The sequence below is a fragment of the Nicotiana tabacum genome, chromosome 4, assembly GCF_000715075.1.
Source record: "Nicotiana tabacum cultivar K326 chromosome 4, ASM71507v2, whole genome shotgun sequence".
NCBI classification, from domain to species: domain Eukaryota; kingdom Viridiplantae; phylum Streptophyta; class Magnoliopsida; order Solanales; family Solanaceae; genus Nicotiana; species Nicotiana tabacum.
In genome coordinates, this window is record NC_134083.1 from 68112226 (window position 1) to 68184314 (window position 72089).

Here is a 72089-nt window from a genome sequence, read left to right on the forward strand (position 1 = left end):
GAGTCATAATGAGATGCATATAGATATATAGATAGAAATATTAACAAAAATAATTAAGGAATCGAACCAAATTTAATTAGATCTAGAAAGAGATGAAACCCTAATTTTAGGGTAAGTAGAAAAAATCACAAAGATTCTCAGAGATTCATAGAGATCCATACCATAAAAGAGCAAGGAAGAAGAAAGATGGAAAAAGGGTCAAGGGATTGGACCATTTAAGTTCGAAGTTGAAGAGATCCGCTTGCCATGTATAGGCAAGCGATATATAGAAAGTCCCAGTACCAAAGAGAGGTGAGATATGGTAAGAAACCACTAGGGAATCCCATGTCTGGTGGGATTAGGAGAGGAGATTGGGGGGAGACAGCTAGGGTTTAGGGCAGTGAGGTGAGAGCGTTTGAAGGCGGCGGCCGGTGAGAAATAGCTAGGGTTAATGGGGGGTTTGGTTAATTAAAACGGGCAGGTGTAACGTGGACCGTTGATCTCAGAGATCAACGGTCATGATTTAAAGGGGTTCTGGTCGGGTAGTTAATTGGGTAAGGGTAATTGGGCCAGGGGTAATTGGGCTGGTGATAATTGGGTAGGTTTGGGTCCGAAATTGGTTGCAAATTGAGGCCAGATTTTAAATACCCAAATTTAATTAATAAATAATTTGTAAAATAATAATAAAAGATAATAAAAATATCATTCATGCATAAAACAAATAAAACAATTATTTATCATTACAAAAGTATAAAAAGATTATTTTGACATAAATAAAATAATTATAAATACATATAGGCTATTATTGCAAATGTGTAATTTTAGCCTTTAAAAATGCAAATGTAATTATGCTAAAATATTTAAAACCTAATATGGGTGTAAATGATGAAATTAGGTCATAAGATAATTTGTGAGGTAATTAATGAGTATTTATATAATAAAAATACAGGAATAAATTGATTTAAAGACTTCAAAGATTATAGAAAATTATGAAAAATGCTTGTTCATGCTTGTAAATCAAATGATGATGCATATGCACTATTTTGAAAGTATATATATATTTGAAAAAATATGAAAAAAAATTGGGTATCAACAGCTGCCCTTCTTTACCCGGGAAGGATGAAAGAGTGGTCGGACAAAGAAATGATGACCGATTTTGACCAAGTGGAATGTTTTGAGAAATATAGGTCGCACTCTGGTCTCTGAGCTGCCTACATATCCCTGGTATTATAGGAATCAGGCCATGTGTTGTTCTGGATCCAACGGTGGAACGAACCGATGGAGTTGTTGTAAGAACGGACAAAATACTCTGGAAAGGACAAATCGGGATTGGGAATGGTTATGGATACTTGAGTGGGTATCATATGAGGATGGGTAACGGATGGGATCGGTTATGTTTGAAATAATTGAAGGATATGAACGTTGAATGGAAATTGGAGCGAAGATTGCTCCCGTTAGGATAACGGTTACTTACCGGATCACATGCAAACTCAAAATACAATGCATGCATATAGATTATCGCATAAATTTAAACATGATGCAAAGTCCCATTGGACCATGGAAGTTGTCTTTGGACGGTGAGGATGACGTCTTTAGACCATGATGTCCCGAGTCATGAATTGTGCGGTAAAGGATTCACAGGCCATGAAATGATGTTCTCGGGCTATGAAGATGGTACTTCTGAACCATGATGCCTTTGAATAATGATGTGCAAGATTAAGAGATCCTCAGTCCATGGCATAGTGTCTTCTGGCTATAAGGATGATGCTTTCGGACTATGACGCCTTTGGACAAATTGGCTATGTATCAGCCCATGAGATGCAAAGACATGATGCTTGAGATGAAACAAGACAGAGCTTAGTCTTGTGTAAGATCAGGGGCATATCTTAGCCCCGAAAGAAGAAAATAATACAAGGTTTGGAATAGAGAAACATTTGTGGTTATGCAGGGAGAGACAATGCTTAGTCTTGTGCAAGATTGGAGACAACGCTTAGTCTCATGCAGTAAGAAAGGCAGAGATTTAGCCTTATGCAATTGAAGAGGCAGGGTTTAACCTCATGCAAGATCTGAGACAATGCTTAGTCTCATACAAATGGAAGGCAATGCTTAGCCTTATGCAATTGAGGAGGCAGGGTTAGCCTCATGCAAGATTTGAGACAATGCTTAGTCTCATGTAGGGGAAGGCAGAGCTTAGTCTTATGCAATTAAGGAGGCAGAGCTTAGCCTCATGCAGGATCTGAGACAGTGCTTAGTCTCATGCAGGGGGAAGGCAAAGCTTAGCCTTGTGCAATTAAGGAGGCAGGGCTTAGCCTCATGCAAGATCTGAGACAGTGCTTAGTCTCATGAAGGGGAAGGCAGAGCTTAGCCTTATGCAATTGGGGAGGCAGGGCTTAGCCTCATGCAAGATTTGAGACAATGCTTAGTCTCATGCAGGTGGAAGGCAATGCTTAGCCTTATGTAATTAAGGAGGCAGGGTTTAACCTCATGCAAGATTTGAGACAATGCTTAGTCTCATGCAGGGGGAAGGCAGAGCTTAGCCTTATGCAATTAAGGAGGCAGGGCTTAGCCTCATGAAATATCTGACACAGTGCTTAGTTTCATATAGGGGAAGGCAGAGCTTAGCCTTACGCAATTGGGGAGGCAGGGCTTAGCCTCATGCAAGATTTGAGACAATGCATAGTCTCATGTAGGTGGAAGGCAATGCTTAGCCTTTTGCAATTGAGGAGGCAAGGCTTAGCCTCATGTAAGGTTTGAGACAATGCCTGGTCTCATGCAATGGACAAATAGTAAGTAAGAGCAGAGCATTTCTTAGCTGGAGATATGTTTGCGCTTGGCAGCTTTGTCGTTATGACGATAATGATTCTAAGGTGCGCACATACTTGCGGTTATTCCTTGTTCCTGCATCCAAAGAAAAATTGTGAGTTTTGGGGGAGGTTGGTCCATGCCTTTGTCTGCTTGCTTTGCTCCGCTCTACACCTAGAGTCTTGTTCGAGTTACCATCGGTAGCATTTGGCTAAAATAAAATTTTCAAAAAATACGTATGCATAGTTATTCAAAACATAGTAATATGCGATTTAAAAATCGATTAGATGAACTAGTAACTGTGACATTATTAGAGACATTGCGACCTTCTCGCCGTAGAATTTTGAGGGTCCTCCTCAAAATTCTGCCCCAGTTATCTAGACGAACTTCTGGCTATTCCGCATACGGTGCCGTTGGCTGAACTTGCTTCGGAATTTTGAGGGTACTCCTCAAAATTTTGCTCTAGTTTCTGGTTATGGGAAAAATGAAAATTTTATTGAATTGTGACCGAACCCATAGGGCTGCCTAGGTATCCCATCTTAAATGGGAATTAGGTCAAGCGTAGTTCAGTTACATCATATGCAAAATTTTTAGAAATAGTATCTTTTTACTGCGTCTGAATTAATAGGCTTTGGCCAAATTTCTCCGTCCATCTCTACGAGTATGAGCGCTCCTCCTGTTAGTACCCTATGAATCATGTAAGGTCCTTGCCAGTTGGGTGAGAAGTTTCCTTTGGCTTTATCCTGATGTGGGAAGATCCGTTTCAGCACCAGCTGCCCCGGTGCGAACTGTCTAAGTTTAGCCCTTTTGTTGAAAGCTCTGGACATTCTGTTCTGATAAAGCTGACCATGACACACCGCATTCATTCTTTTCCCATCAACGAGAGCTAACTGTTTCTAGCGGCTTCTTATCCATTCCGCATCATTGAGCTCAGCTTCTTGTATAATTCTCAAGGAAGGAATTTCTACCTCGGCGGGGATGCTGGCTTCAGTACCGTAGACCAATAGGTAAGGAGTTTCCCCGGTTGACGTGCAGACTGTGGTATGGTATCCCAATAAGGCAAATGGTAACTTCTCGTGCCACTGCTTGTGATTCTCTACCATCTTCTTTAGTATCTTCTTAATGTTTTTGTTGGCGGCTTCCACTACTCCATTCATTTGGGGTCGGTATGCTGTGGAGCTTTTGTGCTTGATCTTGAAGGTTTCGCACATGGCTTTCATTAGATCACTGTTGATATTGGCAGCATTGTCAGTGATGATGGATTCTAGAACCCCGAATCGACAAACAATACGGTCCCTGACAAAATCTGCGACGACTTTCTTGGTTACAGCTTATTAAGATGCAACTTCCAACCACTTTGTGAAATAGTCAATGGCCATTAGGATGAACCTATTCCCGTTTGAAGTGGTGGTCTCGATTGATCCAATGACATCTATTTCACAGGCAGCAAAAGGCCAAGGTGCGCTGGTTGCATTAAGTGCATTTGGAGGTACTCATATCATATCTGCGTGTATCTGGCACTGATGATATTTCTGGACATACCGGATGCAGTCTATTTCCATAGTCATCCAAAAGTATCCGGCTCTGAGTATCTTCTTGGCTAGGATGAAACCATTCATATGTGGGCCGCAGGTTCCAGCGTGTATCTCTTCAAGTAGTTTGGAGGCTTCTTTGGCGTTAACACACCGTAATAGCCCTAGATTTGGAGTTCTTCTATATAGAATTCCTCCACTATGGAAGAAATGGTTAGACAACCTCCGAAGTGTGTATTTCTGGGTGTGGCTTGCGTGCTCTGGATATTCTCCTTTTGTCAAATATTCCCTGATATCATGGAACCATGGATTCCCATCTGTTTCTTCTTCAACATGAGCACAATAAGCCAGCTGATTATGAATCCTTACCGGAATGGGGTCGATGAAATTCTTGTCCGGATGCTATATCATGGAGGACAAAGTGGCCAATGCGTCTGCGAACTCATTCTGGATTCTCGGGACATGTCTAAACTCTATCTTCGTGAACCTCTTCATCATCTCTTGCACATGATATAAATATGGTAATATCTTGGTATTCTTTATAGCCCATTCTCCCTGCACCTGATGTACCAGCCGATCTGAATTGCCAATTACCAGTAATTCCTGGATATTCATGTCAACGGCCAAATTGATCCCCAATATGCAAGCCTCATATTCTGCCATATTATTGGTGCTCGAAAATCTGAGTTTTGCGGATACCGGATAATGTTGACCTATTTCTGACACAAAACGGCTCCAATACTCAATCCTTTGAAATTTGCGGCTCCATCAAAAAATATTCTCCACTCGTCGTAGGCTTGGGCGATATCTTCTCCTACGAATGATACTTCTTCATCAGGAAAATACGTTTTTAGTGGTTCGTATTCTCCTCCTACAGGATTTTCCGCAAGATGATCCGCTAATGCTTGTCCCTTAACCGCCTTCTGAGTCACATAGATAATGTCGAATTCACTCAACAATATCTGCCATTTTGCCAGCTTCCCTGTAGGCATGGGTTTCTGGAAGATGTACTTCAAAGGATCCATCCTTGGTATGAGATATGTGGTATAGGCACAGAAGTAGTGCCTCAGTTTCTGGGCTATCCAGGTCAAAGCACAACAGGTGCGTTCCAGCAAAGAATACCGTACTTTGTAGGGTGTGAACTTCTTACTCAAATAGTATATGGCATGTTATTTCCTTCCTTTCTCGTCGTGTTGTCCCAAGACTCAACCGAAAGCCCCATCTAATATGGAGAGATAGAGTAGTAGTGGTCTACCAGGTTCTGGCGGGACAAGGACTGGCGATGTGGACAAATATTCTTTAATTCTGTCAAAAGCTTTCTGGCAGTCTTCAGTCCAATTGGTTGCGGCATCCTTCTTTAACATTTTGAAAATCGACTCACAGATCACGGTTGATTGTGCTATAAAGCGGCTGATGTAATTAATACGTCCCAAGAAGCTCATCACGTCTTTCTTGTTCTTTGGAGGCAGAAAATCCTGGATAGTCTTGACCTTTGATGGGTCTAACTCAATTCCTCGGCGGCTGACGATGAAACCTAATAACTTTCCTGCAGGGACCCCAAAGGCACATTTTGTGGGATTCAATTTCAAATTTTACCTCCGAAGCCAATCAAAAAATTTCCTCAAATCTGCTATGTGGTCTGTACTCTTCTTAGATTTGATGATGATGTCATCCACATATACCTCTATCTCCTTGTGTATCATGTCATGGAAAATAGTTGTCATGGCCCTCATATAAGTGGCCCCAGCATTCTTCAGACCGAACGACATCATTTTATAGCAGTACACCCCCCATGGTGTGATAAAAGCTGTCTTTTCGGCATCCTCTTCATCCATCCAGATCTGATGATATCCCGCGAAGCAATCCACAAAGGATTGGAGTTCATGCTTAGTGCAATTGTCGATCAGTATGTGTATGTTGGGTAACGAGAAATCATCTTTGGGGCTTGCTCTGTTTAGGTCCCGATAATTGACGCATACTCTGACTTTCCCACCCTTCTTCGGAACTGACACAATGTTGGCCAACCAAGTTGAATATTCAACCACTCTGAGAACCTTAGCTTTGATGTGTTTGGTGACTTCTTCTTTGATTTTCAAACTCATATCTGGCTTGAAATTTCTGAGCTTCTGCTTTACTGGAGGACACATTGGGTTGGTAGGTAGTTTATGAGCCACTATGGACGTTCTCAAACCGGTCATATCATCATAGGACCATGCAAAGATATCCTCATATTCCTTCAGGAAATGAGTGTATTCTTCTTTCTCTGATGGTGACAGGTGAAGGTTTACACGTGTTTCCTTGACTGTTTCAGAGTCTCCTAGATTAACTATTTCAGTCTCATCCAAATTGGACTTAGGCTTGTTTTCAAAGTTTTCCACTTCTCTGACAATTTCCTCGGGTATCATATCCTCTTCCAGATCCTCTAAATCATTATCTTTATGCTGCTTTGTCTCATTACATGTCACAGTTGTAAAATCATCGGGATAGGTAATAATAATGATATAGAGAAAAACATAAAGAATAATAATAAATACTAAAAACAACAATGCATTAGATAAATCTTGAAAACATCAAACGGGTACGACTCGATGACCCGAGCAATTATTTCAAAACAAAACATGCTTAAAACAAAATACTGAAAATGTCTTAAAGGCTCATAAAAATTGCTTTTAAAATAAATGATACTAATTGCCAGGCTACCCAGGAACTCGACGGGCCCTTGATGGTGCAACAATCCAGTTCTTGAGAACAACTCCCTTCTCCACGGTCTGAATAATGAGGCCTTCCTACTCCTCAACTATCGCACTACAATCCATATCTTCATCATCCAGAAATAGATTCCTTATACCAGCTAGAACTTCATCTTCTTCGGACTCCCACATCATGTCAGCTTGATGAAATGACTGGCTCAAATGCGGTACTGGTTGCTCTAGAGGGTAATAAGGACCACGCCATGGTGGCGACCAATTCTGATACTCGTGCTAGGTGTATTCATACCCAATCCCAAAAGTTGTGCCATGACGCTTTAGCTGTATTGGTTTGGTGATCCCCTAGAGATTCTTACCTAGACCTTTGCCAGGCTCATACCCTGTCCATGCCAATATGCCTTCTATCTTACTGCTCCACTATTTGTCCTTTTCAATTGCGTTGACACGCTCGATGCGATGGTATGTTTCTCCACCCAACTTCCTTCTATTCTCGATGACCGGAACAATTTGACTGGTGTAAATCGGATTAATTACATCCCCATGGATGATCACTTCCTGATGGTTCCACTCAAACTTCACGACTGGATGTGGAGTAGAAGCTACGACCGCAACAGCATGTATCCAAGGTCATCCCAACAATAGGTTGTAGGTAGCAGATATGTCCAACACTTGAAACTCAACATCAAACCAGGTTGGGCTCATCTGTAGGCTGAGGTTGGTTTCCCGAATTGTGGCCCTTTGAGACCCATCAAATGCTTTCACATTCATACTTCCTGCTCGTATCTCGTGCAGGCCTTTACCCAATCTTTTCAGAGTAGTTAATGGACATATATTAAGACTCGAACCCCCATCTATCAGGACTCTGGCAATGAACTTATCCTCAAATTGCACTGTGATATGCAGTGCCCTGTTGTGACTTAATCCCTCTGGTGGCAGTTCGTCTTCATGAAAGGTGATCTTGTGGCTTTCCAGTACTTGACCTACCATGTTATCCATCTGGTGGCTGTATCTGTTCCATAATAGGAGCAAGAGTGACTGCAGGTTCCATTGGGTCATCCCCTTCTCGAATAAACCTAATTGACCCTTCCGGGTCCCATTCTTTATCAGTCTCTATCACATTTATTCCCATGCCCCTATGATCTGGGAGGGGATTGTTGCGGACGTTAGGTGTAGCCTCCTTTGCTTGTATAACCTTGGGATCGAATAGTGTCTGGATCTTGTCTTTCAGGGTGCGACATTCATCAATGGTATGGCCCTTCATGCCGGAGTGGTAGGCACATGTTTTGTTTGGATTGACTCATTGAGAGAAGTTTTCCATGGAAAAAACAGGAATAGGGGTGACATATCCAGTAGCTTTCAGTCTCTCGTATAATTGATCGATGGGTTCAGCAATAGGGGTGTATTGTATGGGTGGCCTGCGGTCGAAATTTGGTCTGGGTTTCTGATAGTTTTGGCGGGCTGACGGTGAGTGATAATATGCTGGTTGGGTGTTATAAGTGTGGTAGGTAGTGGCAGGTTGTGGATATCTGGGAGGTGAAGGCTGATATGTGGGTGGAGGTGTTTGGTATGTAAGAGGAGATTTTGGACCTTGGGCTACCATCATGGCCCCTACTTCTTTCTTCTTGGATATACCCCCTGACTGCAATGCTTTGTTTGTAGCCTGTAATGCCTCAAAATTAGTTACTATTCCGCTCTTGATCCCTTCTTCAATCCTTTCCCCTAGCTTGATAATGTCGGAGAATTTGTGGTTCTCGATAACCATCAACCTTTTATAGTATTATGGATCCTGGGCCCGGACGAAGAACTTGTTCATATGCTCTTCTTCCAATGCCGGCCTTACTTTTGCGGCTTCTGATCTCTATCAAGTAGCATACTCGCGGAAAGTCTCCGTTGGCTTCTTCTTAAGATTCTGTATATAGAAGACATCTGGTGCATTCTCCGTATTAAACCTGAACTGATCCATGAAATCCGATACCATGCTTACCTAGCTAACCCACTTCTTTGGATTTTGGCTGATTTACCAAGATAGGGTGTCTCCAGTGAGGCTTCTCATGAACAATTTCATGCGAATCCTTTCATCCTTTCCAACTCCTACGAGCTTGTCACAATATGTCCTCAGATGCACCTTTGGGTCACATGTTCCGTCAAACATCTCGAACTTGGGAGGTTTGTAACCCTCCGGCAGTTCTACGTCTGGCTGAATACACAGATCTTCATAATTCAAACCCTCAATGCCTTTACCCCCTTCGACACCATGGACTCGACTTGTGAGCTTCTTAAGTTCCTCTGCCATATTCTTGATGAGCAGGTCCTTCTCGGTGGATTCCATTGTGTATGGGGTTTGTTGAGTTGGGTGAGGTAAGGTTTCTACGTATATGGGGTTACTTTGGTGGATACCGGGGATTTGGGTGTAGTGATGATCATTGGTTGAGTTCTGCGGATCGGGGGTAGGTTGAGGTGTATTTTGAGGAGCATGGTAGGTAGTAGTTTGTGGATACTGAGTCGGAAGATGTTGGTGTTGAGGAGGAGTTGGCACTGGTGGAGGGTTAGGATTTTGAGGAGGTGTGGCGTATTGATGAGGTGCGGGAGGATTTTGTGGATGTTTGTTTGGTGTGTTTTGAGGAGGTGTTGGGTTTTGGGCGTTCTGTTGGTTAATATTCGGGAAGTTTAAGGTGAGGGAGAGGTTTGCCAAGTTGCGGACCTGCTTAAGTTTCCCTTGCAATTCTAGTATTTTCTGCTCCAACCGTAGAACCAAATCATTCTGTGCCGGAGTACTCTGACCATCTGAAGTTTTAACATTTTTCGCATGCGCAACGTTATCTTTCCTGATACCACTCATGTCATCCATCTTAGCCTTTCCCTTACTTTTAGTATCACTTGGAGAAGGAGGAGGTGGAGGGCCTCTGGATCTGGAATGATACGCTGATGATGCCAGTATGCAAGAACCAACCTTAGGGGATGGGAATAATCAAAACAAAGAAAAGAAAAAATGTAAACAAGTCAGTAGGGGATTTTGGAAGGATATTTGCAATATTTAAACATGTATTGCAGAATTATAAATTCGCGTCCTAATTTTGGGGACCTCATTGTGCCTGAGGTAGACCTAGCGACACATAGATTTGGAGAAACTTGATGCCGATAACTGCCTTATTTCATTAATGTAATAAATAGATCAAACCTCTAAAATGACAATAATTAAAAGAGTTGCTAGTGGCATTTTCCTTATTACAATCAATTTCTAAAATGACTCTAGAATAGCAAATAAACAACAATTCTATTTTATTTGGTCCCGGAGGGACCCTCTCCAAGCTTGGCCTTCTTGGCCCTATCGATCAGATTCCCCAGGTCGCGCATGTCCAGCAGCAGATACGCCCTTGCTAGGTGTCCTCCTTCGTTGCCCTCTACATTCTGACAATCCACGATCCTCTTCCTTATCTTCCCTTCAAGTTCCATCTGACTCTGCTCTAAGTACTCCAACCTCTCTGTTGATTTTGTAGCAACTTTCCTCCATTCATTGATTGATTCCATGTCTATCTTGTGTTGTTCCAAATGTCTGGATTCAGACTCAAGGATTCTCTTGCGCAACCTCTTGTATTTTACTTGTGCTTCAGCAGCATCGTCTATGACTCTGTTCCCTCGATCGATCCTTGGCTCGACTTCTCCTGCTATGTCATCATCCAACCATGATAGGTAGAAATACACATGACCGACGTGGTACCGATCTGGTTCGATGGTATCCCTTTCCACAATAATCTTCAAATGCCACATGTGTTGGGCCTCACACTTGAATGGAATGGCACCACCCTGAAAGTTTGCTTTGTAGTGAACCATCTTAGAAACTCGCGGTATGACTTGTTTTCTCCCAGCCTGTCTCATGACCCTGATAGGAGCATAAGGATAGATACCCCTCAACCCGATCAGCACTAAGTGAGGAACATCCCTGGACTTGATGATGAACTCTCTAGTAGGGAACCACTCGAACATCTAATGGACCTTGTCATCAGTCAAATTGCTAAAGAAGTGTACCCAATCCATGGCGTTTTCCGGTTGTGCAAACCTGTCTGGGATGAAAGTCATTCTTTTTGGATGGTGAAAGGCTGTATGGTCATTCTATGGTGGCCGCAGAAATTCCTGACAGTGCTGTCCTCTTTGAAGATGCTCCAACAACCATATTTCTAGTAACAAATTACAACCCTCAAAATGTCTGAATCCCTTCTTACAGCGGTCCAAAGCTTGATATATCTCTGCCACGATCATTGGGACAATAGTGTAAGTCTGTCCCTCAATCCCTTCCATTAAGGTCTTGGTAACCATAGCCAAACGGGTGTGAATCCTGTCTCCTTGAATTGGAAATACTATCATAACCAGAAAATAGATGATGAACACAGAAACCCAACGATGAGTCCAGTCCAGGGAAGTGATGGCAAACTCATCATGATAGATACAGTAGGATATGATGTGCCCATAACGCTCGTAGAGGAAGTCGAAAGGTATGTAGGACTTCTTCAGGCAGACTAACTCTTCAGTCTTTCTAAGACCCATCATTTTCAGAAATCCCCTAGAAGTACGATTTTCCGGTGCCAGCAGACCAGGGCTATCCCAGGGTAGCCCGGCAAAACCTCCTATTTCCTCAAGAAGGGGAGTCATCTCTATGTTACCAAAATGGAAAACAACCCTCTTTTTATCCCAGAACATAGTAGCGGCCTCGATCAGTACATTGTTTGGCTGAATGTCCAGCAAAGAAGGTAAATTTTCAAGAATTCTTTTCACATGGTTCTTGTCGCTTGGCGAGAGATTTTCCCACCAGTCTAGCAATAGAGGTGAGATACTTCAGACCATGCCAAACTTGGGGACTTCGTGCCTCATTTCTGCAAAACAAATAAATTTAGCCCTCTCCCCTTCCGGACTTGACTACTTACACATTAATGATTAGCATATCGGCACGTTTTCTCCAAATAATGCACATATCATGATTATGCCCTGTTGGGATTATGGAAATCCCGATGGGTTTTGGACAAGGATTACCTTAGAGAGTTATTATGCGGACAACATTCTAACCCGTACTAGGTTCAGACATGATGCATGTACAGTTAACATAAGAGTGGGGTTTTCTATAAGAGTCTAGACCGGTGCCCTCAAGTGGACAACTTGAGAGGAAAAGGCACGGAACCGTCGACTGCACCGCTGATCGACTAGTTTTACCGCAAATAAGCCTTTCCAAATTTAAAAGGGTGATATAGGAAGAGCGCGGACACTCATCAAGTACCGCTATGGTATTAATTGCGCACGAGTGGAATATGATGTAGAGCATGCAATTATGCAAAGATAAAACAACATGTTGTCAAGTATTTTGCAAGGTAAAGCAATAAATGCAGTATTTAATAAATGTAAAGCAGAAAAGAAAGAAAAACAAGGAAAGAGTTAGTCCGTATAATGGAAAAATCATAATAAAGAGATAAAAGGGTAGGGATTGGGAAAACATAAGGATTGAAGCCAACGAACAATGTTAAATGAAAAGTTGCATGTAAATTCATGTAAAAGGGACTTTAGGAAAAGGGGTGTGCATGTAGCAAATAAACGGTGAATTTGAGCATAAATAATAAAGACACTCTTATCGGGGGAGACTAATTCACACAGACCAAGTTCATTATGGTAAGAGCCTAAGGATATCCCCAGCAGAGTCGCCATGCTGTCGTGCCCCGTTCTTCTAGCGAAAATCGGGCTTCGACGTCATGACAACTCTTTTAAAAGGGAGGAAGGGTTATTAAAAAAGAGTCGCCACCTAACGGATTGAGGTGCGTTAGGGCACCTATTGCAAATGACTCGGGTTTACTAGTTTGCGTTACCAAAGATCGGGTAACGACTCAAATTACCTCGAGGAGAAGGTGTTAGACACTCCTCGAGGCCCACAACGGTGGATCCCGACCGAACTCAAATCATGTGAATTAGTCTAAGAGAGAAGAGGAACAACGTGAATAAAAAAAGAATTATTTTAACATGAATGGGGGGTCCTAAGTTTATTTTAGCCTAAAGGATCACCCCGTGCAACATAAATAATACTTCGCAACTCCCTCTAAGACGGGGGTGTTACTTATATTATTCAGCAGGCACAAACTATCATCTCCTGCTACCCGATTACTATCTTTAAGTTATTTACCTAAAGCGCTCTAGTCAATTCTAAATCATACCCTATGCGTGCACTACCCGTCCCTTACCTATGGCCCATGAGGCATTTGGACCTCTATTTTGGATGGTTCTAGACCTAACTTAGGTTGCTCAAAAATGATAAAGACTAGGCAATATACAAAACAAATTGGACTTTCAGGTAAAGCAAATAAGGGCTCAGATTAGCCTCCACCACTTAGGCAGCAAATGCATGCAAACAGATTAGCATTTTGACAGTTTCAATTAAAGTCCTTAGGTCCTATAGACATGATTTCTATGTGATTCTGGATTTAGTCATGCGAGCAATTATGCGAAGTAATTTCTAAGTGACTATACAATTGCCTACTGATTATAATTATAAGCGGCTAAACCTATAGACATGCTATCTAGGTGATTTACTCAGCATTAGGCAGTGATAAGCAACGAGAGATATTCAGAATTACTCAGTTATTCCTATAGGCATGCTTTCTACTGGTATTCAACGAGACAATATTTAAAGCCTGATTTTTGGTACTTAACACAAATGGTGATTACCCTATAGACATGATTCCTACCCTTGATGATTGAGACTGATTTTAGTTCTTATAGGCATGTATACTAAATGAGCAAGTATGACATAGCATATCAATCAATTAAGAACCCTATAGGCATGACTTCTAAAAATGCAGATTTATAAATGACCCTATGATCATGATGCCTAATATGCTGCAATGCAAATTGAACTTTGGTTATTTTATTCCCTATAGGCATGGTAGCTAACGTGTGAAAGCAGAATAAGCAGGTTATCTACAGAGCATATTTGAGTAAAATGAACACTTATAGGCAGGCTATCTAACACACAATAGCAGAATGTATTTGAAAAAATTAAACACCTATAGGCAGGTTATCTAACACAATAGCAGAATGAGCAAAGTAAGCACTTATAGGCAGGTTATTTAACACACATTGTCAGAATGAGTGAAGTAAACACTTATAGGCAGGATTTCTACCCATTCTCATGCAAGTGTTAAAAAAAGGTAAACCCAGTTCACAATTTACTAATACCCCAATTGTTATTATAAATAATTATTACAGACCAGAAATTAATGAATGAATTGCAAAGTATATAAAACTATAGGAAGCTTCCAGCAGGCCCAAATGCACCTGGACAGGCCAAGCCTTCAATTCATAGTAGCTCCAAAAGCCCATGTTCAAAGATACACAGTAACCAACAGTAAATGATTCACCCATATCTCAAGGATAAGCATACATAACCCAAATCTCGAGTGTGTCAGAGTTCCCAAGGGCTTCAGGAACCCGGGCAGTGCTCACACTAGAGGAGAATGATCAGAACAGTTCAAGGAACACTAGGGACCAAATCCTAGTGTGTCAGAGCTCACGAGGGTCTCATATGAACCCTGAGCAATGCTCACACTAGGAAGGCCAGGGGACATAACCTAAATTGCTTTGGCTTTCAGCCAGCAAAGTGTGAGGATTCAGGAGAGCAGAATAGGATTAGGGGATACATTTAGAAGCAGAATCACACATAGAACAGAAACAAATAGCAACATATTTGAACCTAAGCAGACTTGATAAAGTTTTTGAGAATTAACAAAGTCATATGCTAATAAGGATCAGTTCATAAACAATTCACAAAAATAGCAAAGGCTGCAGATCAGACTAGGTCACAGAAAGAAGCTCGTTGATTAACCAATCCTTAGGAAAAGTATTAATAAGGATCTATTAAATCACGCATAATTAACCAATTCTTAGGAAAAGTATCAAAGCATGCTTAATGCTAAAAGATAGTCCTAAATGACACAGAGTTAGGCAGATTTCCCTAATTGATTCAACTGAGTTCAACATGTCTTAAATACAGATAATAATAATATTTTAGGGTAACTAGTCTAATAACAGTAATACATTAAATGAGTAATGTAGTAGTGAAGGATTCAATAACTCACCAGTTGAAATGAGATAGAAAAAAAATCCAGTAGTGTAGCAATTATCACCAAACGGAGATAGAACACTTGAAGATTTCTAGCCTTAGTTCCAGCCGGCAAGGAATCAAAAGCACAGAATAATAGTATTGCTAGAGAATAACAGTGTATAGTTTTGTTTATAGTGGTGAGAAAGTTTCGAACTCTAAAATCTCTCTTTAAAGGGGAATGGGGGAAGGGTTTAAATAGTACTGAAATTGAACACATAAATATGGCAATAATTAGTCAAAATGCTAGAAAGGAAAGTACTTAACAGTTAATAAGAAAAGAAAAATTTAAAAACCCTAATTTAGGTAAAATATACAAATCGACAGAAAATAATACAGAGAGTTACAATAAGATGAATATAGACATATAGAGAGAAACTTTAACAAAAATAATTAAAGGATCGAATTAGATTTTGTTCGATTTTGAAGAACCAAAAAATCCCAAATTTATGGCAAGTAAAAATCGGCAAAAATAACAAGCAAAGAGTCATAATGAGATGCATATCGACATATAGACAGAAATATTAACAAAAATAATTAAGGAATCGAACCATATTTAATTAGATCCACAAAGATCTGAAACCCTAGTTTTAGGGTAAGTAGAAAAAATCACAAAGATTCTCAGAGATTCATAGAAATCCATACCATAAAAGAGAAAGGAAGAACAAAGACGAAAAAGGGCTAAGGGATTGAACCATTTAGGTTCGAAGTTGAAGAGATCCGCTTGCCATGTATAGGCAAACGGTATATAGAAAGTCCCAGTACCAAAGAGAGGTGAGATATGGTAAGAAACTACTAGGGAATCCCATGTCTGGTGGGATTAGGAGAAGAGATTGGGGGGAGACAGCTAGGGTTTAGGGCAGTGAGGTGAGAGCATTTGAAGGCGGCGGCCGGTGAGAAATGGCTAGGGTTAAGGGGGGAGGGGGTTTGGTTAATTAAAACAGGCAGGTGTAACGTGGACCGTTGATCTCAAAGATCAACGACCACGATTTAAAGGGGTTATGGGTCGGGTAAATAATTGTGTAAGGGTAATTGGGCCAGGGGTAATTGGGCTGGTGATAATTGGGTAGTTTTGGGTCCGAAATTGGTTGCAAATTGAGGCCAGATTTTAAATACCCAAATTTAATTAATAAATAATTTGTAAAAAAGTAATAAATACATCATTCGTGCATAAAACAAATAAAACAATTATATAACATTACAAAAGTATAAAAGGATTATTTTGGCATAAATAAAATAATTATAAATACATATAGGCTATTATTGCAAATGTGCAATTTTAGCCTTTAAAAATGCAAATGTAATTATGCTAAAATATTTAAAACTTAATATGGGTGTAAATGATGAAATTGGGTCATAAGATAATCTGTGAGGTAATTAATGAGTATTTATATAATTATTCCTGCAGGAATAAATTGATTTAAAGACTTCAAAGATTATAGAAAATTATGAAAAATGCTTGTTCATGCTTGTAAATAAAATGATGATGCATATGCACTATTTTGAAAGTATATATATATTTGAAAAAATATGAGGAAAAAATTAGGTATCAACAGACAGTGTTGCAACAATGCTGGATAAGTCAGACAACTTTGCAGTTGCTGTCTGCATCTAATTGTTGAGGCTTTCCAATATCTGGGAGTCTCGTAACACAGAAAGTAGAGTAGTAGGCATGGACACTGGCTTCAAAGCCGATGTGAAGTTGTGGCAGGAACTGCAGTAGGGACTGAAGATGATGGTGGAGGCATAGCTGCGGCATTAGAGGAAGGCTCAGTCGTAGTGGATGGAACATAAACTGCCTACACAACTACCATAGCTGGCGCATCAAACTGGCCTGTGGTGGTAGACAGATGACCTTTTCTCTTTGGATTTTTCGCATCCATAAATGAGTACCATGAGAAAGGCTTCTTCGGCCTCACTATTGTATCAAAATTCCTTGGTTCCACCCCCACATCCGTAAGATACTCTGTAATGGTGTTAGGGTACGGGGAGGAAGAGTCATCCTGCCGGGCGATCAGTGAGATGTTGGCCGACATCACGTCACCCACATTGATAGGGTACCCGGCCATAATAGAGGCCACTAAGACTACACGAGGAATCGGCAAGTGAGTCTCATTTTGACTCGGGTCCAGTCTATTGTACACAAATGATTGCCACCCTTTTGCTTCGAAACTCAGTGTGCTCTGGTGGATAGGAACCCCAGCGGTGATCCATGGTGGTGGTGGTCCTGGTGCAGCTAGAATCTCCGCTAACCAAGGACGAACTGCATCCCCAAGTGCACACGTTTCCAGGTATTCTTTTGGCTTGACATCATCAATGCCCAAGTATGTGTTCAGTGTGTGCTGATCAAATCGCACTTTGAGGTTTTGCACTTTTGTCACCTTTGTCCCCTTTTTGATATGCGCCACATTGGCATAGAATTACTGAATAAGGTATTCCCTAGCATCCACCACACTCTGGGTAAACCACATCCACCATTTTCGTTCTCTAAACTGCCTCAGCACGGCCGAGTTATACCTTTCTAAATCTATCAGTAAGAACTGTCGCTCAAGTGTTAGCGACCTCACCGGTCACCATGTGCGAAACTAGTGAAAGCTGCTAGGCTGACGAATCGGTCCTCCAAAACCTCTTTCTTCTTTGTCCTTTCAATCCCAGTAGTTGTGGCATCTCCCCCTCTACCATTATCGGGTATGTCCTGAAAGGGTGTATCCCGTGTCATAAGGATTGGTGCTACTAAAGGCTCAGAAGCCTAACTATCAATTTTCGATCCCTCGGAAGTGCTGTGGGATGAGGACGACTCATCCCTAAGTTGAAATCTCCATAGCGGCCTGGACTGTACTGCCGGTTGTTCCTGAACAGAGGTTGAGGTGCCCTCTGATACGTCCCTAGACGGGGCGTATGAACTCGTCTCGGAGAGATCTGCACCTCTCCCTCTCCCGGCAGTTGTCTTTTTTTGATTTCCTACTGTTGGGCAAGAGGTAAAGCTCTCTTGCCTCGTCCCCGAGAAGGTTCACCCCTCTCTTTGGAAGTGTCGCCTCTACCTCTAGATAGAACAATTATCTGTATCAAGCAAAGACGGTTCTTAATTGCAATTCAATGTTTAGGCATACACAAAAGATATGCAAGAGTACACCAAAAAATACAGTGATGGTCACAAACACAGTATGATTGCATGGTAAGGATCTGCGATCCGCACAATTTTATTGCGGCCGCAGATGAGGCCTTGTGGACCGCACAATTTAGCTTTGCAGCTGCAAAAGTGAAGTGTGGTCCTCACAATTTCACTTGCGGACGCATCTTAGAAACCCAAAATATGCCAACACTCTGATGACAGAGAATTGGATGATGTGCAGCCACAACATGATTTCTGCGGTCCGTACGGCCTCACATTTGAGTCACAAAGTGTAGACTCTCTGATGACAGTGAAAGGGATATTCTGCGGCCACAATGGGAATTCTACGGTCTGCACAATTTTCTTACGGCCGCAAACCCCTTCTTCATTAATGAAACCGTAGATCACTTTTTGCAGACTGCACAATTAAACTTGCAGCCCCAAATTTCAAAAAGACACGAACAATATGGTATTTCTATCTAGGTTTTGCAATTCTTGTGTAATTTTTGACATGGTAACAACATAAAGGCATGAAAATACATTGACCCAGTCCCCATAGAACATGTACTAGTTAACCCATTACAAATTTGCCCCCACATGAATGCACAACTAAATTCTATTGACAAATGGCCTAAAAATAATTAAAAATCTACAAATTAAACTAAAAAATTAAAAATTCTAACAAGGAATTTAAGCATACCAGATGTGAATGAGTGCAAGGGATGAGTGATCACAATTGTTGGGCGTGTGGGCAGATGATTCACCAAGAAATTTCAATATAGTGCAAGATTTTGTGCTCATAGAGGGAAAGGTGTAACAGTTGCCCTGGCCCTCTATTTATACTAATGATTTTCTAAGGGAAGGAGGAGCGAGTGCAGCCGCACAATTTTAGTTGCGGTCCGCACTTTGTTACCTGGTGAGCTTAAGTTGGTGTCTTGTTTGTGGTCCAAAGAATTTTGTGTGTGACCGCAGATTAACCATTTTTCTGTCAGACCAACTTCAGAGAGTTGTCATTTTCCACCTTCCATTTGTGCGGTCCGCATGATAATTGTGCGGCCGCAGAGCACTTTTGCTGAAGCAACTATAAATGTGTTTTCTGCACAATTCAACTACGGTCCGCAAGTGTTGCAATACTTAGGTTGATTTCTGTCCACAATTCCTGTAAGGCGCACTCATCCATGTAGCACACTTCAAATCAAGTTAGCAAAAAAAATAACACCTAACTATAAAAGAAAAAAGGAAAAGAAACATGTGTTGCCTCCCAAGATGCGCCTGATTTAACGTCACGATACGATGCAGAATACCATCAATTGAAATGGATGACCGCCACGACTTGGCCATCTCCAACTCTTCCCAAATAGTGTTTCACTCGGTTACCATTGACTAGGAATACTTCACTATTTTTGTTCTTCAAGTCCAATGCGCCAAAAGGTGTCACACCCATAATTTCAAAAGGACCACTCCATTTAGACTTTAATTTCCCGGGAAACATCCTCAACCTTGAGTTGCAATACGAGATCGCCCACTTTGAACTCTTTGTTCCAAATGTATTTATCATGATGATATTTCATCTTTTCCTTGTACAAGGACGAACTTGTGTAGGCATGGTACCAGAATTCATCCAATTCATTCAAATGTGTAACCCTCAAGTTAGCAGCGACATCCCAATCAAAATTCAACTTCTTTAGAGCCCACATAGCCTTGTGCTCAAGTTCCACCGGAAGATGACAAGCTTTTCCAAATACCAACGGGTACGGTAACATTCCAATAGGTGTTTTGTAAGCCATACGATAAGCCCATAATGCATCATCAAGCTTCTTGGACCAATCCGTCAGGTTAGCATTCACTATTTTGAACAAAATACCCTTTATCTCCCTGTTGGAGACTTTCACTTGACCGCTAGCTTGTGGATGATAGGGTGTTGTGACTTTATGAGTAACACCATACTTGATAAGTAAGGTGTCGAAAGCCTTGTTGCAAAAATGTGACCTCATATCGCTTATAATAGCTCCCGGAGTACCAAACCTTGTGAAAATATTCTTCTTCAAGAATGCCACCAAACTTCTCGCTTTATTGTTGGGTAGAGCAATGGCCTCCACCCATTTGGACACATAATCCACTGCGACCAAGATGTAGGTGTTTCCACAAGAACTCACAAAAGAACCCATGAATGCAATACCCCATACATCGAAAATATCAATCTCCCAAATGGTGGTGAGGGGCATTTCATTTTTCTTTGAGATTCCACCGGCCCTTTGACATTTATCACATCTTTTCACTAAATTACTTGCATCCTTGTAAAGAGTGGGCTAATAGAAACCACAACTAAGCACTTTAGTTACCTTTCTCGCTCCACCATGATGACCACCATATGGCGAAGAATGACAAGCCCCAAGAATTTCACCTTGCTCTTCTTCCGGTACACATCTTCTAATCACCCCATCTGTACAAATCCGAAAAAGGTATGGTCCATCCCAATAATAATCTGGACAATCCTGTTTGAGATTCCTCCTTTGGTTTGAAGAGAACTCATCCAGAATGATACCACACACAAGGAAATTTGCTAGATCCGTGAACCATGGCACCTCTTACATTGAAATAGCCAAGAATTGCTCATCGAGGAAGGAGTCATTGATTTCAAGGCCATCATGCAGCCTCCCCTCCTCCTCCAAACGAGACAAGTGGTCCGCCACTTGATTTTCACTCCCTTTTCTATCTTGGATGTCAATATCAAACTCTTGCAACAAAAGAACCCATCTCATAAATCGAGCTTTGGAATCTTTCTTGCTCATAAGATAATAAAGCATCGCATGATCCGTGCGGACAATAACTTTTGCACCCATCAAGTATGGGCGGAACTTCTTAATTGCAAACACAATGGCAAAGAGCTCTTTCTGCGTAATGGTATAGTTGACTAGGGCACCATTCCTGGTCTTACTAGCATAGTAGACCGGATGAATGAGTTCAAACATCCCCAACCGCTACGTCACTTGCATCACACCTGAGTTCAAAAGGGACACTCCAATTTGGAGCGGTGATGATGGGAGTAGTTGTCAACTTGAACTTTAACAATTCAAAGGCTCTCATGCAATCATCATTGAAGTTAAACTTAGTATATTTCTCAAGAAGCTTGCACAACGGGTTCACCACCTTAGAAATTTTTTTGATGAAATGCCTGTAAAACCCAGCGTGGCCTAAGAAACTCCGCACACACTTCACCAAAGTTGGAGGTGAAAGTTTAGAAATCACCTTAATCTTTGCCTTTTCAACTTCAATTTTATTATTTGATATTTTGTGGCCAAGGATAATGCCTTCCTCGACCATGAAATGATACTTCTCCCAATTGAGCACCAAATTTGTTTCTTCACATCTTGCCAACACTTTATCTAAATTTTCAAGATAGTCATCAAAAGAATCTCCAACTACCGAGAAGTCATCCATGAAAATTTCAAGGTAGTCCTCCACCATGTCCGTGAAGATAGCCATCATACACCTTTGAAAAGTCGTCGGTGCATTGCACAAACCAAATGACATCCGCTTGAAGGCGAAAGTACCATAGGGACATATAAAGGTTGTTTTCTCTTGATCCTCCGGAGCAATAAGGATTTGGTTGTAGCCAGAATAACCATCAATAAAGTAATAGAAATCACGACCGACCAATTTATCAAGCATTTAATCTAAGAAAGGAAGGGGAAATGATCCTTCCTTGTGACTTTGTTGAGCTTGCGATAGTCCATACACACTCTCCAACTGGTCACCGTTCTTGTAGGAATCAACTCATTCTTGTAATTGGTGACCACCGTCATGCCCCCTTTTTCGGGACACATTGAATTGGAGAAGTCCACGAACTATTGGAAATGTGGTAGACAACCCCGGCAACCACGTGATAATCTCCTTTTGACAACTTCTTGCTTAGCCTCATTGAATCTCCTTTGATGTTCAGTAGATGGTTTGGCGCCTTCCTCCAAGTTGATCTTATGCATGCAAAATGGGGGGCTTATCCCCCCAAATATCCGCCAATGTCCACCCTATATCCTTCTTCCTCTTTTGGAGCACCGCCAATGTAGAATCTACCTGCACGTTAGTCAAATAATAGGAAAGAATAACTGCTAAAGTATAACAAGGGCCTAAGAAATTCATACCGAAGATGTGGAGGCAGTGACTTCAACTCCAAGGTATGAGGCTCTTCAATGGAAGGCTTTATAGGAGGAGTTGTCCTATTTTCAAGGTCCAAAGATAATTTCAGTGGTGCATAATTGTACGCCCCCATTCCTTGCAAAGAATTTACACATTCCATGAAGCCATCCATCTTGTTATCATCAAAGTTGAGCAAGACGACCTCCAACATATCACCAACATTGATTGTGGCACTTGTATTATTAACAATAACATCGGTCACCAAGTCCACAAAAGAACACACCTCGATGCTATTTGGTTGTCGCGTGGACTTACACACATGGAAAACCACTTGTTCATCACCCACCCGGAAGGTGAGTTCTCCGGCTTCAACATCATAAAGAGCCTTCCTCGTAGCAAGGAAAGGTCTTCCAAGAATAATCGGCACCTCATAATCAACTTCACAATCTAGAATGACAAAATCCGCTGGAAGAATGAATTTATCAACATGAACCAAATCATCCTCAATCACTCCTAAAGGTCTCTTCATAGTACGATTGGCCATTTGCAATCTCATAGAGATGGGTCTTGGTTTCCCAATTCCCAAGGTTTTAAAAACCGAATAGGGCATCAAATTGATACTTGCCCCAAGATCACAAAGAGCTTTAGCAAACTCAGCACTTCCAATTGTACAAGGAATCGTGAAAGCATCGGTATCCTCCAACTTAGGAACCATTGAATGCATAATTGCACTCACTTGATGAGTGACTTTGATAGTTTCAAAATTCATTGATTGCTCCTTCGTCACGATATCCTTCATAAACTTTGCATAACCGAGCATTTGTTCCAAAGCTTCAACTAATGGCACATTGATTGAGAGACTCTTCATCATTTGAATGAATGTTTTGAATTTATTCTTGCCATTTTGTTTGGCAAGTCTTTGAGGGTATGGAGGTGGAGTCTTAGGCAATGGTGCCTTAGCCTTTTGTACTACCGGCTCCGGTATGTCAATAATGTGATCCCTAGACGGGTTCACCTCCTCCTGAGTCTCTTCCACACTATCATCAATATCAATCCGAACTTCATCATTTGATTACACCACATTGTTCTGGACCACTTCTTCTTGTACCACTTGTTCATCATCCACAAGTTGCTTTTGACTTAAGGTGGGTGCATTCCCACCTTTTCCACTTCTTGTAGTAACGGCCATGGCATGCCCCGTGTTGTTTCCACCCTTTGGGTTTACCACCGTGTCACTTGATAGTGCCCCATTAGGACGAGAATTTAGAGCTTGAGAGATTTGTCCCATTTGAACTTCTAAGTTACGGATCGATGTGTTGTTTGAGGCAAGTTGGGCATCCGAATAGACATTCTTTTCCATAATTTACTTGAACATGTTCTCAATATGCCCCATCTCATTGTTTGAATAACTTGGCCCATGGAAAGGATAAGGAGGCGGGTTACTCGGTTGTTGATACACCGAGGGCCTTTGAAAACCTGACCCCCGATTGCCTTGATTATTGCTCCATCCGCCTTGATTGTTACCCCCCGATTTTCTTGATTATTACCACTCCAATTTCCCTGATTGTTGTTGTTATGCCAATTTCCTTGATTGTTTCCACCACTCAAATTTCCTTGGTTGTTAGAATTCCAATTGCCATGATTGTTTTGAGGTCGCCAATGTTGTTGGTTTGGGCCTTGGAAGTTGTTTCATTGCCCTTGAAAGTTATTCACATATTGCACCTCCTCTTCTCATTGTAAGAATCGTCTTGATCAAAACCACTATCCTCTTGCACATAATTCTCCACTCGATGTTGCACTTGTGGACCCTTGGTCCTTCTTTTGTTCACCATCATGTTCACTCCTTCCATGGCATTGACTTGCTTAAGATTTTGCACTTGTTGAAGTTGAGCCTTTGCTAATTGATTCATGGTGGTAGTCAATTCAGCAATGGCTTGCTCATGGTCATGCAACTCTTTGTGAAGATGGATCACGTTGGGATCACCTTGTGGAACATTAGCTCGAGATTGCCATGCCGATTATGTTTCTGCCATTTCATCTAAAAATCTCACACGCCTCCGCATAAGGCATAGTCATAAAGTTCCCACCGGCAAGTTGATTCACTACACATTGGTTGTTTGTGTTGATCCCACGATAGAAAGTTTGTTGAATCATATTCTCTGTCATATCATTGTTGGGACATTCCTTAACCATTTTTCTATAGCGTTCCCATATCTCGTGTAGTGGTTCATTGGGATCTTGATTGAATGCCAAAATTGCATCCCGAAGTGTAGTCATATGCCGCGGAGAGAATAACTTAGAGATAAACCTTTCCGCCAACTCATCCCAAGTATGAATGGAATGGTTCAACAAACATTCCAACCAATCTAAAGCTTTCCCCCATTTAGAGAAGGGAAAAAGACTTAACCTCAGTGCATCCTCGGAGACATGTGTTTGTTTGCTCCCCAACAGGTGTCCACAAACACCTTCAAATGTTTGTATGCATTTTGACTTGGAGCACCGGTGAAGAAACCTCATTGCTCTAGCAAAGTAAGCATCACATTGGTGATTTGAAAGTTGTCCGCCCTAATACGGGGAGGGACTATTGTACTAGCATATTCTTCATTGGGTAACACTCGTTGTGTTGATCCCACGATAGGAAGTTTGTTGAATCATATTCTCCGTCATATCGTTGTTGGGACATTCCTTAACCATTGTTCTATAGCATTCCCATATCTCGTGTAGTGGTTCATTTGGCTCTTGCTTGAATGCCAAAATCTCATCCCGAAGTGTAGCCATATGCCCATGATAGAAGAACTTAGAGATAAACTTTTTCGCTAACTCATCCCAAGTGTGAATGGAATGGTTCGGCAAATGTTCCAACTAATCTAAAGCTTTCCCCCATAGAGAGAAGGGAAAAAGCCTTAGCCTCAGTGCATCCTCGGAGACATTTGTTTGTTTGCTCCCCCAACAAGTGTCCACAAACGCCTTCAAATATTTGTATGCATTTTGACTTGGAGCACCGGTGAAGAAACCTCGTTGCTCTAGCAAAGTGAGCATCACATTAGTGATTTGAAAGTTGTCCGCCCTAATACGGGGAGGGACTATTGCACTAGCATATCCTTCATTGGGTAACACCCGGTGTGGAGCCGCTCGTGGTGGAGGTGGGGGTTGAACGGGGACACTGTAATGAGGCACTCGGCCTCTTCTATTGGTTTGAGGTTCAAGAGAAACCTCATCAATGTGCTCATCCTCAACGTCCACATCCCCCAAAGCAATATATTTGAGCTTATTGTTTGCCATGGTTGTACCTATGATTTATCAAATAATTTAGAAACACGGAAGGAAAAGAAGATATTCCAAAAACATACCCAAATATATAGCTAACACCGTTTTTAGCTCCCCGGCAATGGCGCCAAAAATTGATCACGTCCAAAGCGCACCTCAAAAGAGGTATGAAACGGTCGTATGCAATAATAGAAACCCGAGTAAGAGTCGGGGTCGAATCCACAGGGATCTAAGATGGGTGTTAGGGGTATATATTTCAATTTGAGCAATTGGATAATCTATATTGCACTTCCATGACAAGGATTTGTTTTGTATTTCTAATGTTACACTAATGATTGCAAAATAAAGAAAGAAGACTAGAGATTTTTCCAAATGGATAAAAAGCTTAGGGCTGTGACCTTGACCTAGGTGTCTGCCTAATGGGATAAAGACTTTAATGCTTGTTTTTTCGATTGGGTGTATTATAGCACTCAACTCTAAATTACCCACTCACTACCTCTCAGTCAGAGAATGGTTTTGCCCAATTTGTCTTTCTCAAGACCAAATGGGTGTCACCCAAAACAGTTGATAAGAGCTCAAGTCGAGTTATTGCTATCTCTAGGTTGAACCCTTTAATTGGGTTAATCAATCTCTTAATTGACCCAATTCCTTGTTAGCCTAGTTATGCTAGACTAAGTCCCTCTTTCTCAATAGAGACTAAGTCAAATAGGCATGAATCAATGTTTGCAACCATTAATTCTAAAATTGAAGTATGAACTAAGCTAAATAATCAACACCCAATCATAAACAAGCATAACATTAATCAACCATAATGTTTACATTCTAGGGTTGGTTGACACCCCTAGTAAAAATCTAGCTACTCATTATGGGATTTGAAGAAAATAAAGATGAAAAACTAATTAAACTCAAAATGGAAGATTAAAATGATGAAATCTAATGTTAAAATACTTAAATAAGCTAAAACATCCTAAAATAGCAAAGAGAAACGGCTACAACAGCTTTCTATGTTCAAAACTTAACATAATCTTGTGAAACTCGTTTATTTATACAAGGCTAAAAATCTTGGACAAAAATGCCCATCGAGAGGTTCTGCGGCCGCATAATTCCATGTGCGGTCCGCAGATTTCTTTATCTGACAGGAACTGGAGTTCTACGACTGCACATTTCTGAACTACGGCCGCAAGGCATTCTTCTATGGCTGCACATTTCTGGACTGCGGCTGCAAGGTAACACTTATACGCTCTGCACAATTAGGACTGTGGCCGCAAGGCACTCTTCTGCGACCACACAAATCTTGTACGATCCGCAATTCACAGAAGCTCCTGGACTTGGTCTTTTTGCATACTCTTTGATCTTCGAATCTTATCCCAGCTTTGTGGTCGCATAATTCATGTGCGGTCTGCACTTTGCGCAAATGTCTGCTAGATTTTTCCTCTTTTTTTGCTGCCGCGGATGGAATTCTACGGTCCACAATTTCTTCTGTGGCCGCAGAATTCCTTCCGCGCACCGCACATTTATGCTTTTGCACCCTTGATTGCCTTATGCTTTGGATTACTCCTTTTTGAGTTGGATTTCATCTCGGGAGACCAACTTCCAGCATTCCTGTAATTTTACACAATTTCATTAGTTTCGGGAACACAATTAAATTCTTTTAGACTAAAACAAAGGCTAAAAGGCGCTAATAAGCTGTCAAAACCCCCACTTATCAGCCATCACCCTCGGGTTAAGGTTCTTAGCAAGGAAAGAAAGATACTTTGTACTTGAGTAGCCAAGGCTCGCTGGTTAGGATACATTGTAAGTTCCAAACAGTCGTAAGAACCGTGCCCACGTAGCCCACCTTAGCCATGATACAAATTTTTATCATGTACTTTACACATTGAAATGAAAGAAAGTTTCACCTTGCTATTATATAATTTCCCCTATTCAGTGACTCTCGAGCCCAAGGGCTACCCCTATTCGGGGACTATCAAGCCCAAAGTCTACCACTACACGGGGACTGTCGTCCGAAAAGAGTTCGGGCAACTCGAGTTACCAAATCCCTGAGGCTTAGGATAAACCGGGCTACTAAAACCCGGGAGCACCAAACCTACTAGACAGTGCCCAAAAACAAAAGGCTACGGCCACCCAAAAAACGGCTCAGAGATGTCTGAAGCTCGTAATCAAAATTAAGGCCTTTATAAAAATTTAAAAACTGCTAAAAGGTTACCCTCGGTAAAACATCGTCTCAAATCACTTAAGCATCTTGAAAAAACATCGGTCACACCGAGTTTTCAAAGCCTCGAGCAAACAAAGTTGCATCGAAGTCAGGATCCATTCGAACTTCTGAAAAAATGGACTCCCTATAACTACATTGGATTCTATGATAAGGCATTAGGAACGTTGCAAGAATAGAAATTATTAAAAGATGCTGAAAAAGTAAAGACTCGGTATTGCCAGAAAGGAAAAGTTTTATACAATTTCCGAAATATACTTACAAAGGCCCAGCAAAAACGACCTCAAAATAAACAAAAATGTACATAAGACAAAAACCAACAAATACTAAGGCGTCCACGCCTAATCTTCACCAGGGCCCGACTTGTCGCCAGAGCCGTCGACACCCTCCGAGCTCTCCGAATCCGCAGAGCCTTCGGCATCTTCAAGATCGTAGAGCTTCTTCGCTTCGGCCTCGAGTTTCTTGGCTTCCTCGATTTCAGCTGATAGTTCAAAACCTCGGGTGTGGATTTTCTCGAGGGTCTCTCTTCGAGATAGACGCTTTATATATTCAGCCTTTTCATTCGGGCGGGCTTCATTTGCCTCTACATCGGCCTTGTATTGGGATACCATTTCATCGGCATCAGCGGAGGTTGTATCCAACTTAGACTTCACTGCCTCTTATTCTCTGTAGAGGGCGTCCAGCTCTATGTCAGCCGAGCTCAACTGTGCACGAAGACCGCCATTCTGCTGAGACCACTTGTCAGATTTCTCCTTCGCCACTCGGAGTTGAACCTCCACCGATGCCAGCTTTGCCTTGGTAGTTTCCTTCTCCGAAACCAGCAGGTCCTTTTTGCTTTTCCACCCATAGGCCATGGCTTGGACCTCGTTCATCTCGATTTGGAGTTGGTCGATCTTCTGTTAGACCTGCAAAGTTTTGTTTTAGTCGCCACGGCTAGATCCTCGTTTTTAACTTCAAAAACCATTACCTTTTCGAGCAGGTCAGCATGTTCCCACCTCAGGGTCGAAGCTTCCTTCTGAGCCCTATCCAGTCGGTCAGAAGACCCTTGATGGCCTCGTCTTATTTCTCACTAAGGAGCTACTGCATATCCTTCTTTAGAGCCTGCTCCTTGAACTCGAACTCAACCTGGTTGATCTCGGAGCGGTACCAGAGGAAGCTCCCGCGGTGAAGTACCGAGGCCTGCAAAATAATGAAAATATTGAGAGATATCAAAACCTAAGTAAAATTAAAGAGTGAGTATTGATGCCTTACCCGGTTCAGCGCCTGTTGCGCCTCATTGAAGAGACATGGTGCACCCACCTCATTCATATTTGCATGGTCCTTCTCGGTTACCAGGCATCGGAGGTAGCTGGCTATGCCCACGTGAGCAGATAGAACCCGGTCATCCTCCAAGACAGTAAGAATAACCGCTCCCTTGAGACCGGGATCCACACTCGGAGCGGGAAACTGATTAATCAATTTTGGGCTCGAACTCGGCCTGCCAGCTTCCGAAGATATGTCATTCTTTGGGACTTCTAGGTCGCCCAGCCTGAAAATATCTTCCAAAGTGGATGAGTCCACGCCATCGAAGAAAGAATGAAGGGGGTCGTCCACATTATGAACTCCTTCACTTGACTTCTCTTTTCCTGGTTGGGCCTCCTCAAGCATGGACTCGGTACAGGAGGGCGTCTCCATAATGTGTATAACACTGGTCGCTTCCTTCAGAAGGAGCCAGCTTATCGAAGGTCCCATCCCCCGCCTCCATATTGACATCTCGAGTCTGAGGGAGGTCGACCTCACGGATCTCACCCTCGGTTGTTGCCTGTTCCCCGGCGAGGGTCGATCCGTGGGCGAAAAAAATGTCGTCTTCTTTGGACTCATCCCTGAGCCGGAGAAGCAAGTCAATTCCAGCACCCGGGAGTTAGTGCTCTTCTTGGGCTTACGAGCCCGGGAAGCCACCCTCTTATTTGGCTTCATCTCGGAACTCGAGGAGCCCGAAGACTTTCTCTTCCTATTCTTCTTTTCCCCTGCAGCAGCCATGTGCTGTCCCATAATGGAAGGATCAACAGATAGGAACGCATCCTCGCCCCCTTTCAGCGGCCTATGTTCAGTGGTCTTAGGACCACCTGCAAAGGAAAAAGAAAGGGTCAGTGCTATGTACGTTCAGAGCTATTTAACTATTCTAAGAGGAGCCTTACCATGTGAACGGGCCTCCCATCGACCCTTCGAAAGATTGCGCCACGAGCGCTCAAAATATGACATCTTCTTGTAGATGCCTTTGATCCACTCCTTGAGCCGAGGAACCACATTAGGAACCCGGGCAATAGCTGCACGATCACAAATACTGACGATAAGAAAGGGAACAAAGAAAACTCGACACTTAAGGAAAAAGTACACTTACGAGATACATTCCACTTCTCGGGGAATGGCAGAAACTCGGGAGGGATCAAATCTTCAGTCTTCACCTGAACGAAGTACCCCTGCCAGCCTCAGTCTCGATCCTCGTCAATGCTCGAAATGGGGGCCTTGCTAGCCCGGCGAGTGAGCTTGATTAGTCCCCTTAGGATAATTTATGGACTATATAGACAGAGCATGTGGTCAATGGTGAACCGACAAGACTCGGTGTTATTCGTAAAGTAACGGAGGAGGATCACGATCTTCCAAAGAGACGGGCAGATTTGCCCAAGGAACACCTTGTATTTCTTGCAAAAGTCCAAAACAACTGGGTCTACCGAGCCCAGTGTTAAGGGATAAGTGTAAATACTTAAGTACCCCTTCACATGAGTGGTGATATCGTCCTTAGTCCTGATGACTACCATGTCCTTACCTCCCCAGTTGCAGTCTTCTCTGACAACGGGAAGGGTATTTTCGGTGAAAGAGCATATATACCTAGATGCCCCTTCACCTAGGTACTGTTTGGATAAGGCTTTCTCGGCTTTGAAGTCGTCTAAGATCAAGAAGCCCCCGGGAATAAAGCTATTCATGGGTGGCTCTGGGGCCAATTCAGTGGCAGCCACTTTAGGAGCAGCCGCTTCGGGAGCAACCTCCTTGGGAGCAACCATCTGTAAGGCCCCGTGGAAATTTTCCTAAAAACTGGGGTTCCGTGATGCCGGGGTAGGCGTAGACGTTAATATTTTGAGGAAGATATTTTGAGCAGTGCGCTGGGGAGTTGAAGGAAAATATTTTGCAGAAATAGGCATTTCTACGGCCCATTATGCTGCCGCATAATCACTCTGCGGGCCGCAGACTGAAGCAACTACTTGGGCCATTTTTATGTCAATTTCGCGGCCAGTTATGCGACCGCACAACCATTTTGCGAGCCGCGCTTTGATCGCATAATCAGCCTTAGGAGTTTTGCGGAGGGAGGTTCTGCGGCGCATTATGTGACCGCAGAACATGTCTGCAGGCCGCATAACTACCGCAGACCCAGGCAGATTTTTTCTAGTTTTTGCCACCAAATTATGCGGCTGATATGCGGGCCGCATATCCATTCTAGAGCTTCATTTTTGGGGTTTTTAAACCCAACCCTATTTTGTTAAAACATGTCATAGTCCATTTTTTAAGCATATCTCTGATTTTTAGAGTGAGAAAGAGTTCTTAGAGTGGGGAAGTAACCTTCAACCTAATATCCAATAATTCTTGCTTAATCCTCGAAGATTATCAAGAAAGTCCTCATCTTAAAGGTAAGAATCTATGCCCTAGCTCTTAATTTCGAAAATCTACTAAAAAGGGGATAATTAAGATAATTTTTGGGCATGGGAGTTGTTATCTTGCATGCATGTATTCTTGAAATATGTGGGAAGGTTGTGAGTTAAAACAAATGGTAGAGAATAGGTTGAGGAATGATAGAATCTTTCCCAAAAGGGCCTTAAAAACATTAATACACACCTAGCGTTTGATAATATGCTCAAATGAGCTAGAATCATGACCATCTTCCTAATTTTGGTCCAACTTGTTATTTTTCTAAAATAGATCGAAGTGCTAAGAATTCCAGAACGTTTTAAAGTTTAAGGAAGCTCAATTGAAGTATGTTGGCTAAACCCCCTTCTTCTTAGAATCGAATCCCACGGTGTTCATGTAATTGGTGTAAGTCATAAATTGATCATTATAGAATTGGCTATTCCTAATATGTGTGTGTTGAAGGATGTATGTTCAATATTTATTCTAAATGCCTTATCATGTCATCTTGCCATTTGAGGATGTGTTAAAAATGTGGAATATGTGTTAGAAATGTTAAGACTTCATGTCAAGATCGAATAAAGGTTGTTATTCCAAATTGTATGAAAAGCCTCTATGTGCTTAGGATTCTCAAATTGCTCATATGCGTACTAATGCCTTAAATGGTAGGCCTTATTATTGTTGACGATGATAATAATGTTTGAATGTGGAAAAGGGAAACTGAAATTATGAAATACGGCCAAGTGCCAAGAATGGCTTTCTAATTGAGGCCACTCGTTCCAGTGAATTGAGAAGATGTGAAAGAAGTATGAAGTGAGATGATTGATTAAAAAGGTAATGTCTCGGGTGAGACGGCATAGCCGATCGGGTCGTGATCGGACGCCATGCTACACACATAGTGGTGACTGTGCTGGAAATGATAATTAAAATTATGGTTATGGTTGATGTCTCAAATGAGACGACCTAGCCGATCCGGTCGTGATCAGACTCCGTGTAAGAATAAGGTGGTATTGTGAATTATGGTATATCGGCTCTAAAGATCACCCAACCTAATAACATGGAAAATGACTTGAGAACTTATGTGATCCTTACTTGATGTTTTAGTATTGTTTGAAGCTCTTATTGAACTCATGACTGTTTCCCTCTTGTATTATTATTCATTCTGTTAAGATGGTGTTTAGTTTTACATACTAGTACTATTCGACAATACTAACGTCCCTTTTGCTGGGGGCGCTGCATCTTTAAATGGATGCAGGTGGTTCCATAGCAGGCAGTATTGATCAGCGATAATGGTACATCCTCTTCCCAACAGACTTGGTGAGCCCCACTTCATCCCAGGGTCATGTATTGTATCTTTTATTCATATTATTATCACGTTTTGAGGTATATCCGGGGCCTTATTGCCGGCACTATCATAACACTCTTTAGCATCTTTTAGAGGCTCCGTAGACACTATGTGGTTATACATGAGTGCTAGAAAAGTCAAACAGATTATGTTGTGTTCTGATCTCTTGATCCACTCGAATCATAAGAATGTGTGTATCTTGAAACTTAAAAGTGATGTAACCAATGAGACGATATAGTATTGTATATATGACCTTCCTACTGTCTAATTGATGAAATCATGTCTTCTCTTGATCATGGGTGAGTTGGGTAGAAAGTATCTAACAGGCTTGCTCGACTGGGTTCACTCGGTTGAGCGTCGGTCGTGCTCCCCGAGTTTGGGGCGTGACACCGTCTCAAGAACAACCACTTCAGGAACAGCCGCCTCGGTACATGTGACCGGGTGAGAAGATGAAGAGGCAGCCTATTGAGGAACTGATTTGGAAGTTTTAGCCATTACTACCTGAGAAAGTTTGAAAATTTAAAAATATGAAGGTTTGAAGGAACAAGTTTGAAGGCTGAAAAGAAGAGTATGAAGATTTGAAGGTAGGATAAGGATTTGGGTAAGAACCTAAGAACAATTATGAAGATTTGAAGATCAAAGATGAAGATATGAAGGTTTGAAAGAGTTGGTAATAGCTGGAAAATTCGAAGGTGGAAGCTTGGATCGGAAAGTGGAAAAAGAGCAAAGGGTAGAAGCTTTTATAGGGGCAGTACGTGACGTTTTGCGTTTGAGAGCGACCAGCCAATGGTTGACACGTGTCCGAAGTCAGAACGACATGATTGATGGGACGTTTCAGCTTCTTTGTCATTTCGGTTATAACGTACGAAGGAAGGAACCGAGGAACATCTATCGTTTCCCATCATTTTGGTGAACCTACTCTATGAGAAACGAGGGGACTATCTGTATACTGGTAAAACCGGGGCTAACCGACACCTCGACTTTCCGGCAGGTCAAATAAAGCAAGGTCATGATTATATGGGGTCAGAATCGAAGCCGGGACGCCTTGTACTAAGGTTCGAATGGAGAGGCCGCCACCGGGCTTGATAAGACATTACTTCTCCGATCACGGAATGAGCTCCGAGACCTCGGAAAATACGATAACGGTTACACACGACCAATAGAGGGCCGCGATATCCACACCCCATCGGATATCACGGTGCAGATCTCGACCCGTATCGTCAGCGGATCAGTGATTAAAAAAAAGGAGGATTTTTTATCTTTTCTGAATTGTACTAGGGGTGAAACTCTCCTACTATATTAAGGGGGTTAGTTTTTATTTAATGGAGACATTGTAACATGCATACCAATTCAATTTCATTTCATTTTTACTACTCTCTAGCTATAGCAAAGTTGTTACTTTATTGTTTGTTATTCATTCTCTATTGGCTCCGAACCGAGGGTCCGGTCGAGGGCAAAATCATTGTCCAACCCAAGTTCAAGCTGGGCCATAGCATTATAACTGGTTTGATTATTCATTTTGCCTTTCATTCGTTTATCTAACATTCTTGATCACTCGTGTTGAATCAATCCATATATCCTTAAAACCGTGTATAACTTTAATTGTTATCCATTTTAAGGGTAAATAATTTTATTCACCATTTTATCCTCTCACTACAATAGTTTTGTTTTGTTTTCTTTCTTTTCTTTTTTTTTTGGTTTCTTCTAAAGCAACTTAAATTTGGAGGGGATTGTGGTTTTTCTATTTTGTTAAGAGCTAGATTCAGAATTTGAAAGTTTATAACTTTTACGTACTATCTTTATGAATTACTGAATTCTAAACTTATACTGTCAGCCTATATTTGCCCTTGATTGTGTTGTTTTTTTTTAACTAAAGAAAATGACTTCATTACGAGATATGAGGAAAGAACATTAGAAAAAAAACAATGAGAATTGAACTCATACATATTCTGAAAGACGTTCACTTATATATTACTGAATTATAAGCTTCCTATTGTACTTTAATGGCTATGGTTAATTAAACTAAACCAGCCACTCTACATCCCTATCCATCCCTAAGAAAAACTAAGCCAACTACTCTTTGACTAATAACCATGGTTTACGTACGCCAGAGAGGTTGGTGAATTGTGTTCAAGGTTTAAACACGTTTAAGAAACAGCAAAAATTACTAGTAATAATTTATAACGGGATATTCTACTCTACTGCCTAGTTTTACCCATCACTCTACTTTTCATGTATGCTTTCAAACAAGAACGAAAAGACAAACTTTGCAATAATTGGTTCATTAGATGTGAACCTGAAAAACAGTATGTTTCAGAAAACAATAACCCAATTGTGTTTCTAAAAGAAAATTTTCTTAATTGATTTTGTGGAATACTTCAAGTGAGGATACATTGGATTGCCTAGATACGCGTATATGTTTGCATATGCCAACAAACTTGGTCTTTAAAAAATTTAAATACTTATTTGAAAATTGTTGTAAATTATATTTATTATGTATATAACCTCCCGGCACTTATCCACATTATGTTTATAACTCTCACACCTCCATAATCTTCCTTCATGATAATCTCAATAGGTAATATTATGTTTAAGACAATCTTTCGTAACCCTCTATATAATAATAGGATTAGAGACATGAAAAGTTATACGTAACACACTTGAAAACATAAGAAAGCTCCTTCTTCCTCTTTATATTTCTCGTGTATTTTCCTGCTTCACATTATTACTTAATTTAAGCTAATTTCTTGACAAAATCCAATTGTTAAATTTAACTTGCATGCAAAACTATATCAACATGACGGAAAGAGAATAAATTAGTCAAGGGACTGATATTTATTTCTTGATCACAAAATTTACAAGATTTACTTTATAGAAAAGACCCCTATTAAAACGTTTCTTTCTTTTCTGTTCCATTTTTTTATATACTTTTCCTTTGCAAAATGGGCGATTACACTGGTAAGTCCCACAACTTGAAAAGAGGAAGATATATAGCTAAAAAAAAGTATAAGGATTTAGGTAAGAAGAAAAAGGTTTATGTTCTGATTTACAATAAAGAAATACAGGAGTATATTAAATCTAACTTTATATAAGCTTGTTTACCCTCAAAATCTGATAACAATTAAATTTGTAAGTGGTTTTAAAGATACGCAGATTAATTTGATACAAAGCGATAAATTAAGTTAAATTGAATAAACAAAGGTAAAAATGGATTCAAACCACACGAGGAGGATAGCTCCAGCCTTAGTGAAATATTCACCCTCGATCCGGACTCGCTATGGCTAGCACTGATGAACGAGAAAAAGAGTTAATAACAGAGAAAATAATAATATATTGCTTTGGAATGCGTGTTGTATAGATGTCACGAATTATCACATAGTAGGAGAATCCTACTCTAAGTATAACTATATAAAAGGTAAAAATCCTCTAATTAACTGATTGTCGGTTCTTCATCGATACGTGCCGAGATCCCCGCCGTGATATCCGGCAGGCTGATAAGTGGGAATTTTGACTACTTATTAGCGCTTTTTAGCTTTTGTTTTAGTCCAAAAGCGGTTAATTGTATTTCCGAAAGCTGATGAAATGTGCTTAATTGCGGGAACATTGGAAGATGAGCTCCCAAGATGAAATCCAACTCAAGAAGGAGTAATCTGAACTCAAGGACAAAAACAAGCACAAAAGCTCAGAAGTGCGGACCGCAGAATATCATCTACGGCCGCAGGTTGTGAAGAAATCCCCATCAGAGAAATGTGCAAAGTGCGGTCCGCACATAAATTGTGCGGCCGCAGAAACTGGGTTAGAGCAAAAGTTCAGAGAACCTGCATCTTAAAATGCAGACCGCACAATTATTGTGGGGCCGCAGAAGAAGAGCCACGTGGCCGCACTCATATTTGTGCGGACCGCAGAAGAGCAAGGTGCGGCCGCACTCAAAATTGTGCGGACCGAAGAAAGAAAGCAGTGCGACCGCATATCGGAATTATGTGATCACAGATTTCCATTTCCGTCAAGCTGAAGAAAAGTGCGGATCGCGCATGGAATTGTGCGGCCGCAGAACCTCCGAAAGGGTATTTTTGTCCAAAAATTCCAGCTTTGTATAAATAGAAGAGTTTTATTTTTTTTAGGTCAACTTTTGACATCAGCTGCTACAGTATGCGGTTTCTTGTACTCTTTTTAGTAGTTTTTTCTATTTTGAATTATTTGAACATAGATTTTGTCATCTTAATTATCAATATAGGTTTAATTATCATTTATTCTCCTATTTCTTCTAGTTTAAGCATGAGTAGCTAAATTTTCACTAGAGTTGTGACTCAACCCTAGTATGTAAACTTAATGGGTTTTGATTTATTGTTTGTTTATGGTTTGGTGTTTATTATCTAGCCCTGTTCTTATTTTTATTTGAAGAATTAATGGTTGTAAATATTAATTCATGCCTATTTGACTTGTTCTCTTCTTGAGAAGAGAGACTTAGTTCAGAAAAACTTAGCTAGCAAGAAATTAGGTCAATCGAGAGATTGATAAGCCCAATTAAAGGGTTGAACCTAGAGATAGTGAAACATGGCTTGAGCTTCTTATCAACTATTTTGTTCAATACCCATTTGGACTTGAGAAAGCCAAATTGGGCAAAATCATTCTCTGACTGAGAGGTATTGAGTGGGTACTTGAGTGTTGATAGCTATAATATATCCCGACCAATAAAACAAGTTTTAAAGTTTACAACCCATTAGGTAAACACCTAGGTGAAGTTCATAGCCCTAGGCCTTTTATATCATTTGAAAAACAACAAAAATAATTTCCTAGTTTCATTCTTTGTATCTCAATCGTAGTTTAATTTAGATTTTCAAACAAAAACAAATATTGCGTAAGTGCAAATTTAGATATACAAACTCACGCGCTAAGATATATACTACTAACATACATTCATATAGCTCCCTGTGGAATTCGACTCTGGCTCTTGTTGGCTATTACTATTGCATCGATCGTTTTCATAACCTCAAAGAGGAATGAAATTGGACGAGAAAACATGGGTCGATGCAATTTCACTCCTTTGACAACCACCATGAACCAATTGGCAAAGTATCAACTTCAACAAGTGCAAAACCCGAGGCAAGTCAATGCTTTGGAGGGAGTCAATATGATGGTAAACAATAGAAGAACAAGAAGTCCACAAGTGCAACAAAGAGTGGACAATTTTGTGCAAGATAATAGTGGATTTGATCAAGGTGATTCTTACAATGATCAAAAAGAAGAGGTCCAATATGTGAACAACTTTCAAGGGCAAAGAAACAACTTCCAAGGCCCTAGTCAACAACAATGGAGACATTCAAATAATCAAGGCAATTGGAATTCTAACAACCAAGGTAATTGGAATAGTGGAAACAATCAAGGTAATTGGAGTGGAAGCAATAACCAAGAGAATTGGAAAAACAATAATAACCAAGGCAATTGGAGAGGCAACAACCAAGGCGGGTGGAACAACAACCAAGGGAATCGGGGGTCGGATTTTCAAAGGCCCCCGATGAATCAACAACCGACAACCCACCTTCTTATCCTTCCCATGGTCCTAGCTCCTCCAACAATAAAATGAGTCGTATTGAGAACATGTTCAAGCAAATGATGGAGAAGAATGCCGATTCCGATGCCCAACTTGCTTCACACAACACATCAATCCGAAATTTAGAAGTACAAATGGTTCAAATCTCTCTACCTTTAAATTCTCGTCCTAAGGGGGCACTACCAAGTGATACGCCGGTGAACCCGAAAGGTGGGAAAAATACGGGGCATGCCATGACCGTTACTACAAGAAGTGGAAGAGGTGGGAATGCACCTACCTCAATTTAAAGGCAACTTGTGGATGATGAGCAACTGGTAGAGGAAGAGGAGATCCCAAACAATGTTGTACACGCAAATGATGAAGTGCGGATTGATATTTATGACATGGTGGAAGAGACTCAAGAGGATGTGAACCCGTCTAGGGATTATGTGATTGATATACCGGAACCGGTAGTGCAAAAAACTAAGGCACCATTGCCTAAGCCACCTCCTCCCTATCCTCAAAGGCTTGCCAAGAAAAATGGCGAGAATCAATTCAAAAAGTTCATTGATATGATAAAAATTCTCTCGATAAATGTGCCATTAGTTGAAGCCTTGGAGAAAATGCCCGGATATGCAAAGTTTATGAAGGACTTGGTGACAAAGAAGAGATCGATGAATTTTGAAACTATCAAAATCACTCACCAAGTGAGTGCAATTGTGCATTGGATGGCTCCTAAGTTGGAAGATCCCGGTGCTTTCACAATCCCTTGTACCATTGGAAGTGCCGAGTTTGTAAAAACTCTTTGTGATCTTGGGGTGAGTATCAATTTGATGCCCTATTTGGTTTTCAAGACATTGGGAATTGGGAAACCAAGACCCACATCTATGAGATTACAAATGGTCGATCGTACAATGAAGAGACCGTTGGGGGTGATTGAGGATGTATTGGTTCGAGTTGACAAGTTCATTCTCCCGGCGGATTTTGTTATTCTTGATTGTGAAGTGGACTATGAGGTCCCGATTATTCTTGGTAGACCTTTCCTTGCTATGGGGAAGTCTCTTATTTATGTGGAAGCCGGTGAACTCACTTTCCGGGTGGGTGATGAAAAGGTAGTGTTCCACGTGTGCAAATCTATGAGGCAACCGAATAGCAATGAAGTGTGTTCGTTCGCGGACTTAGTGACCGATGTGATTATTGATAATACAAGTGCCACGATTAATATGGGTGACATGTTGGAGGCCGTCTTGCTAAATTTTGATGATGACGAGATGGATGGCTTCATGGAATGTGTTAATTCTTTGCAAGGAATGAGGTCGTACAACTATGTACCCCGGAAACTTTCCTTGGATCTTGAGAATAGGAAAAATCCTCCTACAAAGCCTTCAATTGAAGAGCCTCCTACCTTGGAGTTGAAGCCATTGCATCCATATCTCAGGTATGAATTCCTTGGCCCTAGTTCTACTTTACCAGTTAGTCTTTCCTCTTGTTTGACTAATGTGCAGGTTGACTCTACATTGGCGGTGCTCCACAAGAGGAAGAAAGCTATTGGGTGGACTTTGGCGGATATTCGGGGTAAAAGCCCCGCATTTTGCATGCACAAGATTAAATTGAAGGACAATGCCAAACTATCCATTGAACATCAAAGGAGACTCAATGAATCCATGTAAGACGTGGTCAAAAAGGAGATTATCAAATGGTTAGATGTCGTGGTGGTCTACCCTATTTCCGAGAGTTCGTGGACTTCTCCGGTGCAATGTGTCCCGAAGAAGGGGGCCTTAACTGTGGTCACCAATGATAAGAACGAGTTGATTCCCACAAGAACGGTGATCGGGTGGAGAGTACGTATGGACTATCGGAAGCTAAACAAAGTCACAAGGAAAGACCATTTTACGCTCCTCTTTCTTGACCAAATGCTTAATAGGTTGGCCGGTCGGGCTTACTATTGCTTTCTAGATGGATATTCGGGCTACAACCAAATCCTTATTGCCCCAGAATATCAAGAGAAAACAACTTTCACTTGTCCCTATGGCACTTTTGCTTTCAAGCGGATGCCATTTGGCTTATGCAATGCACCGACCACTTTTCATCGGTGTATGATGGCGATCTTTACGGATATGGTAGAGGACCGCCTTGAAGTTTTCATGGATGACTTTTCGGTAGTCGGGGATTCTTTTGATGATTGCTTGCAAATTTGGATAAAGTATTGGCAAGGTGTGAAGAAACAAACTTGGTATTGAATTGGGAGAAATGCCATTTCATGGTCGACAAAATTTCAAATAAGGGCATTGAGGTCGACAAGGCAAAAATAGAGGTGATTTATAAACTTTCACCTCCAACTTCCGTGAAAGGCATGGGAAGTTTCTTGGGTCACGCGGGGGTTCGACCGACACTTCATAAAAGACTTTTTCAAAGTGGTGAACCCCTTGTGCAAGCTTTTGGAGAAAGATGCTAAATTTCACTTCAATGATGATTGCATGAGAGCCTATGAATTGCTCAAGTTTAAGTTAACTACAACTCCCATCATCACATGCTCCTAATTGGAGTATTCCTTTTGAGCTCATGTGCGATGCTAGTGATGTAGCGGTTGGAGCGGTTTTGGGGCAACATATCAACAAGATTTTTTATCCGGTCTACTATGCTAGTAAGACCATGAATGATGCCCAAGTCAATTACACCATTACCAAAAAAGAGCTCCTTGCTATTGTATTTTCTATTGAGAAGTTCAGCCCATACTTGATGGGTGCAAAGGTTATTGTTCATACGGATCATGCGACACTTCGCTATCTTATGAGCAAGAAAGATTCACAATCTCAGTTGATGAGATGGGTGATATTGCTGCAAGAGTGTGATATTGACATCCAAGATCGAAAAGGGAGTGAAAATCAAGTGGCGGACCACTTGTCTCATTTGGAGGAGGAGGGGAGGCCGCATGATGGCCTTGAAATCCATGACCCCTTCCCCGGTGAGCAACTCTTGGCTATCTCAATGAAGGAGGTGCCATGGTTCGCCGATCTATCAAACTTCCTTGTGCGTGGAATCATCCCGGATGAGTTCTCTTCAAATCAAAGGAAGCATCTCAAACGGGATTGTTAATACTATTATTGGGATGAGCCTTACCTCTTCTGGATTTGCACGGATGGGGTAATTAGAAGATGTGTACCGAATGAAGAGCAAAATTTTATTCTTGAGGCTTGCCATTCTTCGCCTTATGGCGGTCACCATGGCGGAGCGAGAACGGCGGCTAAAGTGCTAAGTTGTGGCTTTTATTGGCCCACTCTTTACAAAGATGCAAGTGATATGGTGAAAAGATGTGATGAATGACAACGGGCCGGTGGAATCTCGAAGAAGAATGAAATGCCTCTCACTACCATATTGGAGATTGATATCTTTGACATGTGGGGTATTGATTTTATGGGTCATTTTGTGAGTTCTTGTGGAAACACCTACATCTTAGTCGCAGTTGATTATGTGTCTAAATGGGTTGAGGTAGTTGCTCTACCCAACAATGAAGCAAGAAGTGTGGTGGCATTTTTGAAGAAGAATAATTTCATAAGATTTGGTACGCCGCGGGCTATCATAAGCGATGGGGGGTCGCATTTTTGTAACAAGGCTTTTGACACCTTTCTTAGCAAGTATGGTGTCACTCATAAAGTTACGACTCCCTATCATCCTCAAGCTAGTGGTCAAGTGGAAGTCTCCAACCGGGAGATAAAGAGTATCTTATCCAAAACAGTGAATGCTAACCGGAAGGATTGGTCAAAGAAGCTTGATGATGCATTATGGGCTTATCGGACTTCTTTCAAAACTCCTATCGGGATGTCTCCATACCGGTTGGTGTTTGGCAAATATTTTCATCATCCGGTGGAAATTGATCACAAAGCCATAAGGGCTTTAAAGAAGTTGAATCTTGATTGGGATGCAGCCGCTAACTTGCGGGTTGCATATTTGAATGAATTTGATGAGTTCTGGTACCATGCATATGCAAGTTCGTCCTTGTACAAATAGAGAATGAAGTACCTTCATGACAAATACATCCAAAACAAGGAGTTCAAGGTGGGCGATCTTGTTTTGTTGTTCAACTCACGATTGAAGATGTTTCCCGGAAAGCTAAAATCCAAATGGAGTGGTCCATTTGAAATTGTGGGTGTGACACCTTTTGGTGCATTGGACTTGAAGAACAAAAACAATGAGGTATTCCGAATCAATGGTCACTGGGTGAAGCATTATTTGGGACAAGCTGCTTATGACCACATGGTGGCAGTTATTTATTTGAAGTGATGGTAATCTGCGTCGTGTCGCGAAGTTAAATCAGGCGCTTCTTGGGAGGCAACCCGTGTTTTCTTTTTCTTTCTTTTTTCTTCTTTTGTAGATAGGTGTTATTTTATACTAACTGGATTTGAAGTGTGTTGTAGGAATGAGTGTGCTCTATAGGAACCGTGTTCAGAAAAATTGGCTAAGTATGGAGAAAGTGCGGACCACACAATTTTGATCTCGCATTTGCGAGGACTTGATCGCAAATGCGAGCCTCGCAAATGCGAAGTCAGGCTTGCATTTGCGAAGAGGGAGGGGGCTGGGTCAGCTTCACTTTTGCGAAGAGAAGCCCGCAAATGCGATGGGGGCAGGGTTCACATTTGCAGGAATATTGTCGCATTTGTGGGAATATTGTCATATTTGCGACTGGAATCAGATCAAGGCAGACTCGTATTTGCGAGTCAGAAGTTCGATTTTGCGAAGGACCTTGGCTCTCATTTGCGACATATGCATTGCATTTGCGAAGATAGCAGGCTCAGAGATTCTTCGCATTTGCGAGGAATTGATCGCAATTGCGAACTTTGCGTCGCAATTGCGCTAACTGCAGCTGGGTAAAAGAAAGGAAAACGGGATTTTTGTTTATTCTTCAAATTTTCAAAACTAGAAAACCCTAGAGGCGGTTTTTCAAAGAACTCTTCTTCCCCAATCCATTGGTAAGTGATTCAACCTATTTTCTTTCAATCTTTCATTACATTTCATAAGTTTTCAACCTAAAATCTAGTGTTTTCATTGTGGAAATTGGGGGTTTGGGTAGAATTAGGGATTTTTATAAAATTGGAAATTAGACCTCAAATTGAGGTTGGATTTCAAAACAAATTACATAACCGAGCTCGGGGTGAATGGGTACTCGGGTTTTGGTCCGAATTTCGGGTTTGGACCAAGCGAGCCCAGGAGTTGACTTTTGTTGACTTTTTCAATAATGACCTAAATTGAATCTTTTGCAATCGTGGGTAGTTCCTAAGGCTTAATGTGAATCATTTGAATGGTAAATTGTTAGATTCTATTGGTTCGGAGGCTTGTTTGAAAGGCAAAGTTGTGGTTGAGCTTTGAGTTGATCTTTGGAGCAAGGTAAGTGTCTTGCCTAACTTTGTTGAGGGAATTTTTCCTACTATTTGACATTATTTGCTACATGCGGGGATGATACATATATGAGGTGACGAGAATATATGCATGTGCCAGGGTTAACCATGCTCGGGGGTAAATTATCTTATAAATTGTGTCTTGTAGAATCACGTGACCTTCTTGCTTTATGTCTTACTTGACTCCTAGATACTAAGAACCTAGTATTAAATGTTAGAAACTAAGACTTAGCTTAATATGACTTGATCAAATTTGATGGAAATTCTGAGAAAACCTTGTTACGACCGATATTCTTGAGATACTAGATTCTATACTCGTGTTGTAGATCATTCATGAGATTTGTTGAAATACTTGAATAATAAGGTTCTTGCGAGTTTATTGAACTATTGTTGGCTTGGAAAGTTGTGATTATAAGATTTATTTGGAATATTCGTTTAAACACTCTCCTTGACGTTATTTATGCCTCCTGCCTTGTTTGTCATTGATATACGTATGCTTGATAAAGAAGAGTGTAAAGCACGAAGGGTGATACCGTGCCATTGTATATACATTATCATATGTGGGAGAGTGTAAAGCACGAAGGATGATGTCGTGCCATATCATTGAGAGTAAAAGCACGAAGGGTGATGTCGTGCCATATTATTTGAGAGTAAAAGGACGAAGGGTGATGCCGTGCCACATTATTGAGAGTAAAAGCACGAAGGGTGATGCCGTGCCATATCATTTGTGAGTAAAAGCACGAAGGGTGATGTCGTGCCATGTTACGTGAGTATAAAGCACGAAGATTCATGTCGTGCCATTTCATTTATATTATCATGCTTTAAATTATCACGAGTTCATGGCAGGATGGGTGTTTCCGTGCAGGTGAGGACGAGGGACATGCATTATAATTTGATATCTTTTCCTTGTGTATACGTTCATGCAGTTACATTGAGCTGTTATTGTCGTATTTATGGTTCTTATGTGACTTGTCGTTAATGCCATGTTCTTGTTCTCTATCTTATTTGTTATTGTATCGCTCATGCCTTCTACTTGCTAAACTTGCAAATACCATGCCTACTTCCTGCTGTCATAATTACATGTTTGTCATATCTATTTTGTCGCACTTAGTACATGCCTTCTACCATGTTAGCCATTCATGCTTCTACTTGTTAACTCATAAAGATCATGTGTTCCCCTCTTATTCGTTATATTTGTATTTATGCCTCCACCATGATAGTTAGTTGAAGTTACATTCCTTTTCCTAATTGTTGTCATTACTTCTATGCTTCTCGTCTAGTCTGTTACTATTGCCCTTATGTACATTCTCGTTCATTATTGCTACTTGCGTATTTTCTACTTTTTCATTACTGTTATCGGCAATTCTGCCATCCGGTTGGTACTGTTTTACGCATATTTGGTGAGGATGAGATGAATGCATGAAGGGTGTTACCGTGCAATTGACTTGATATCAGAGTATATTCCTCACGCTATGAAAGTTATGGGGTGACTATCGTGGTTTATTGGTTTTCGATCTAAGGAAAAGATTGGTCGAGATATTGGAAACTGTTGAATTGTGATCTCTTCCAGTACTCTGTTATTACTTTGTATATTCGTTTCGTGTACTCTATTCTGTTATACTGTAGTATAGTTCTATTGCTAGTTTTTGGTACAAATTTTATTAGTGAGCATATTTTAACTAAAAAGCCTTGTCACTACTTCGACGAGGTTAGACAAAATACTTACTGGGTACATAGGGTCGGTTGTACTCATACTACACTTCTGCACCTTGCGTGCAGATTTTTGGAGTAGAATTGCTGGTGATGTTGGGAGCTGACCCTGAAGATGTTCGTGCATTTCGAATATAGCTGCCACTTGTCCTTGGTGGCTTTAGATTTCGTTAATCTGTTTAATAACTTTCAAATAGATCGTGTAATTATTTGTATCAGCTTTGTAAATTCTAAGTCTTAGAAGCTCATGATTCGTACTACCAGTTCTTGGGTTAATTCGTAAATGTCTAGATAATTCTTCACTATTTTTCCTATAATTTTATTTGGATTGTATTGACTGTTAGTTGGCTTACCTATCGGGTCGAGTTAGGTGCCATCACGACTAGTGACTTTTGGGTCGTGACAAGTTGGTATCAGAGCTCTAGGTTCATAGGTTCTACGAGTCATGAGCAAGTGTCTTGTAGAGTCTTGCGGATCGGTATGATGACGTCCATACCCATCTTTGACAGGCTATAGGGCATTTAGGATAAACTTCCCATCTTTCTTTCCTTATCGTGCGACATTGATTCAGCTTGAAGCGTAACTCATTGAATTCCTTCCACGCATTTGTATGCGCATGTGAGCACTCTGTATCGGCTGAGTATCGATAGCTTGTGATTCAATGGATGAGGTGCGAGATGTGATTTCTGTATGCTGATGATGGGTTAGTCTGGAGGACTTGAGGCCGGGTTTTGACTGCAGCTTGAGCACAGGAATTTCTGTTGTGTGTGCATGTGCTTTTGGACTTATACATTCAGTAGTATCCTTATGAGTGGGATTTATGGTCGGCGAGTGGTTGGATGACTAAATGATGAGTAGGATGTGACTGTGGGCTATGTCCAGATGACTTGAATATGAAGAGAAAAGTTTGCCTGAGGTGTAAAAAGGACTGATGGGTGCTTGATTTCTGTCTCGATGTGTCGTGTAGTCCCGAGTTATGAGTGTGTTGGAAGGTTTTCCATGTTGTTTAATTGTGGAACGAATTTGACTCCCATGCCTTATTGATGAATTCATACTAAGGAAGATTAAGTGGTGGCATAGTAGTTGTGGGTAGAGTTTAAGATTTATATTGGATGGTATCGAGGCTTGCGGTATTTCTATATCATTGTGGATTATGCATTTCAGTATCAAGAAGACTAAGTGGTGGAGGAAACGGCTTTAGATTCAAAAAAGGTCTCTTCAGAGTGGGTATCTCGGTTGTGGTACTTTGGGGTGCTAGGAGGGAATACAACGGGTTATGGGCCTTAGGGCGGTGTGGTTTTGATGCTAGAATCTTTTATGGTGAGCTTTAGGGTAAGGATCATGGTGTTCTCGCAAGGAGGGGTATCAACTTGAGGGTAATTTGGAAGGAACTCAGAAGAAACAGGGCAGTTTGATAGTAAATTGGATCAACACGGTAATGATATGATCGGTTCTTTGGGTGCTTATGATGTGGTAGGTCTCTTCAGGTGTTTTGTGGAAATGATCATGGGTTTTAGGCAACTGGGTGGCTTGGTTGAGTTAGAGGGATTCAGTTATGATAGCTTGGTTATGTGCAAATGGGTTCCAAGGAGTCCTCGATGATTTTTATCACGGTTCGAGGTGGATATTTCTTACTAGTGTGAGGAACATGTTGCGTATTGAGATTTCCTCCTGGATGAGATCAAATAGAAGGTTTCTGACTGATCGGGATTGAGTTTTGCATGTGCAAGGTCACGGTTCAGTTTTGAAGGGAAGGTCATGAATTCTTAGACAGCATGGACGGTTTCAGATGTCTAGATGGATGCTATTACTACTTGGTATTGTCTGAGAAGGGTGTACATTTCAGAAGGCGCATTGTGTTTTGACTTACAGATGCATCATTGATATTGCGGTGCTCGCCTGGTTAGTCGATTGTTGAGATTCAGATTTTATTATGTCGCACGGAAGAATTATAGAAGTATTCCTCGTGGGATGATCGTATACGAGAGATGTGTTAGACATTTGGGCAGTGGAGTTAGGATCAGGTAGGGTGATTCGTGTGTTCTATGGATTTGGAGACTGGGAGTTCTCAAAAGTGGATTGTTTCATGGTTGTGGTTGTGAAATATGGCCAAAGCTAGCCAGATAATAGTGTGTGTTATGGTTATGTCGTTGTGGACTTTTGGACGGCTATTTGTCCGTTCGGGGATGACCGGAGTTGATTTGGGGGCCCATTGGTAGGCCCGATGAGGATGTGTATTCTGCATCGGATCGAATTTGATTGCTCCTGCGCAACTGTTACCACAGGTATATCGTCGAGCGGAATAGATGCTATTCGCGCCTTAGTTTATATTATGTGTTCCTCTCTTATGCTATAACGGGTTGTGAGGGTTACAAGGTTCTTCGCACGTATATTGTAATCTAGTTCAGGCCTCATGGCGCTATGGGAAAGATGGCCTTCGTGATGTTGATTTGCTTATTGCACCGTAGTTATGCTTGTCCTTCTCAGTATTGTGTGTTCCTAATAATTTTTCCACAGTTATATTTTGTGCATTCTATTATGCTTGATATTGACGCACATGTGATCAGTGAGCCCAAGTATTATGGCTCGATGGGTAACCTATGTAGATTGATATGATGGGATCGGGTTGCATGCCACAACGGTACTGTGATAAAATGTAACTCCTGAGGCTTACTTCGTGTAGTTTTGCTTTCACCTTGTTGAAAATAGTTCATAGGAAAATGCAAAAATTCCTGCCTGCTTAACTTGTTTAGTAGTCTTCTTATTTAACTCTCTTACTGTTATCTGTCATGTTTGAATTATTACTTGTTGGTGTTCGGGACCGTGTTGTGTGGGGCTCCATATAGTTATTGTTGATACTTGTCGGTGGGACTGCTTGTATTGGTTGAGATGAGGTTTCTACACTTAAGAATTGCACTATTGTATTGGGATGAGGAAGGTTTGGAAGAATAATACTTTATTTTGCTGAGGACTTGAGCAATGGCCCTGGTCGGACGAGTGAGTTTCTTGGCTTATTGATCAAATGAGTGGTTAAGAGGTTATGTATGTTTCTTTCATCATCGGCAGGGTATGGAGGTTTTGAACGAGGCTCTAATCGATATGAGGTTTGCTACCAGCACCGGATTTGTTTTTTTAGGCAGTAATGGTGGTCAGCATTTCCTGCTGTGAGTGTCTGAGTGATGGGGTGTACCATGTGATTACATCTTGGGGTTATGGTTATGACCTAAAACAGCTTGTTCAGGCTTATACAATGTGTAGATGTGAGGTTCGAGTCTTGTAATGAATTTGGGATGTTAGAGATTGGGTTCTAAGGTTTAAGGGTCAAGGTTGATGTAAGGATCTCTAGTTATGTTGCGTTGGCAGGCTTATATGGAATAGGGTGATGTAGGATCACCCCCGAGTAGATGCATAGTAAGGTTACACCATGATTTGATAACTTTGGAACGACTCCTGGCACGTTCGAGGACGAACGTATATTTAAGTGGTGGAGGATGCAATGACCCGACTGGTCTTTTTGAGCATTTGCTCTTTTCTCGGTAGTTTGAGTGCACGAGTATTTCCGCATGATGTATTATGTGATGACCCGATAGGTCATCTTATGTTTTAGAACCTAATTTTGTGTTTGAAACCTCAAATACCTCATTTTACCCCTCCTCGATTTGCATGCGCAGTCTGGGTGTTTTTTCGGAAAGCTTTTATGTTAAAAACTGATAAAAATATGAATTTTTTGCCGTAAAATCCATTTGAGTTGACTTTGGTCAATATTTTGATAAAACGGACTCGGATCCGTGTTTTGACGGTCCCGATGGGTCCGTATCATGATTTGGGACTTGGGCGTATGCCCGGAATCGAATTCGAAAGTCCCTAGCTCGAGTTATCGCATTTTGTTAAAATTTCAGAGTTTAAAGGCTTAATGAATTTAAAGGTTTGATCGATATTTGAATTTATTGATACCGGGTCCGTATTTTGATTACAGAAGTCGGTATAAGTTTATTGCTAACTTATCTGTCAAATTTAATGAGAAACGAAGTTGGTTCGACGTGATTCGGACGTCGGGTTGTTGAAATAGAAGCTTTAAAGTTTTCTTGAAAATTTCTTTTGATTTGGGGCTCAATTCGTAGTTTTAGGTGTTATCTTGGCGATTTGGTCATGCGAGCAAGTTCGTATAATATTTTTAGACTTGTGTGCATATATGGTTTAGAGCCCCGAGGGCTCGGGTGAGTTTCGGGTAGGCTACAGAGTGTTTTAGACTTAGAAAAAAACATAGCTGGAGCATCATGCCTGCAGATCTCGCATTTGCAAGGACTTAATTGCAAATGCGAGCCTTGCAAATGCGAAATCAGGCTCGCATTTGCGAAGAGGGAGGGGGCTGTGTCAACTTCGCTTTTGCGAAGAGAAGCCCGCAAATGCGATGGGGGCAGGGTTCGCATTTGCGAGAATATTGTCGCATTTGCGACTGGAATCAGATCAAGGCAAACTCGCATTTGCGAGTCAGAAGTTCGCTTTTGCGAAGGACCTTGGCTCGCATTTGCGACATATGCGTCACATTTGCGAAGATATCAGGCTTAGAGATTCTTCGTATTTGCGAGGAATTGATCACAATTGCGATCATCGCAATTGCGAACTTTGTGTCGCAATTGCGATAACTGCAGCTGGGTAAAAGATGGGGAAACGGGATTTTTATTCATTCTTCAAATTTTCAAAACTAGAAAACCCTAGAGGCGATTTTTCAAAGTACTCTTCTTCCCCAATCCATTGGTAAGTGATTCTAACCTATTTTCTTTCAATCTTTCATTACATTTCATAAGTTTTTAACCTAAAATCTAGTGTTTTCATGGTGGAATTTGGGGGTTGGGCAGAATTAGGAATTTTTGTAAAATTGGAAATTAGATCTCAAATTGAGGTCGTATTTCAAATCAAATTACATAACTGGGCTCAGGGGTGAATGGGTACTCGAATTTTGGTCCGAATTTCGAATTTGGACCAAGCGGGCCTGGTAGTTGACTTTTTCAATAATGACCTAAATTGAATCTTTTGTAATCGTGGGTAATTCCTAAGGCTTAATGTGAATCGTTTGATTGGTAAACTGCTAGATTCTATTGGTTTGGAGGCTTATTTTAAAGGCAAAGTTGTGGTTGAGCTTTGAGTTTATCTTTGGAGCGAGGTAAGTGTCTTGCCTAACTTTATTAAAGGAATTTTTCCTACTATTTGACATTGTTTGCTACATGCGGGGGTGATACATATATGAGGTGACGAGCATATATGTATGTGCTAGGGTTAACCATGCTCGGGGGTAAATTATATTACAAATTGTGTCTTGTAGAATCACGTGACCTTCTTGCTTCATGTCTTACTTGACTCCTAGATACTAAGAACCTAGTATTAAATGTTAGAAACTACGACTTAGCTTATTATGACTTGATCAAATTTGATGGAAATTCTGATAATACCTTGATGTATCTAGTTCGGTCATCACTATGCGTAATCATTAATACATTGTTACGGCCGATATTCTTGAGATACTAGATTCTATACTCGTGTTGTAGATCATTTGTGAGATTTGTTGAAATACTTGAATAATAAGGTTCTTGCGAGTTTATTGAACTATTGTTGGCTTGGAAAGTTGTGATTGAGATTTATTTGGAATATTAATTTAAACACTCTCCTTGACGTTATTTATGCTTCCTGCCTTGTTTGTCATTTATATACATATGCTTGATAAGGAAGAGTAAAAAGCACGAAGGGTGATACCGTGCCATTGTATATACATTATCATATGTGGGAGAGTGTAAAGCACGAAGGATGATGTCGTGCCATATCATTGAGAGTAAAAGCACGAAGGGTGATGTCGTGCCATATTATTTGAGAGTAAAAGGACAAAGGGTGATGCCGTGCCACATTATTGAGAGTAAAAGCACGAAGGGTGACGCCGTGCCATATCATTTGTGAGTAAAATCACGAAGGGTGATGCCGTGCCATGTTACGTGAGTGTAAAGCAAGAAGGGTGATGCTGTGCCATGCTACGTGAGTGTAAAGCACGAAGGGTGATGCCGTGCCATTTCATTTATATTATCAAGCTTTAAATTATCATCAGTTCATGGCAGGATGGGTGTTTCCGTGAAGGTGAGGACGAGGGACATGCATTATATTTTGATATCTTTTCCTTGTGTATACGTTCATGCAGTTACATTGAGATGTTATTGTCGTATTTATGGTTCTTATATGACTTGTCGTTAATGCCATGTTCTTGTTCTCTATCTTATTTGTTATTGTATCGCTCATGCCTTCTACTTGCTAAACTTGCAAATATCATGCCTACTTCCTGCTGTCATAATTACATCTTTGTCGTATCTATTTTGTTGCACTTAGTACATGTCTTCTACCATGTTAGTCATTCATGCTTCTACTTGTTAACTCATAGAGATCATGTGTTCCCCTCTTATTCGATATATTTGTATTTATGCCTCCACCATGCTAGTTAGTTGAAGTTACATTCCTTTTCCTAATTGTTGTCATTACTTCTATGCTTCTCGCCTAGTCTGTTACTATTGACCTTATGTGCATTCTTGTTCATTATTGCTACTTGCGTATTTCCTACTTTTTCATTACTGTTATCGACAATTCTGCCATCCGATTGGTACTGTTTTACGCATATTTGGTGAGGATAAGATAAATGCACGAAGGGTGTTGCCATGCAATTGACTTGATATCAGAGTATATTCCTCACGCTATGAAAGTTATGGGGTGACTATCGTGGTTTATTGGTTTTCGCTCTAAGGAAAAGATTGGTCGAGATATTGGAAACTGTTGAATTGTGATCTCTTCTAGTACTCTGTTATTACTTTGCATATTCGTTTCGTGTATTCTATTATGTTATACTGTAGAATAGTTCTATTGCTAGTTTTCGGTACAAATTTTATTAGTGAGCATCTTTTAGCTAAAAAGCCTCGTCACTACTCGACGAGGTTAGACAAAATACTTACTGGGTACATAGGGTCGGTTGTACTCATACTACACTTCTGCACCTTGCGTGCAGATTTTTGGAGTAGAAGCTCATGATTCGTACTACCAGTTCTTGGGTTAATTCGTAAATGTCCAGATAATTCTTCACTATTTTTCCTTTAACTTCATTTGGATTTTATTGACTGTTAGTTGGCTTACCTATCGGGTCGAGTTAGGTGCCATCACGACTAGTGACTTTTGGGTCGTTACACGAGGCTGAAGGTGGAAGCATGGCAGCTGTACTGGTAGAAGGTTCTGCTGAAGTGGATGGCATATCAGCTATCTCTATACCCACTACCGATGGCTCATTAGAATGGCCTATGGTGGTAGTCGGCTGACCCTTTCTCTTTAGGTTGTGTGCATCCATCTGAGAATACCAAGAGAAGGGCTTCTTCGCCCGAGCCTTCGTGTCATAGTCTCTGGGCTCTACCTGTGCATCCATAAGTTACTCAGTGATGGTGTTGGGATACGGGTAGGAAGTATCAGCCTGCCTGGCGACCACTGACATGTTGGCCGACATCACGGCACCCACATTGATCGGGTACCCGGCCATAATAGAGGCGACTAGAACTGCCCATGGAATAGGTAAGTTTGTCTCGCTCTGGCACGGGTCTAGTCTGCTGCATACGAAGGTCTGCCATCCCTTCGCCTCAAAATTTAGGGTGTTCCGCTGAATAGGAACCCCTGCAGTGATCCATGGTGGTGGTGGCCCCGGGGGCTGCAAAAAGCTCAGCTAGCCAAGGGCGAGCTGCATCACCCATCGCTAGCTTCTCAAAGTACTACACTGGCTCCACATCCTCAAACCCCAAGTAGGAGTTCAGTGTGATCTGGTCGAACCGCACCTTCAGATTTCTCACTTTTGTAACTTTGGTCCCTTTCTGTATATGTGCCACATTGGCATAGAACTCCCAGACCAAATACTCTTTGGCGTCCACAACTGACTGGGCGAACCATATCCACCCTTTTCTCTCTCGGAATTGCCTCAACACTTCTGGATTGTATTTGTCAAGATCTTTGAGTTGGAATTGTCGCTCTAGAGTGAGCGATCTCACCGGCCACCACTCACGAAAGCTGGTGAAGGCAGTTAGGCTCACAAAACGGTCCTCCCAGACCTCTTTCTTCTTTGGCCTCTCAAGTCCGGCAACTGTAGTATCACCCCCTCGACCATCGTCCGGAATATCATCAACAACAGCTGCTAGTGCCTTAGGGACAGGTCTAGCAAAGGGCTTTGAAGCCTGAGTTGCACTCTCCGAACCCTCGGAAGTGCTATATGAGGAGGAAGGTTCGTCTCTAAGTTGGTACCTTCCCTGTGAATGATGTGGCTGTGATTGAACAGCAGGCTGCTCTTGCACTGAGTCTCCCTCCGGTGCTTCTCGAGATGGGGCATATGAACTAGATTCGGAGGGCTCAGGCTATCGTCCTTGGCCTATTGTAGCTTTCTTGCTGATTACCCTTTGGAAGGCGAGGGGTAAATTGCTTTTGCCTCAGCCTCTGGAAGGCTCACCCCTCCCCTTTGAAGTGTCACCACGACCTCGAGATCTGACCATTTTCTGTAACAAGCAACAGTAGAAGCCAGTTGTAATTCAGTTGAACACCAACAATATATCACATTGCAGAACATAAGTGCAGGGTGGGGAAGTGCGGGCTGCACAATAACAAGTGCGGCCACAGACTGGGTTGTGCCGACCTCATAATTTGGAAGTTCAGCCGCAGAGATGGAACTACGGTCCGCACAATTTGGAGTGCGAACGCAGAATTGAAGTGCGGTCCGCACTTTTCTCATTGCGGTCGCACATTAGAATTCCCAAAAGTGCCAACTATCTGATGATAGAGATTGGCCTGATCTACGACCGCACACACTTTTCTATGGCCGCAGTGGAATTTCTGCGGTCCGCACAATTTCAAGTGCGGCCGCAGAATCTTACTTGACCAAGGACCCTAGATCTCAACTCTGCGGACTGCACAATTGCTTGTGCGGCCGCAGATTTCAAAATCAACTCGATCAGACCTCTAGGGTTTTCAAGTTTTGCACAGTTTCAACATGGTATTAACAATTACGCATGCAAATCAAGTTACCCAGTCCCCATAAAGTAATTAGCAATTGACCTAACACAGATTAACCCCCACATGGTAGTAAAATTGAAATCTATTATCAAATGGCCTAAAACTATCTAACAAATTATAAATTTAACTAAAAAGTGAAAAATTCTATGAGAAATTAAACATACCAGATATGAGGGAGTGCAACTAAATGATCACATATGTGTATGGAGTGTGGTAGATGATTGAACAGATGATTTCCAAGTTTTTGAATTTAGATTGCTCAGAAAGGGAAAAACTTGTGCAATAGACCAAGGTTACTATTTACACTTAGACGCAGACTTGGGGAATCAAGGAGGAGTGCGGTCGTAGAATTCCTTTTGCGGTACATACTCTGTTACCTGAAGGCTCAATAGCCTTGTTGACTTGCGGTCTGCATAATTTGTGGTGCGACCGTGGATTTTGGATGCGGACCGCATAATTCGATGTGTGGCCACAAAATGGCCAATTCTCTGACAGTCCAAACTTCAGAGAGTTTGCATTTTCCTATCTCAATTTTTGCGGTCCGCACGAGAATTTTGCGGCTGCACTTGCCTGCACCAGCTATGTTTTTTTCTAAGTCTAAACCACTCTGTAGCCTATCCGAAACTCACCCGAGCCCTCGGGGCTCTAAACCAAATATGCACACAAGTCTAAAAACATTATATGAACTTGCTCGTGCGACCAAATCGCCAAGATAACACCTAAAACTATGAAGTGAGCACCAAATCAAAAGAAATTTTCAAGAAAACTTTAAAGCTTCTATTTCAATAACCGGACGTCCGAATCACGTCGAACCAACTTCATTTCTCACCAAATTTGACAGACAAGTCATAAATATAGCAATGAATCTATACCGGGTTTCGGAACCAAAATACAGACTCAGTATCAACAAATTCAAACATCGATCAAACCTTTAGATTCATTAAGCCTTTAAACTTTCAAATTTTAACAAAATGTGATAACTCGAGATAGGGAATTCCGAATTCGATTCCGGGCATACGCCCAAGTCTCAAATCATGATACGGACCCATCGGGACCGTCAAAACACGGATCCGAGACCATTTTCTCAAAACATTGACCAAAGTCAACTCAAATGGGTTTTACGGCAAAATTTTCATATTTTTATCAGTTTTTACATAAAAGCTTTCCGAAAAAATACTCGGATTGTGCATGTAAATCGAGGAGGGCTAAAATGAGGTATTTGAGGTTTCGAATACAAAATTAGGTTCTAAAACATAAGATGACCTATCGGGTCATCACATAATACATTATGCGGAAATACTCTTGCCCTCAAACTACCGAGAAAAGTGCAAATGCTCAAAACGACCAGTCGGGTCATTACACCTCAGTACCTCCCACCTTGGCTTTGAAGCCGGTACCGATGCCATCTGCTCCACTCTCTACGTTGTGAGTCTCCCAAACACTGGCGAGCCTCAACAACTAGATGCAGACAGCTACTGCAAAGCTTACTGACATATCCAGTCATGTTGCAGCACCTTCATCCTCTCCGGCACCCCAGATTCCTCCCACAGTCGAAGAAACACTAAAGAAGATCCTGGACAATGAGAATACTATCATAGCTACTCTAGCACAGCATGGGTACGTGATTGAAGAATTGGGCAAAGAAGTAAAGAAGATGCGGAAGTCATAGGCTTCGAAGAAATTGGTGGATAAGCTCCGGCGACAGGTTACAAAGCTTACAGCAGCCGGAGACATTCCATTTGACATGTTGATAGACCCGCACCACCCAGGCCCAAATCCCACAGAGCCCACCACAGCAGCTGGCCAGTCTGAGGAACCAGACCTTCTGCTAACACTACTGAGGCAGTCCGTCAGATGTTCACCAACGCAGCTACTCCCGAACTTGAGGATGATGAGATCCAATTGGAGACTGAGGTCGGTGCCGCTGCTGGATATAGAGATGGCCACAAAGCTATAGGGAGTTTTCTTCAATCTCACCCTTCTTATACTCTTATTTTGTTAAGAATTTGGGACAATGCTTATTTTTATTCAGGGGGTGGAGTTTCTTTGACATTTTGATGATACTGATTCTATATTTTGATAACTATGACACATTTGGCCTGTAATTAACTTATTACTATTTTTTTCTTCTTTATCATTATGTATATATTCTCTCTATTCCCTCATTATGTATATTCGTTTAGCTTTCAATTGTTTTTGTTTTATAGCTTCTTTATCTTTTTGTTTGTCTTTCTTTTGACTTAGTAACTACTTTTGGATTTGGTTTTTGAATTAGTAGCTTCTTTTTGCTTTAATAGCTTCTTTTTATGATTTAGTGGATAATAAGCCTTTGATTTTCTTAATGCCACGGTTCTTTCCAAAGGTGCTTTGTGTGAACTAGGTGACCCTTCCCAACGATAGATGGCGTGACAACCTTCTTAAGGGATTGAGTCCGTTTTTGATGTTTAGGTAAGAATAGTAGTAATAATGAATAAAAAGACCTAATTGAGTCAGGCTCTCCTTCAAACATACTTCACTTGGTTCCAACACACTTAACTAGATGCTTATGGTTAAAAATAAGGTTTTTAGAAAGAAATAGCTTTAGATAGTGACCTTTTGACTCTTCTGTTTACTTAGGCAATCATCGAGTGGTTTAGTCGAACCATAATGATTTTCAATCTAGAATATGATTGTTGTGGGCCCTCGACTCTATCCTCTTTAACAATCCAGCTGCATGAGAGGTGAGATGTTGTTGTTTCAAGTCAAAGTACCCATGCGAGTAGTCTAGAACTTGCCCTGAATGTGTTTCTAAGTGAAATTTTAAGTTTTGCTTGGCGAGAACTGATTGTAGGCTCTCCTTGACCCGCTTGAAATTTTCCATTGCCCACCAATGTTGTTATCCCTAGTCAACCCATTTGAGCCTAAAATCTTTATCATTTGATAACCATGTTACAAGCCTTAACCCGGTTTGTCGTGACCCTCTCTTGGCACCCGAGCTTTCCTTAACACTCTTGTGAAATAATTGGCTAAAAATGTAAGTTTGGGGGAGAGATGAGGAGTTTAAAAAATAAGGTATCAAGGCACAAAAGAGAAAAGAAATGAAGAGAAGGAAAGGCGAGAAAAAGAAAGAGTAAGAAAAAGAAAAATGCAAAAAGAAAGTGAATAAGTTGAAAAGTTGAAGGGATTCAAAGAAAAGTAATGATGCAAAGCATGGAGAAATCAAAGAGACAAAACATGAATATCATGACCAAAGAAGAGTGATGTTAAGTCTCTCTAGTTCCCCTAAGGAAAAGAAAATGCCTCAAGAGTTGGCAAAACATGAGCTGATAAAGAAAATGGAGTGTTTAAGGAAAGATGAACCTATTCTGTCATAGCATATCCAACCTTACTCCAAAAGCCTTCATTGCATTCTGAAAAAGCCCTACGTGATTTCAAGTCAAGTGAGCTTACATTAGTGGTGATTTACATGAGGGGCAAGCCTATGATACTTAAAGCCGTACTTGTGACATTCTTTTGAGAGAGATGAGCGAACCTTTCACAAATATGTGGATTGAGTGCTAAACTCTTAAGCGAGATATGCAAACGGAGAGTAAAGGAGGAGGAGTTTGGGATCCACAATAACCTACATGAAAGAGCGAGCCTCTATGATGAATAAAGTCAACTCTTGATGCTCAAGTATCGCATTAGAACTATTTGAGCTTAAAGGTTTAACTTGTTGCCTTGTTAATAATTCATAAGTAGTGTGGGCAATTGTTGGTCCCAATTGATGTGTGATTGTTTCACCATTGATTAGCTGGAATGGCTCTTAACTTGTGGAGTTGGGAACTACTTTATTTGCTTGAGGACAAGCAAAAGCTTAAGTTTGGGGGAGTTGATAAGTAGGGATTTTGACTACTTATTAGCGCCTTTTAGCTTTCATTTTAGTCCAAAAGCGATTAATTGTGTTCCCGAAAGCTGATGAAATATGCTTAACTGCAGGAATATTGAAAGATGAGCTCCCAAGATGAAATTCAACTCAAGAAGGAGTAATATGAACTCAAGGACAAAAACAGGCACAAAAGCTCAGAAGTGCGGACCGCAGAATATCATCTGCGGCCGCAGGTTGTGAAGAAATCCCCATCAGAGAAATGTGCAAAGTGCGGTCCACACATAAATTGTGCGGCCACAGAAACTTGGTTAGAGCAAAAGTTTAGAGAACCTGCATCTCAAAGTACAGACCGCACAATTATTTTGCGGCCGCAGAAGAAGAGCCACGTGGCCGCACTCATATTTGTGCGGACCGTAGATGAGTAAGGTGCAATCGCACTCAGAATTGTGCGGACCGCAGAAAGAAAGTAGTGCCGCCGCAGATCAGAATTATGCGACCGCAAATTTCCACTTCCGTCAAGCTGAAGAAAAGTGCGGACCGCGCATGGAATTGTGCGGTCGCAGAACCTCCAAAAGGGTATTTTTGTCCGAAAATTCCAGCTTTGTATAAATAGAAGAGTTTCACTTTTTTAGGTCAACTTTTGACATCAACTGCTACAGTAGACGGTTTCTTTTACTCTTTTTAGTAGTTTTTGCTATTTTAAATTATTTGAACATAGATTTAGTCATATTAATTATCAACATGGGTTTAATTATCACTTCTTCTCCTATTTCTTCTAGTTTAAGCATGAGTAGCCAAATTTTTACTAGGATTGTGACTCAACCCTAGTATGTAAACTTAATCGGTGTTTGATTTATTGCTTGTTTATGGTTGGGTGTTTATTATCTTGCCTTGTTCTTGTTTTTATTTGAAGAATTAATAGTTGCAAACATTAATTCATGCCTATTTGACTTGGTCTCTACTTGAAAAAGAGAGACAGTCTAGGAAAACTTGGCTATCAAGAAATTGGGTCAATTGAGAGATTGATAAGCCCAATTAAAGGGTTGTACCTAGAGATAGTAAAATCCGACTTGAGCTTCTTATCAACTATTTTGTTCAATACCCATTTGGACTTGAGAAAGCCAAATTGGGCAAAATCACTCTCTGACCGAGAGGTATTGAGTGGGTACTTAAGTTTTGATAGCTATAATACACCCCGACCAATAAAATAAGCTTTAAAGTTTACAACCCATTAGGCAAACTCCTAGGTGAAGGTCATAGCCCTAGGCCTTTTATATCATTTGAAAAACAACAAAAATAATTTCCTAATTTCATTCTTTGAATCGTAATCGTAGTTTAATTTAGATTTCCAAACAAAATAAAATATTGCGGAAATGAAAATTTAGATATACAAACTCACGCGCTAATATATATACTACTAACACCCATTCATATAGCTCCCTGCAAAATTTGACCCCGACTCTTGTTGGGTATTATTATTGCATCGACCGTTTTCATAACCTCAAAGAGAGGAGTGAAATCGGACGAGATCACTAGTCACGAATATTATGGCCTTCCGTTGGCCGTGCTTGATTGCCCGACAATGTTCTTCGAAGTCGTTCAAGGCTAGGACCGATTCCGAACCATGACCTCGATATTCTCGAGGGCGGGTGTCATGTCTCCGGATTCTGACTCGATGAGACTTTTGCCTCGATTTTGGTCCCCTGTCATCATGTCTTAAGCTTGGATTATTTTGTTGGAGACCGGGATGTACCATGAGCTCGGTTTTACCCGTATATAGATAGTCCCCTCGTTTCTCGGAGAGTAAATGACGAGAAATGACATGAGCTCCTGATTCTTACTTCGACACATCACGGCAGAAACGACAAAACACCTGAAACATCTCGTCAGTCATGTCATAATGGCATTAAATGCATGGCAGCCGCTAGTCGGCTGTCCCTGGACGAGAAATGTCGCTGAACTCCTATAAATACCTCATCCTCTGTCCATTTTGCACTATACACCAAATCTTCTACCTTCGTACCTTCAGGATTTCAATATTCTCTAGCGTTTTTACCTCCGTTACTCAAGGTTCTTCAGTACTTTGCAAAAACTTTTACTCATATCCTACTAAAGCCAACAAGTTTGATCTTTCAACTTTCAATCTTTCTTCATCCTTTCCAAGCTTTTTCTTCCATAATAATGGCAAAAACCTCAAAATTTGTTCCTCAGAAGGATGCTCCTTCTTCCTCGCGACCGACCACTGAGGTTGAGGAGACCGTCCCCGATACGGTTGTTGAGGAACCGATAGAAGATCCCCCCTTGAAGATGTTCATTCCCGGTGGTTGTTCGGTCACCGACTACTTCAAGGTTGAGAAGCCTTCTTCCGTACAAGGTCGGCATGAGAAGGCCTCGAGATACATATGCTTAATTACCGAAGAGGTCCTCTACACCGATTGAAAAGACTGCAACTGGGCCGATAAAGACATAGTGGTCCCCGACTCGGAAGAGGCCATTACCACCCATGTCGAGGGATATCTAAGTGTTTACACTTATCCCTTTATATTAGGCCCCGGTAGAACCGGTCATCTTAGACTTCTGTAGGAGGTATAACATATGCCTTGGCCAGATTCATCCATCACTGTGGAGGATCGTGATCCTCCTCCGATTCTTTGTGAACAAAATCGATGGGTGCTAGTTCACCATCGATCATCTACTCCGCTTATACAGTCCCCGAATCTTCCGGGGAATGGAATGATAAAGTTAGTACGTCGGGCCAGCAAAGCCCTGTTCTCGAGCATCGACGAGGACCGAGATCGGGGTTGGCAAGGACGTTTCGTTCAAGTGAGGACTGCCAACCTAGTACCTATCGAGTGGAGGCCATTCCCCAAAAAGTGGAATGCATCACATAAGTATTCCCTTTAAGCATTGACTTTATGCCTTATTTTCCCTTTTCTTATCAGTGTTTGTTATGTTGTAGCCCTTGCTCGAGTTCCGAATGCTATCCCTCGGCTCAAAGAGTAGGTCAAGGGAATTGTGTCGCAGATGCCCTACTCTAAGTGCTCATGGCACAAACTTTCAAAATTCCATTTGGAGGCCCATTCCCATGGTAAGGTTCTTTTCCCGAACAAGTCGTATTGAACTTTTTCTTCTAATATCGCGTCCTTATCTCCTTTACTTTCTTTTGCAGATCTGCCTAAGAATGTCGAGCTTAGGCCTCCGACCGGGGATGAGGACTTGCCTGTTGAGTCTCCTGCTCCGGGGCAGGCCGGAGAGAGGAAAAGGAAGAAGGCTCCGAGTTCCCCGAGCTCGGAGAAAAAGAAACCAAGGAGAAGGCTGGTGCGCAAGCCAAAGGAAAACACCAGTACCGAGCACCAGCTTTGGACTAGCTCTATCGGCTTAGGGACGAGTCTGGGGGGGGGGAAGAGCCTTTTGTGGCCCGCGAGCCATCACCCCTCGAAGAGCAGGGGGCCGTTGAACTAGAGATCCGCGAGGCCGATCTTCCTCAGGCTAGGGAGGCCGAGGCTGAGGCTTTTCGAGATGCGGGCAGCGCCCCGAAGGAGGCACTTGGTATGATATATATCAGCGAGTCACCCTCGTTTACCAAGTCTATGTACAACGAGGCTCAAACGGTGTAAAAATAACCTAACGAGAGGGTCCACGGAGAGGACGATCCCCTCTACTGATTTTTTGACGGTGTGGATTCCACTGTCATGGAGGACGCCACCGGGTAAGGTAATTTAGAGGTACCAAGGAAATGTTCGTCCTCAGAGGCAGGTGGGCCTAACTCGAGCCCGAACCTCGTCAACCGGTTCCCTGCCCCGAGTGCGGATCCTAGTCGGAAGAAGTCAATTATTATCACCATTCTAGAGGATACTCGAGTTCTTTTCGCCCTTGATGGGGTAGCTAGTTACCTCCGATTCCTGGTAACCGATGAATACCAGGAAAAAATGAACGAGGTGTATGCATCATGCCTGTTCAACGAGGCACAGCAGGCGTTGAATCGGGTACGGTGTTGCCAAATGTTTTCATTTTTCAGGTTTAGTTCTTGATGATCTTAATATTTGTTCTCATATTTTCAGGCCTCTGTGCTTCATCATGAGACCTTCCTCCGGTATCGGGATGAGCTGAGCCAACTCGAGGCCGAAGTTAAAGAGCTTGCTGAGAATAGAGACATGTACAAACTTCTCAGCGAGCAACGTGAAGGAGAGGCTAACAACCTTCGAGCCGAGTTGAACGCGGTTCAGAAAGAACACGACGACCTGGTGGAACAGGTAAAAATCTTTGAAGTTAGTGATGATGAGCTAGACACGGTGACTAATGGTTAGAATCCGCAGGTTCAACAGAAGATTGATCGGATCGACCAACTCCAGGTTGAGATGGATATGATCAAGGTCGACGCCGAAGAGTAGAATGGCAAGATGGATTGCTTGGCCTCAGAAAATGAGACTGCCCAGGTGCAATTGGCCTCGGCGGAGGCTCAACTTCAAGCGATGAGGGAGAAAGCTGAGTCCCGGTCGCAAAAACTCGAGGAGCTCCAGTCTCAACTGGGCTCGGTTGTTATCGATTGGGATATCCTCGCCAAAGAGCTTAGAGCAGCCAAATCAGTGGATGAAGTAACCAGGGACGATGCCGATGATATGGTGGCCCAGTACAAAGCTGATGTTGAGATTGCCCAGGACCGCTTAAAAGATATCGTTGAATATGTGAAGTGGTAGTCACGAAGGGAGGCCCTCGAGGAGGTTCACGCTCGGGGTTTTGATTTATCAGCCGAGATCGAAAATGCTAAGGGAATTGAGACCAAGGCCAAGAAGTTGGCATATCCCGAGGACGAAGAAAACTCCGAGGGTTTCGGCAGATCTGTGGGCGGAGAAGATCCTGATGGTCCCGGTGATGAGGCGGGCTTCGATGAGAATCAGACTTCTTAGGTGCCTTGTAATTTTTTCTTTTGTACTTTTGCATTTTGTTGAGGCCGTTTGGCCTTTGTAAAAATTTACGTATATACATATATAAGGCCTTTTCCCTTCGGCAATTTTCGAGCTTGTTTCTTTTTGCTTTTTTCTTTATGATTGCAAAGATTTTGGATGCCTTAGCACGTAATAATTAGGTCTTATTCGGAGGTTCGAACATTTTTCGGTTTCGATATTATTTTGTTGGGGGCTTGGTATGATCGGAAGCTTTCCCCAAAATGTTTACTTAGAATTTTTTATAATTTTGTCGAGGGTAGCCTTCGAACCGGTTTAGAAATTTTGAAGGCCTTGTGTTTTAGTTACGGATCTTGGACGTCTCCGAGACATTCTAGGACGTAGCCTTTTAAGTTCGGGTGTTGCCCAATGGGCTTATTACCCTGAGCCATCCAGGCTTGCCCGGGACAATAGTCCCCGAATATAGATGGCCATAACCTTTGAATTTCGAGCACTCCCTAATAGGTTTTATGCCCTCGGGCTTCGTAGCCCGAGCTGTTCGGTCTTGCCCATGACGATAGTCCCCGAGCATGGGTAATCTCTTGAATTCGGACAGAGGTGGCCCTTGGGCCCGATGTCCTTAAGGTACATAATGCAGTAGTTTTTTAAGAGGCAAAGTATGTATATGTAAGGTAGAAACTTTTTTTATTTCCGTGCAACATACACGACTGTAAATGTGTACAAGTTTCATCCGGGCTTAAGTGGCCTATGTGGGCACGGTTCATTTGACCATTTGGCCCTTACAACAGATCCTATCCACCAAGCCTAGACTCGTTTGAGCACGAAGTTTCCTTCCTTGCCAAAATCAATATCCAAGGGTGATGGTCCCCAGTGTTCGAGGTCAATTTTAGAGAGGGCTCGAATTCTGTTGATGCGAACCTTGGCGACGGTTCATAGTCGGTCTCCTATTCTAAGTTAGCATGATCCATTCTTGTCTCGTTAAAAACCTTGTCGGAAAACCCATTTGGGACAAAACTAGTTCAAGGGAAAAAGAGTGCAACGCGTGATTTCAGGCCTAAAAGTTGTATCATTCCTTGACCATTACCTGCAAGTGTTAGTGCAACATGTAAATAAAAGAAATGAATAGGATCGTACCTTAGCAATAGTATCGTTTCAAGTGAGTTACGTTCCAGTTGTTCATTAGTCGCTCACCGTTCATTGCTCCGAGTTTGTACGATCCTTTTCCGGTGATCTCGATAATTTGATACGGACCTTCCCAGTTTGACCTAAGCTTCCCTTCGTATGGGTTCCGGGTGCTTAGTGTGACCTTCTTTAACACCAAGTCCCCGACATTGAAGTGTAGAAGGTTGGCTCTTCGATTGTAATACCTTTCGATCCGTTGTTTTTAGGCGGCCAACCGGACGAGGGCAACCTCGCGCCTTTCATCTAAAAGTTTCAGGCTCGTACTCATAGCCTTGACATTTGACTCTTTGGTGGCATATCGAAACCTAAAACTCGATTATCCTACTTCGACCTGTATTAGAGCTTCGGCACCGCAGACCAACGAGAACGGGGTGGCCTCGGTGCTAGATTTTGAGGTCGTACGATATGACCATAGGACTTCGGGCAAGATTTCTTTCCATTTTCCTTTGGCATTTGTCAACCTCTTTTTGAGGTTTTGGAGTATGGTTTTGTTCGTGGACTCTGCTTGCCCGTTCCCACTAGGGTGATAGGGTGTCGATAGGATTCTTTTGACCTTATGGTCCTCGAAAATCTTGCTCACTTTGCTGCCGATGAACTGCTTCCCATTGTCGCACACGATCTCGGCCGGCATTCCGAACCGGCATATTATGTGGTCCCAGATGAAATCAATAACTTCCTTCCCCTGACTTTAAATGCCTGGGCTTCCACCAATTTAGAAAAATAGTCAGTCATAAATAATATAAATTGAGCCTTACCGGATGCCCATGGCAAGGGGCCGACAATGTCCATCCCCCATTTCATGAACGGCCAGGGTGACAACATCGAATGCAGTAGCTCTCCGGGCTGATGAATCATCGGAGCATGCCTCTGACATCCATCGCATTTTCATACGAACTCCTTCGCGTCCTTTTCCATGTCGATCCCGTAGTAGCCGACTCTGATTAGTTTTCGAACTAATAGCACCCAGATGATTTCCGCAGGTGCCTTCATGGACTTCCCTCATGATATACTCGGTATCTCCCGGTCCTATACATATTACGAGTGGTCCATCGAACGTTCTCCTAAATAAGGTACCGTCTTCGGAGAAGCTGAACCAGGCCGCCTTTGTACACAGAGCCATCGATTCTTTAGGATCCGATGACAGTTTTCTGGTATTCAGATACTCTATATATTTATTTCTCCAGTCCCAAGTTAGGCTTGTTGAGTTTATCTCGGCGTGACCTTTTTCCACTACCGATCTCATGAGTTGTACGATCGTCCCCGAGTTGAACTCATCGTCGTCGATCGATGATCCCAAGTTAGCAAGAGCATCGGCCTCACTGTTTTGATCCTGAGGTACACGTTGCGGAATCCACTCCTTGAACTGGTGTAGCGTTACCTGCAATTTATCTAGGTATCTTTGCATTCGCTCCTCTCTGACTTCGAACGTCCAATTAACTTGGTTCACCATAAGGAGGGAGTCGCACTTAGCTTCGATCACCTCCGTCCCCAAGCTTTTAGCCAGTTCGAGACCTGCAATCATAGCTTCATACTCGGCCTCGTTGTTAGTCAATTTTACAGTCCTAATAGATTGTCTAACTATATTACCTGTTGGTGGCTTCAATGCGATGCCAAGTTCGGACCCCTTTGCATTCGAGGCACCTTCCGTAAAGAGGGTCCAGATTCCCGAAGAAGTCCCCGAGTTCAACAATAATTCTCTTTCGACCTTGGGTATTAGGACCGGCGTAAAGTCGACCACGAAGTTTGCCAAAATTTGAGATTTGATGGCGGTCCGGGGTCGATATTCGATATCGTACCCGCTGATTTCCACAACCCATTTGGCCAGTCATCCTAAGAGCTCGGGTTCATGAATTATGTTCCTCAATGGGTAAGTAGTTACAACACATATGGGGTGGCATTGAAAATATGGTTTTAGCTTCCTAGAGGCGCTTAGAAAAGCGAGCGCCAATTTTTCTAGGTGAGGATACCTAGTTTCGACCTCGCCTAGAGTTATACTAACATAATAGATAGAAAATTGCGTACCTTCTTCTTCCCGGACCAGGACTCCACTTACCGCCACCTCGGATACTGCTAAGTATAGGTACAGTTGTTCATCTGCCTTCGGAGTGTGAAGCAAAGGTGGGCTCAAGAGGTATCGTTTGAGCTCCTCCGAGGCTTGTTGGTACTCCTGAGTCCATAAGAAGTTATTCTTCTTCTTCAACAGTGAGAAGAACCGATGGCTCTTGTCGGAGGACCTCAAGATAAATCAACCCAAAGCGGTTATGCGTCTGATTAACCTTTGTACGGCCTTGACGTTATCCACTACGGTAATGTCCTCTATGGACTTGATTTTATCAGGGTTGATTTTGATCCCCCAATTGGACATCATGAATCCGAGAAATTTTCCGGATCCAACTCCGAATGCACATTTTTTTGGGTTCAAATTCATATTGTATTTCTTCAATATGTCAAAGGTTTCCTTCAAATGCTTCAAATAGTCCTTTGCTCGCAGGGACTTAACCAACATATCGTCAATATAAACCTCCATTGATTTTCCTATCTATTCTTCGAACATCCAATTTACTAGGCGTTGGTAAGGAGCACCAGCATTTTTTAGTCCGAATGGCATTACGTTATAGCAGTAGGTACTGTACTTAGTGATGAAGGACGTTTTTTCCTGATGGCCCGGGTCCATCCGAATTTGGTTATACCCGGAATAGGCATCGAGAAAACTGAGGATCTCGTGGCCGGTCATCGCATCAATCATGCGATCGATGTTGGGCAAAGGGAAAGAGTCCTTGGGACATGCCTTATTTAAATCTTTATAGTCTACACACATTCTTAATTTATTCCCTTTTTAGGGACTACCACTACGTTTGATAACCATTTTGGATACTTAACCTCCCGAATGGACCCTATTTTAAGGAGTTTAGATACCTCGTATTTGATGAATGCATGCTTGACTTCAAACTGAGGTCTCCTTTTCTATTTGACTGGATGGAACTTCGGGTATAGGCTCAGCTTGTGAGTGGTTATTTCCGGGGGGATCCCTGTCATATCAAGGTGGGACCAAGCGAAACAATCCATGTTAGCTATAAGGAATTTAATGAGTTTTTTCCTGAGCTCAGGACTTAAACCTGTGCCCAGGTATACCTTTCGATCGGGCAAATGCTCGATCAATATGACCTGCTCAAGTTCTTCGACCATCGATTTGGTGGCGTCGGAGTCATCAGGGGTTATAAAAGACCTGGGAACCCCGTAGTCTTCATCTTCATCGGTCCCCTAATTCTCCGGTTGGGTCGGGGCCGATGTTGATAATTGTTATTTGACTTCTTCCTTGGTGACCAAACCCAGAATATTTGTCATTGTAAGTGCAGATATCGGGATCACCTCTTCGACCGCGAACATTTCCTTTGTGGCTGGTTGTTGTAGATTATTTTAATCCTTCCTGGTGTTAGGAATTTCATCACCAGGTGCAGAGTCGAGGGCACTGCCCTCATGTTGTGGATCCACGGCCTCCCGAACAGAGCATTGTACCTCATATCTCCTTCTATTACATAAAACTTAGCTTCCTAAATAATCCCAGCGGCATTCACCTGTAGTGTTATCTCCCCTTTAGTGGTCTCACATGCCATGTTGAATCCGTTTAGAACTCGAATTACATGCACGATTTGATCTTGTAGACCAAGTTGTTCCACGACCCTCGATCTGATGATGTTGGCCGAGCTACCTGGATCAATTAACACACGCTTAACTCGAGATTTATTTATGAGTATAGATATTACCAGTGCATCGTTGTGGGGCTGTACAATCCTTTCAGCGTCCTCGTCGCTGAAAGACAAGTTTTCCTCTGTCACGTAATCCCGAGTCTATTTTTCCCTTGTGATGGATCCTTTGGTGCACTTTAGCATCGGCCATTGGGGAACGTCGACCTCACCGATGATCAGGTTAATGATGTGTTGAGGTTCCTCTTGCTCGATCTATTTATTAGAATCTCTATTCCTGAAATGATTCTTGGCTCGATCGCTTAGGAACTCCCAGAGATGTCCGTTGTTGAATAGCCGGGCTACTGCCTCTCTTAATTGTCGGCAATCCTCTGTTCTGTGGCTGTGAGTGCCATGATATTTGCACATTAGGTTAGTATCCCTTTGGGCTAGATCAGACTGTAGTAGTCGAGGCCTTTTTGTGTCTTTGATGCGTCCGATGGCAGATACGATGGCGGAGGCGGCGATGTTAAATTTGTACTCCGATAACCTTGGCGCTTCCTTAGGCCCGATGGGCCTGTCGAAACTATTTTTGCTCATGAGTCCCCGGTTATTTTGACCTCGATCACTCCTCCTTTCACTTCTCATAGGATTTTGCCAAGACCCACTACTTCTTCGATCTCCGTTGTATGGCTGATACCGATCCTTGTTCGATCTTGGTTCACGATCAACGTCTCTCTTGACTACATCGACGGCTCTGACGGGATAAACGGACCCGGAAGGGGCCCCAAGCTGATCATCTTCAACCCTGATTTTTTATTGATACCGGTTATGCACGTCGGCCCAAGTAACAGCCAGATATTCTACCAGATTTTATTTCAACTGTTATGAAGCCAACGAGCTTCGAACATTGAGTCCTTGGGTGAAGGCCTGAACAACCCAATCGTCCGCGACCGGAGACAGGTCTATCCGTTCCATTTGAAACCGGGACACAAATTCTCTGAGCATCTCATTATCCCTCTATTTTACTTTAAAAAGGTCTGACTTCCTCGTCTCGACCTTGATAGCCACAACGTGTGCTTTTATGTAGGAATCAGCAAGCATAGCGAACAAGTCAATAGAATTAGAAGGCAGGTTGTGATACCATATCATGGCTCCCTTTGACAGAGTTTCCCTAAACTTTTTCAGCAGGACAGACTCGATCTCATCATTCTCCAAGTCGTTCCCTTGGCACACGTGTAGGAGGTCACATGCTCATTTGGGTCGGTTATTCCATTGTACTTAGGAATCTTGGGCATGCGAAACTTCTTAGGGATCGGCTTCGGAGCTGCGCTCGGAGGAAAAGGTTTTTGAACAAACTTCTTGGAATCCAGGCCTTTTAATATCGGCGGTGCTCCTAGGATTTGGTTAACCCTGGAATTGTAGGTTTCCACCTTTTTGTCATTGGCTTCGATTTTCTTCTCTCCCGATTCTACCCGTTTTGTTAGCTCCTCGAGCATCTTTATGATCTCGGGGTTGGTCCCCGATTCATTTTCATTCGGCCTCTTCGTGACCTGTTCATTTCTGCGGGTGACTTTCCGGGATGGCTCGGGCTCAATTCTGCTCGGTGCGGGGCTTTGGTTCTGTAACTGGGCTATCACTGCCTGTTGAGCCTGTAACATTTCAAAGATCACCCGCAAATTGATCCCATCACTTTCACCGATGTGCGTATTTTGGGCAATCGATCGGACTTCCCCGTGGACGCTGTTCTCAGGATCGGTAGGCAAATTTGCATTGATGGCCATATGCGAGCTAGCGTCGATCGGGTCCGCGGCTGGAACTCCACCAAGATCGATGGGGGGCACCTCGTTACCGGGTGCTACACTGTTATTCTCGCCATGGTGACCGGATTTGGCATCCACATTTAGAGGGGCAGACTGGGAGTTTGACATCTCAAACTTTGACCTGGAATCAAAGATACTCCAAAGAACATGTGTAAAATAGGGTGTGTTATGGGAATTTGTATCAAATTGCCGCTATTATCCTTAGCCCCACGGTGGACGCCAAACTGTTTACCCTCAAAATCGGATAACAATTAAATTTGTAAGTAATTTTAAGGATACACAGATTAATTTGATACAAAGCGATAAATTAAGTTAAATTGAATAAACAAAGGTAAAAATAGATTCAAACCACAAGAGGAGGATAGCTCCAGCCTTAGTGAAATATTCACCCTCGATCCGGGCTCGCTATGGCCATGAACGAGAAAAATAGCTAATAATAGAGAAAATAATAATAATATATTGATTTGGAAATAATAATAGCTAATAAGGCTCTCAATCTCTCTCCAATTTGTTTAATTATTCAGGCCCACCATTTCCAATTAAAAACAAAAAATAAACATGTATGCTACTCCAGCAGAAAAGGTCAAAGAGTTGTAGCAAGTTAGAGCAGCACCTGCCGGAAATCCGCAAAAAGGAAGCGATAAAGGCTAAAGGTTTGTTGGCAATGACTTTGTTAATTTAGAGAAATTAAAAAATTAATATGTAGAAAAGGAAGATCCAATCAAAACTCAGCCATTAGAATAACAATAATAATTACTATGCCTCAATAATAATTACTATGCCTCGGTCCAAAACAATTTGTTGATAGATTATATGAATCTTTTTTCGCAAAGATAATGCCAATCATCTTTTCTTCATTTAATGTCTCAACCATTAGCCATAAGCAATATTTTATTGTAAACTGTCGAAAATGATCCTTACTATATCAATCCTCACTTGCTCCACTTGCTTATTTTGTAATGAAACTGAAAGAGACTCTTCTTCGTCCCTCGTGAAATCTTAGGTAGCATTTACCTATTACTCAATAGATTTGCTTATTTAATTAGTACGGTAGATGAAGATGACGATCAACCTCACAAGTTGCTTCATATGGTATTAGTAATTTCCTAGATCACAGGCATAGATCATAGTCTTGTATTACAGGTTTTTCTCTTTGTTGTATAAACTATTCAGTAATTGTACGGAAAAAAGTTGTTCATAGAACCGACCCCAAAAGGAGAAAGAGAACAGTCAAACTATACATCATTAGAAGTTTTAGTTTATATGTGCAATAATAAATTCGAAATTACGTACTCTGATCACCCCTGAGCAAAAAAGAAGTATATTTCAGAGTCAAGAAAATAGGAAACTGTTAAATATAGGATTTAGACATGCAACCTAAAGTAAGTAAATTCTGAACCACATTTAACATTAAACCAAAAGCTTCCTTTATAACGAGGGTATTCAATAATTTCTATATATACGGAAGAAAATAAATTTATCCTATTGGCACATTATAATTTTTCAACAAAAGAAATTTAATTGAACCCCTTCATTTCATATAGCTCCGCCCCTAGTAATGGAACTAGAGTTTCTTCTGATTCAAAGGACTTGAGTATGGCGGATATCAGCGGTTAGGAATGTGGAGATGGTTTCTATCATTTGAAAAGACTCCTTATTTACTTTAACATTCCTTAAACGAGAAAAAAGGAAATTCTGTACATGTACATTCGAAGCAAAGACAAAATAAAAGTTAGTATCAATTGTCTCGAAATCTTGGAATACAATATAGCAAAAATGTACTTGATCAACAAAAGGGATTTAACCAAACAAACGAGGCCCTACAACATGGAATAGTATAGTACTACCATTTTATTACAATATCATAGGATTCTAAATAATATTTGGTCACGTATGGCTAGGGCCAAAATAGTTCCAACAACATGCCATTTGATAAAGGAATTTCTTACCAAAATTTTTTTCGTAGATAACCAGATATATTAACAACCATCATTAAACATCATCATCATCATCGGACCTACCTGTAATTCTTCCTATGATTCCATTGGCTCATCAACGGACAAAGAAAT